The sequence below is a fragment of the Agelaius tricolor genome, unplaced genomic scaffold (genome assembly GCF_023055355.1).
Source record: "Agelaius tricolor isolate 1412-34295 unplaced genomic scaffold, bAgeTri1.0.p SCAF_9, whole genome shotgun sequence".
In the NCBI taxonomy this organism is placed as follows: Eukaryota; Metazoa; Chordata; class Aves; order Passeriformes; family Icteridae; genus Agelaius; species Agelaius tricolor.
In genome coordinates, this window is record NW_027269269.1 from 29,033,808 (window position 1) to 29,104,722 (window position 70,915).

The window sequence follows — 70,915 nt, forward strand, 5'->3', positions numbered from 1 at the left end:
CTGATAGCTCTAGCAAAAGCCACAAATCAGTCGTAACTTAGTTAAATCAAAAAACTAATGCTTGAGAGTCAGACATTCAAATAGTAGAAAGATCTCCTCAGATTGTTGAGCTTGCTGCTGTAGTTCAATCTTTTAAACTCTTTCCCCAACCTCTTAATTTAATCACAGATTCTGCTTATGTTGCTAATGTAGTTAAGAAATTAAAAAAGATCAGTTTTAAAAAACGTTAACTATGACACTTTATACCATTAGCTTTCATGTCTTTAGAGAACTTTACATTATAGAACTAATCCATATTTTGTTTCTCACATCAGAGCTCATTCTTCGCTTCCTAGATTTTTAGTAAAAAGAAATGCAAGAGCAAACAAACTAACAATAGTTATTTCAAATGCTTTGCCAAACATTTTTGAACAAGCAAAACTAATTCATGCCTTTTTTCACCAAAACGCGCAAGCACTTGTGCGAATGTTTCAAATTTCCAAAAGTCAAGCTAAAGCTATCATCAGTACTTGCCCTGACTGTCAGCTTGTGCAGCCTCCTGTTTCTACAAGAGCAATCAACCCACAAAATTTGCAAAGCCTGAAGTTATAGCAAACAAATATCACTAAATACCCTTCCTTTAGTAAATTTAAAAATATTCATGTTTCAGTAGACACGTTCTCTAATGCAATTTTTGCTTCTCTTCACACAGGTGAAACAGGTAATCATGCCTGTTATCATTTTTTGCAAGCTTTTGCTTCATTAAGTGTGCCCCAAGAAGTAAAAACCGACAATAGTCCCATGTATATATCTCAAAAATTAGTCACATTTCTAAAAAAATGGAGTATTCGTCACATTTTTAGTATTCCTCACTCTCCCACAAGTCAAGCTATTATTGAGAGAGCACATCAAACATTAAAACGCATTCTAGATCAGCAGAGAGTAGAGGTCACACCACAGATGAGGTTGAACAAAGCTTTGTATGTTTTTAATTTTTTAAACAGTTCGGTTGCATAACCCAATCCACCGATTTTTAGGCATTTTTCAAATAACACACAGGCAAAGCTGAAAGAAAATCCCCGTTTTAATTAGAAACCCTGAGACTGGACAAATTGAAGGTCCTTTCTGATTAATCACCTGGGGCAAAGGGTATGCTTCTGTCTCTACAGGTGCAGGAATTAAGTGGGTCCCACCCAAGAACGTCAAACACACGTTTGCACCCCAGAACATGTTGACGAGTCCAGAACCGAGGAAGCAAGTACGCAGACGTGAGCCGAGCAGAGGAATCCCAGGACACGCCTGATGTTCTTTGTGCAGCGGTGGAACCTGCAAACTCTGATTTTGTGTCAATGTTATTTATAAGTGTGTCAATTGGATGTCAAATGTTTGTTTCGTAGAGCTGATTTTTGGCAAAAGTGTGGGGTTTTGTTTTTGTTAGGTTATAGATCCCCACTATTGGATCTTCAAAGTCAAATCTTAAGGTCAAGAGCAAAGTTCCTAAATTGATATATATGCGAGGATTTTGCCAAAACTTAGCTCATTAAAAGGATAGAGCAAAATCAAATTGTATGTTGGTGTTGGTGGGTTTTCATTGTTTTTTGTAGTGCAGATTTGCCTGTGGAACAACCAAAAACAAATGTTTGGGTGACCTCAGCCAAGGCAGCAGGCTCCGATACTATATACTTGTCTAATTCGGAACCAGAAAAGCCTTTCTCAACCTGTCTGCTTGGTCTGCCAGTAAAAGATTTGCCTTTGATCAAAAAGCAATTCAGTGGTGAGCCAGGTGAAATTGACAATGGGAACAGTCCTGCATTGAACTGGAATGTTTGGGCCAAAGAACTTCCCAAAGCAGTATCTGAACCCCAAGAATTGGAAATCCTTGGTTCTTTAACAATGGATTTTTGCTTTACCTTCAGAGCTAGTGGTTGGCAAGAAGGTGATCCTCCAAAGTACAATGTTACTCCCCATTATTTTGCATACAGAAACTTAAGTTTTTGGTGTAATTATTCAAACAGTTGGGATGTGCTTTCTGAGGCTGACCAATATGCACATCAATTGCCCAAGGGATATTGGTTAATTTGTGGAGATAGGGCTTGGCAAGGCGTTCCATCACACCTTGAAGGTGGCCCATGTAGCATTGGGATGCTCACTGTAATTGCGCCCACTGCCAAAGTGGTCATGAAAAAAAAACAAAGGCGAACAAGATCTGCTCTTCATTATGATGAGAACTGTAAAAGTAATTTTATGCCTTGGAAGGCTGCAAAAAGGGTGTCAGCAGGTTTGTTTTTACCCCAATTGGCTTCCGCAATGGCATTGAAACAATTAGATTGGGTTGGATGTTGGCTGAGTAAACAAACTAATGCCACATCCACTGCAATTAGTGACACGTTGACCGATGTTGATAGTGTTAGACATGCTACCCTTCAAAATAGAGCAGCAATTGATTTTCTTTTACTGGACATGGTTGTGAGGAATTCGAAGGATCGTGTTGTATGAACCTGTCAGATCATTCTGAATCCATCCACAAAAGCATACAAAAACTGGAAGATTTGACAGCCCAAATTAAAGAAGATGGTGGGTCCTGGTTAGATGATTTGTTCCAAGAATGGAGCTTTGCACTTCGGCTAAGGCAACTTTGCAAGATAGGTCTCTGTGTATTGGGTGTTTTGGTAGTGATATTAATAGTAATACCCTGTATACTTCAGTGTGTGCGACGAATGATGAACAAAACTGTCAAAGAAGTTTTTATCATACAAGAGAGAGAAATAGGAAGTAGATTCACAGAAAGTGCGTAAAATCTCATGGAGATGGTGGATGAAGGTATAGAAATGGAAGAAAGTTTTAAGTTAAGACCCTGAAATTGACAAGAGTTTTTTGAACAATGACTTGTAACTATTGTCAGGTGTGACTTACGCCCTTTTCACTGACTGGACCTTCACAGCATTAAGTTGTTGTGTTGTAAAATAGCAATGCTTAGTGCCAGCAAGAACAGGCTTTAAGCAGATAATAAGCAAAAATATTATAGTAAGGCTATGAAACGCAAGTAATAAATGACACGATTATGAAGGTTTCTTTTTGGGTGAACAGAGAGGGGGAGTTGTGGGAATCCATAAAATCAGAGGGTTTTAGGAAAACTGTAGAAGGCAGGCCTCAGATGCAGCAGAATTGTCAGTAGAGCTAAAAGCAACAGCCATGAGATTAGTCAGCAGAAAAATTATTTAAGCTGTAGAAAAGAAATGGGCAAATAAAACAATAAAACTGTGTATTAGTGCTTGTCTAGCTTTCTAAGTTGCAGAAAGTTTATCTAGCAAGATATTAGGAAGGTTAAGCTTATGAATGGAGCTCTGTGTGTTGTCTCTTATAAACAGGTAATGTATTCGAAATATGCAAGCATTGTTTTAACCAAAGCTACGTGTGCTTATGGTGATTGGATAGAACTACTGTCTATGTGCTTTTGCTTCATGTGATTGGTCTAGAAGGTTATAAAGTATACTGTAACATTAAGTTTTCCGGCCTGCTGCCTGGATTTGTGAGCTGTTAGCATCTTTCCATTATCAGAATCATGTAATGAGACTGATGCTGAAGAAAAAAATAGCTCGAGACAATTTCCATAGCAGCCCTGTCCTGTTCGTGTCTGTAAATAAACTGCCGGTGTCATCTTCCTTTTAGAATGTTTTCTGGGCCATCAGCTGCTCAACATGTAACTCGCACCCACTGAACTGCATCCAGCTCCCTGGAGATATGCACTTTCCCTCAAGATCTAGGTACCATCTTGCACTCGAACGCTTGAAGATCCCAAACCGCTTCAAAATGTCCAGCAGCTGCTCTCATAGAAAAAGTCCTACAACAAAAAGGCAGTGCTAGCCATAACAGTCCCTTTGCAGTCTGTAAACTAAACAAAACCAAATTACGCAACAAAAACCCAAAGCTGTAACTTTGAAAAATCTTTTATTGAAAAGTAGTGGAAACACTGGAAAAAGTGTAAGTTCGCTGCTTGTCAGTGTGCCTAAAATGCATAAAGTGAATTCCTGCTATACAATAGCTCCAACATGTCAACAACATGATTTCCAAGTCAGCCTTCTCAGACCTCCAAACAAGGTGGCTGCACATACAAGAAGGCTCTTCTGATGAGTTACAGCAGCCTCTCATAGAACAGAAGATAGGCTTGGGAGCTCAGCACTTTGGACACAGAGACAGGTTGTACGTGGGTATCGCTGATGTGGAACCACTGACCTTTGACTGGCTCGGTTTCTGAAGCTGTGAAAGGAAAAATTTAGGAGTAAAAGTTATTACAAAGAATTGAAGCAATCAGTTCTATTACTGTTCTTCAGTAAGAATCATAGACTACAATCATAGAATTATTGAGTTGGAAAAGACCTCCAAGATGGAATCCAACCTGTGACTGATCATTGCCTTGTTAACCGGACCAGAGCACTGAATGCTATATCCGGTTGTCCGCTGAACACCTCCAGGGGTGGGGATGTCGCCACATCCTTGGGCAGCCCCTTCCAATGCTTAACACTATTTTGTCCTCTTTTCTTCCTAATGTCCAACCTGAACCTCCCCTGGAAGAGCTTGAGGCCATTTCCTCTCATCCTGTCACTGGCTGCCTGGGAACAGAGCAGGACGTCCACCTTACTACGCCCTCCTTTCAGGCAGTTCTGGAGAGTGATAAGATCTCCCCTGAGCCTCCTTTTCTCCAGGCTGAGCCCTCCCAGCTCCCTCAGCCACTCCTTATATCATTTCACTAGCTTCATTGCCTTTCTCAGAGAACTTAGCAGCCGTGGCAGGAGGCTGGAACTACATGATCTTTAAGACCCCTTCCAACCCAAACCATTTTGTGATTTTGTAAGAAATAATTTGTAAAATATTTCCAATGATTTACCATGAGATTGTCCTCGAAGAACAAGATCAGAGAGGTGGTTGTTCATAGCTCTCATTTTAACATAGGCAGTGTAGTGCCCAGACCTCATTGTTCCGCTGTGTTCGACAACTCCATAGAGAGAGTACAAGACCTTTGTATTCCCTTCAGCCACATTCTAGAAAACCACAAGTTTAGCTATGTCAGCCAAGTGCTGGGTTTTGAAGAATATAAGCTCTTTGATTTTTTTGCTGATGAAATGGAAACTGATCATTAGAGATTCATGCAAGCACTACAGTTATGAGCAGTGAAATGCAAGTTATCACACAAAGTAACAGGCTTGAGAAGCATTGTACAAAGATTTTGCTATGCAGCTTTGTTGTGAAAGCACATTAGAACATGGGAAAGGAGAATCTGATTGTTTTCCCACTTACTTTACATTTAGCTGTACAGAAAGGAGCCAAGTCTATCACTTCTGGGAACTTGATATGCCTGTTAACCTTCTGCAGATTAAATCCAGCCTTAAACAACCAAAGTAGAGGGAAAACCCCATCATGTTAAAATGGAGCATACTAAAACCACACTTAGTTACTAAATGTTTCAGGTTAAAGTTTCGACAACACAAATTAGTTTTACATTACACAAAACTGAGTAAAAGCAATTTTTTTTTTCTCTGATGTCCAGTATTCCAGCATTATTTCCTTGCCCCCACACGCTGCACTGGAGCACAAGTTAAGATGGCTCTTCAGCTCATTCATACATTAATGTAATAGTAGCAGAAGTGGAAAAAGAATCAGCTCTAATGCACTTCAGTAACTATGAGGCCAACTCTGGCTTCTCAGATACTGTCACATGCCTGAGGATCTGATCTTAGAACACCCGAACTGACGCAAACTGCTCCCACCTTAATCAAACAATTGTCCAGTATCAAACTGGAAAAACAAAAGGGAGATGATGATAAATGTTATTTTCTTCATATTACAGTCTCTTGGATCAGGCTACACATTTCCATTTTCTATATGAAATTGGTTTTCATCTAATTAAAGTTGCCTCCCTTATTTTTCAAGTATATTGACCAAAAACACCAAACAGCTTTAAATTTAGAGGTACTGTTCCCCTTTCCTTTCCTTTCCTCCTTCTCTCTTGAAAAGCTAAAGCCCTGAGTCAAAAATTTTTCTACTTGGAACTTGGGAATAAACAGGTATGTGACTTCAGTGTCTGTAAATAAAACTGAAGTTACTTTCCTTTCATCCTTCTGCTCCACAAGCAGAGGCTCAGAATCCTCTCTTTTCCACTTCTGCCAACTTGATACTTATTTGTTACTAGTAAGGGATCCTATTTACCTATACCTACTGAAATATATGAGCCCATGAGCAGCTGTAATAGTAGGAAACCATTAATGCTAAGATTCTGCTTAACACAGTAAGCAGTAAGAATAATGAGGGAATATGTTGTGAATACACTCACAAAACAGTCTTTTCCAGTTAATTAAGGGAATATTCTTTCAGGGAAACACACGTTAGTGCCTCAAAGACCACAAAACACAATGCTGCATACGAATGCCTTCCAAACTTTGGGAAAAAAACCCCAAACTAGTTTTATAGAAAATAAAAGTAATGTTAGCATATTTTCAAGTTAAGCTAATACTACACGCATATGTACATGTATATACATATTAACTTGAGGCTATATACATGTATCAGCCTGCTACTTACCTGCTGAAACCTCTTTAAGTGAAGGGTTAAAATTGGAGGAGCTAGAGAGATGAGCATCTGCTTTTTGGCATTAGTATAAACACACTTCTTTTCACCTGCAGAAAATAAAAATCACCAAAGATTAAAACAAGTGATTTATATCAAAACAAAGGTTACAGCAGGAATTTATTTTTACTATTTACAATGTCATCTATTACAAGACCTGAGAAGCTGAGCATTCCCCTTTAATACAATGAATGAAAGTAGACAAAGTTGTACAAGGGATAATCCCCCCACCCTTTACCCACTCAAGAAGCAGACAGGGATATGTTTAAAGTTTTCTTTTAAAAAGTCTGTCATACTTAAGTTGTTCTTTGGTCCACAATGCCTTTGTGTACACACATCACACAGTAGTTTATTGGTCTCGGTAAGTGTTTCATTACGGGTAAATTGATACAAACAATGATGGACTGAATCTTCCTCAGGGTTTAGCTCTTCCCTGTTTGCCAGAGTACAAAATGCCACTTCGGGGTCATCTGTAGATACTTCGTAAGTCTTGTTGGGAACAGGCTGAAGGCCATCCACGGTATTTGTGTCACTTGTGTCACTGGCACCCAAGTGGAGTTTTGAAAAGTCTGTAGCAAGCTCTTCCTCATCTTCATTGTCATCATCTTCCTCTTTCAAAGACAGGTTGTCAAGACCATTGACAAACTTCATAGGAGAATCTAAGCCTTCCATAGAGAGATCCACGAGTGACTCGTTTTCTTCCCACTCTTGCTCTGGCTTTCCTCCATTTTCATGCCTGCTCTGAATTTCTGTACTATTTCCCTGTATACTCAAGTCTTTCTGAGTTAAGCAGTGATCTTTGCAATCATGTGATGATTCCTCTTCTTGCTTCTTATCAAGAGTTTCGGAGCTCATTTCAGTATCTGATTCTTGGTTGTACTTGACATCTATCTCTGGCTGTTCAGTTGTGCAGAGATCTGTCAAGTGAAGCACCTTTCCTTGAAGTTTTTCCTGCCGGCGTTGGCTCTGCTCATTTAAATACATAATAAACAAGAGTACAAAAAACAAAGTAAGTATAAATGATATTTAGCATTTCTTACCACTTATTTGTAATCTTTGTTGCATGCCATAGATGCACAAGACAGGAGGGGGAAGAATAATCTATGATTTAATGATCAGAGGTAATCAGTTCCACCAATACTGAATTTATCCTCACTCAGACATAGTTCCTACTGCTCCATGTTATATAGTATCATCAAAAGACAGCTAATGATGCCCTTGCTATCTTCCTGATCTTTCTTGTGTCTGTATTCTAAAGTGTTGTGAATATTCTTGCAATCAATGACTGGAAAACAGTATGATACAAATTAAGGCTTCTTCAGACAGGCAACAAATTCTACTGGATATTATTATATTATTCCTACTCAGCAACGCTCAACAGAACATCTTAACACCAAAGACATGGGTATAATTGGTCTTTTCAGTTGTGTATTTTGAAAAGAGAAGTAGTTCTAAGCTATCTCTTCCTTCATGGTAACTAAGGAAACAAAAAAGAATTTCTTGAACAGAAACAGCAAGCACAAAGTGAAATACCTATCCAAACCAACCTTGGCTTTTTTTTTGGCCTGTTTCTTCATTTTTTTCTGAAGGTGTTTACTTGTACCATGGGGCTCATATTTCTGCTTAAGGTAACGGTCATTGATTTTATCCTCTTCATCTTCAGATTCCTTTTCTTTGTTTTTTTTAACGTTGTCTCTTTTCGTAATTTTCCCTTTCTACAAAACCCAAAAAGCCACAGAACAGCCAGAGAAATAGAGATGTTATCTGAGTTTTCAACTTAAGGTAACATTTGAATGATGTAATGTTCAACTAACTCACACCCTGGTGTTAATGGAAGGAGTGTCTCACTTCAGAGAGTCCATATGAAACAGAATGAAACAGTATGAAAAGTAAGGCTATTGAGGGCCAAAACCTAAACCTATAAAGGGGCAACATCACCTTTGCCTCTAACAGATCTCATTAAATACATTGAAGAGTAATGTTTTACACAAGCAGAGACATTTTCTGTTGAACTCTCTGCCACAGAATTTGTTTGCTTCTGCTAAAAGGAAACTTGTTTGATGCCGAAGTCAAGCCCCTTTGGCTCTGGGGGTTCCATTCCAATGTTTATGAGTAAACAGTGCTACACAAAAAATCTGAATTATTACACACAGAGATTATCAATACAAAACATAAAGCAAATCAAGTACTTTGAGTGTCTGAAGATTATTCAAATAAATATTCACATACTATCCTATCAACATTTCTTATCTTTATTCCATAACCTGAATATTAGGAGAGGTGTTCTTGGACTTGGTGCAGGAAAATGGATGAAAAATGTGAAAACAAACCCCCAAAGAACTCAAACAATCTGTGTGATTTTCCAGAGACAATTTATAAGCCACAACTTACAGGAATGACTCTCATTAAAAATCTTATTCTCTCTCTTTCTGTGCAATTTTGACTTGCAAAAGAGCGACTTCTACAAAGAAGCTTAAATACTCTTCCTAATGACTGTATAATAAGTGTTTTCATATGAATAAAAAAAAAAAAAAAGCTGAAAAGTACCTATGACTGTTTCTTACCTGAACATCTAGTACGGGAAGTGACAAATCAAGGAAAGACTCATGGACCAAGGACACCTTTAAATGAATAATCAAGAGTCCAATTTAATTTTGTTTGGAAACAGCTGGCTTGCTGTCAACAGGTGTATTTGCACGTGTGCATTCAAGGCCCGCTTTTACTTGTGCACTCAACTGTAAAACACGGTTCATTTACCTCCACAAATAGCTTCAAATGACCAAAAATCCAGGAGTCACATTACCACAGAAATAAGCAGGAAATACTTTTATGAATGTCAGTTATCTAGTGAGATTGCACCTTAGGTCCGAAGAGACCCATAGCTGTAATCCATCATGATATTCAACTAGCCCATTTGCTAATACACTCAATTACTTCATTCTCAGGATATATTATCCCAATAACATCTTCTTAACTGTTCTCCTGGCACTCCCATGGATTTTTCATTGTGGTAAAGGGGAAAACATAATCCCCTGAATGAAAAAGGAAAGGGCCCCATAACAATTAATTTGCTCTATGATCTGTACCACTGGAAAGTGTTCACTGGGAATCTAGGAGAGAATTCTGGCAGAGGCAGCTTGCTGTTTCTGACTTCTCTTTCTGGAAGGCTTTTGAAAGGTACTGCAAGATTAACTTTAAAGCACAATGGAAGAAAGATTCCAGCCAAATCATCCTCCTTTTTGAAAAGCATGCAGCTGGTCAAGTCTTATTTCTACAGACAGTCACTTTGGGGTTCTCCTGCAGATTACAGGACATGACACTCCAGGTTATTCAGAGCAGGCAGTTTACTCACAGTTCTGCATTCCTCACACATAATTGTGCTGGTTAATTCTCCACCAAAGATTCGATCTACAAAACTTTGTATTCCCTTTTTCTTTTCATATTCTGAGAATTCAAAAAGTATATTGTAAAGTTAAAAATATTACACACAATATACTGGCAACCAATCTCATTACGACATACCGAATAAAAAAGGAGACTATAACATGCAAGATGTATGACAGAACATGTTGGCCTGTTCTGGTTTCCTCACGATAGCAAATACAGCAAGATTCTTAAATTAAGAATCTTTTGTGGATCAAAAGAATGGCGATGAAAATACATTCCTAGAACACAGTTTGGTTAAACCATACCTCTACCACTTTCTCTGCTCAAATGCTTTTCCCTATTTTCTAAGAAGTACTGCATCTCAGTAAGAATTCCTGTTTTCTCTCTAGACTGAAACAACTATCTGAACTTAAAAAATAAGCACCAACTTTTGTCAGACAAACAAAACCATTCTCCTCAAGTTGTAATTTCAGAGTAACAGAGTCTGAATTTATATTGTCAGATCATCTCCTAAGTCATGTTGAAAAGTTAAAAAATTCTTCTGTTCACTGTTTGGAGTTTTTCTATACTACTGTTAGGTAACAATGGACTATTAGCAGCTGCATAAATTATATTCACATACTAGTATTTTAATTTCTTATGTTTGAATTATTAATCATTGCCTAAACATATTTTAATGTATGATGTCTACAGAATCAACTCTCTCTTATCCTGTTAAGAAGAAAATGCCAACAAAGTTCAGCAAGACATTTAAATATAGACTGAAATTATTGAGGCTTTTATTCTAGATACACACATACTCAAGAGGTCATAAAGCTGTACAAATAAACATGTATCTTTTAGTTAATACAATTAATGTTGCTTTATATACTTCAACAAAGGAGATTTTACAAGTTACTGATGCTGTCATAATTTACCTTTAATTTTCTTTTTAAGTTCTTCTTCATTTTGTTTGTTAGAGTCACTCAGTGCCTTTAGCATTCCAATGCTTATTTGCTGAAATTTTCAAAACAAATATACTCTGTAAAATTTCCTAAAATAATTCAGTTAGCTACTTCATTTTATGATGTGTTTCAGATGGAGGAAAAAGTATAATCTTCACCAACTAAGAGAATCAATACAAATAACACAAATACCTGTAGAACCACACAACAGTTCCTGCAGATATCAAAAAAAAAAGAAAAAAAAGAAATCACCAGAGAAGTTGCAAGTGAAAACTGACATAAAACCCAGGAATTTCTGCAAGTGTGTTTCAGAAATTAAAATATAAGGATATTCTTTAGGGTGCCTACACATACTCCCAACCCACTTTTTCTGTGGGTTCTCGTTGCTAATATGGTTCAAGTGAGTGCTATGGACAGCACAACCACACTTCAGAAGCTGACACATCTCAGGAAGTATGTTCTTTCTCCCTTCAGCAGAAGAAAGAGTCTGGGTCCAGAGTACGAAGAGAAAGGTACGCACAACTATGACTTTAGCACTCACCTGGATTTCTTCTGCTCTCATTCCATCAAGTAAGTAACGAAGCAGTTCATGACTATCTTGCTGCTGATAACCTTTGAATCGTATTGCTCTGTTAAATGAAATTTTAAAGTATAACTGAATTCAGAGATAAAGCAAAAACTATTCACAGCAAATATACATGGACAAAATCTCCAGAATGTAAGTATATAAAAGCAACAAGTGTCTACATACAGTATTTTCTAAAAATATGATGCCAGCTACACAGTATGTCACTGAGCAGCTTTCATTTTACTGCTATTAATTTTTATTTTGCTCTTCTTTCAAAAATTAAGATTTCTTTCAATAATTAAAAATTATTCTACAAATTTTGTATGCTCTGTTCTGAGCTAGAGATAAAAAAAGAGGAAAAACTGAAAGTCTTAAACAACAAACTTTTTCATACCCACTATGACGTGCAATTGTACAGATACTTACCTTTTACAAACCTGAGCAAAAAGTTCCTTAGGAGTCACTACCCCTTTTTTTGTCTCTTGCATTTCTGTCACAAACTGATGCATGGCTAGTGTTAAAGGACCCGGCTGATCTAGTTTTATTAGCTGAGGTTCCTGTTTGAAAGAAAAGCAACAGAGCTGTTTTGCCTTAATTCAGTGGCAGATTGTTTTACAGTAAGTTCTTCCTTTTCAGTTCCTGAAAATGTTATTGTCAAACAGAATACCCAAAATTCCAAAATGGTAATCAGTTAACCTGACAAAAACGACGTGTAGTTTATCATGAAACGATATCACAACTCACTCATTTATTGCTTAGTTCAAAGTCTGGATTTCTCACCTTTACTAGGAAAAAACCCAGTTTCTTAAAAAAAGGTTGTGCATTTTCTGTCATCCAAATCTCTAACTATAATGACAGGTGTGCTATTTAAGTTAGTGCTACAGACATCCTCTAATTTCCTATTTTGCATTTAGACAAGTGGCACTATAGCAAGAGTTACACATTTTCATCCTTTAAATAACATCATCGTAATACAAGCACTCCTTCTCCGACAGAGCATTAAATCACTGCTCTTACACTCTGAACAAAATACCTCCATTGACTTCAGAAGCAGTTTTACAGAAAGCAGTGGTGAAGCTCCTGCTGATTTTACACCCTAATCTTGTTAGTATTTAGCTGGACCATGTAAGAGAAGGGACTGTAAGCAACCCTGCCCCTGATGAATCACGGCTGTGCTAATTATCAAAGAGTGGAAACAGCCTTGCCCATCCAATGAAGATGGGTGTTATAAGAGAGTGGGTTAGCTAGCCAAGAGCAGTCTGCTGGGGATGGAGTTGGAGTTTACGGGCTGTGAGTAGGAAGCTGGCAATAGGAACAGCTTTAAAATTGACAGATAAGTATTGCTGGTTTCCTTAACAGACTGGAAGGTGAGGACAAACACTACGGAGGTCAAAGCATATTACCACGCATAGCTCAGGTGACTCAATTTTAATCGTTGTGCCAGGTATTTTAGCTTCTTTAAGTAGCTCCCTCAGGACTGGAGTTTGTGATAAATTCTGTAGAACACAAAAGACAGAAAGAGATTGGAAAACAGGGACAACGGGAAGGGCAGTTGAACTTCCTTAGTCATGGAATTTGTAGCAACCAGTTTAGCAGCATTTTCCCAAACATAGAACTAAAGTGGTTAATTACCACTCTAGAATCCCCATCTGTGTTTAAGATTTAAAGGTACATTCTGTATCGCTAATAGGACCTCCAATGCCCTCTATAAGCATTACTTCATATTGCAGAAACCCTAAATGTATTTTCCTTATACAGACTGATCTTTTGACAAGTGTATTTACTAGTGTCTATTTCCAAAAATTCAAAGGATAAAATGCAATGTATGTATTTGCTTGGTTTAAAGTATTTAAAAGAAAATCAAAAGCAAAATCAAAGTAAAATCTGCAAGTACAGTGGGAATTTTGTTTTGAGTAAAGCTTCAGTATCAAAAGCCAAAGAGTACAAGATAATGTCAGTTTCAATACACGTGAAAGAACAAGTATATTCTACATTTCTGAGCTGAACAAGTCACACAAGATGGCAATGCCTGCAACTTTCTCATCCTGTTTTCTTCATCCAATATTTACTTTTGATTTCCTTTTGCTGAGAGAGACGTTTTTATTACAATGAACACCCATGGTTTTTGAGTACTAGTTTCTTATAGTCTAAGAGGTCACAAGGGTGAAATATTTCATATTTTTAAAAAATAACTAGAAGTTGTCAAGCTTATTTTATTTCAGTGAAAAACGCTGTCCCTCAAGGACAACGCAGTTTATTGTATTTACCCTCAGAGCAAGTCTGAACCTGTGGCTCCATTTCTTCGTATTTCTCTGGGCCAACACACTATTTTTAGAAAGAAGCCATCATTCCTGGCAGATAAAAAAATCCCATTCTAATTGTGTCACTGTAAAATGCTGGAGGCAAGGTTGTTGTTTTTTGTTTTGTTTGTGGCTTTTTTTCCATTCAAAGTTTTTCTAAAAACAGCAAGTTCTGTACCTGCATCACTGCATTAAAGAAACATGTATTCCCCAAGTTACTAAGTCCTTTCACAGTGACTTCTCCATTTGCAGTTGAATGAGAATTTTCTTCTTTAAGTGAAACTTCTTTTCCTTGTTTATTTTTGCTGTCTTTTTCTATTTTTTTATTTTCAACTTCTTTGTTCTCTTGTTTTTCGACTGAAATAATAAAAACATATCACATGTTAACACAGTTATAGGGTGTAGGCTAGAAAAGATTATTACAGCAGGCAGCAATCTATGATGTTTAGAGCTCATACACATGATATTTAATTCTTTCATTTTTAAATACGAAACTACTGGTTTAGGTTCTTAAATTGTCTAGGTAATAGAAGTTAAAAAACAAACAAGACAACAAATTGCGAACCCCCTGAAATGCCATTTTGAATCAGCAAGCAAATTAAACATCTCTTGGCACACAAGCCATTTATGCCAACATACTCTGAAATTCCTCAGAATGTTCCTTTCAAAATCACCTATGTGAGGGCTTTCTCCCACAACATCCAAATGGCTCCCACTGTTGAGGCATTCTCATATTCATTTCATGTACCTAATCAGATGATACTGAAAGGTTTATAGTCTTCAAGACAAGTTAAAAATATTTTCCCCCAAATTATTTTGGTGTATTGCCGAGAATTTCAACAGCCTGTTTAATAAAGCTGTAAGGGAGTTCCAGGCAGTTTTCAAAATAACATCCACACTGGTTCTACCCGTTTGGCTGTCAGCTGTTATTAGGTTTCTGGTAAATAGGGCTGAGAGCTAATACTATCTGTAAAATCAAGTAAAACAAGTTCAGAAAAAACAAGAAAAACGGACAATACAATCTTAGAACAAGAAACAGATAAATGAACAACAACACACAGAACACGTGAAACAGGCAACAACTGCACGCAAGTATTCATTGGTTTTCCAGCTCAAACCCAAGAAGAAGATTTTGTCAACTCATATGAAGTTCAACTGTCTCTCTGGGAAAGACTGACCACTCAAAAAACTCTGCTCCCTATAGGAAAACCTAGGAAAACCTCACCTGCTTCCTGAAAAAATTGAATTCAGAGACAGCCACATAGCACTGCTGGATGTTTGTGTTCCATTTCCCACAAGGCCTGTGATTTCACCCAAGTGTTGGAATTTCTTACAGTCATTTGTTATAGCACTTATTTTCATATGCAAATTCATCCAATTTTTCTAGTGGAAATGCCTTGTACAAAACTAGTTTTGCCATTATGGAAACCAGGGGGTTTTTGCTGGGTTTGTTTTCTTTTAAACAATCATATTTTACAGATAGACTGCAGGCTGAACACAATATTTTAGAGTTCTAAAAGCACTGCAGCTGCCTAAACTAAACATACAGATCCAGTGATAAAATCTCTGTAAACTACTCCTTCCATTAGGATATGTGCTGCAACAGCTGGAGACTTAGTCATTCCTAATACATTCAAAAATACCCACTAAAAGACTTTAGAAAAATCAAATCAAATTATCCTTAAACAAGGACAATTTTTCTTTAGATCTCAAGACAGACTGAGCAACACTGATGAATAAACACAGCACCCTAAGTACTGAAAGTCAAATGCCTATTTGCAGAAAAACTGAACATTGCATTTTAGAAAAAGTCACAGTAAAACTGTCCTTTTTTCTGCCTATTCTTGTATGTTTTGTCTGTAAATGTTTAGGGGATGCTGAGCAAAATCCTGATCTAATTTGGCCTATGGGCTAGGACATTACTTATGCTATCAGAATTGTGACAAAGAATATTAAAAAAGGGGAGAAATTAGTTTTTCCCTTTACCATAAGGAGTGTAAATTCTGGATTTATAATACTGTCTCCAAAACTTAGGAGACCTGATTTACTGTACCTATACTATAATTACTTACCTGCATGTGATGAGTCAATACCAACTTGTTTTCTAACAAAATCCACAGTCTGGCCCAAAAGGGTTGAAGTTTTATATGGAACTTCATTATCACATGGGTAGCACCTGTCTCCGCCGCCCCCAAAAGAAAACAATTAATCCTATTTTTTTTCTATTATTTAAAAATCCTAAGCTATTTACTTTTTGATGCAATTTATTACACAAAGTTATAAAATCACAAGGTTTAGTGTAAAAGTTATAAGTCTTAGAGAAGAATTCAATCTACTTGTCACAAAAATAAAAGACTTAAAAATTATCTTTAGTAAATTATGTTGGTGACTGGCAGTTGCAATTTACAAATATAAATTAGACTTTTAAAAGATGTGCTTAGAAACCCTGCAGCAAGAAAAAGAAAAGCTTGGGTAACTTTGCCAAAATCAAGAAGCTAAGATATCAAGCCTTAAAGGAAATGACTTATGAATATTATGGTATGGAAAAATATTTTGAATATTCTAGCCAAGTAAATATTTAATTGTATTTAAATCAGATAAGAAATAATTCAAGTGTCCACCCTTAAACCTGCAGACTTGTATTTGCTCTTCTATTGCTGATACAAACCCCATTTGTCTCTTTATAAACAAAGAAGCTCAGGTTATGCCAGTAATGTGCTTTAGAGAAAATTGTAGGAGAAGCTGCAGTCATAAAGGCTCAAGAAGGCTAAAACCATGAGAGGACACAAACACCTGAAGGAGTTTTACACATACCACTTTTGTAGTTCCACCCAATCAACTCCTTAAAGAAGTACTGATACTTCTGCATTTTGGAAAACACCAATTACAGTTCTTAGGGAGATTTCAGATTACCATAAGTCAGACTCAATTTTCTGATATTAAAAGCAGAAGTCTGCAGCAAAGTGTTTCACCAAATCTCCAGCCTCCCTGGCATTAGCTATAGTCATCACATTTTCTCATATTTCATTTAAAAATTTGACTCAGCTTTTGTCTGGATCCCTGATTGCTTGTCTATTGTCTATCTGGTTAATAATAAAAATAGACATTCTCACTCCTGGAATAACAAAGGACAGTTACTTCCATGGTGTGTTTTAACACCATAACCTTCTACCTGTCAAAAAAAATTGTAGACAATCTTGAAAGAATCAAGGTATTGGAAAAGGTCTTGTTAGTGATGGCTGTTTGACCAGCACTGAAAATAAGTACAACAGCAGTTGTAAACCCAAAAGCACAGAACTTAGTGAATACCTAGAACTCTCCCTTTCTTCTCCGCATGTCTTTAAACTCTTTACAGTTATTATTTATATCCAATTTGAACCACATGTGCATGCACACCACAGAGAGGTTTGGTCACACATTCATATAATGAATAAAAGAATTTTTATTAGAATTATGATTTTGGTTAAAATTTTGATCAGAATTTCTGTACTAGGCCCACTCTGAAATACAGTTCTTGACAGTGGGTTTGATCTACAACTAGTTTATAGCCAATATATCAATCTTTGAATCATTTCTTGGGCAAGTTTGTACAACCAAGAAATTCTAGAAGGAAGCCAAAACATCTTACTTCCACAACTTCCTCTTACTTGCAAGTATTTTGATTAAAAAACAGGGAAAATAGGGCACTTCAAACCTACAATTTTAACACTAATTAAAATTCACAAAGACAAGCTCACTAATTCATTAATGTTACTGACAATATCCATTTCCATTCTAGAATTCATTAAAAGTAGTGATCGTTACATGTAAGTACTAAGTATGATCAAGTAAATAGATAATGTTATATAAAATGAACAAAATGACAGATACTAAGTTGCAAAACCACATTACTAAGCAAAACAAAAACTCTTTATGTCAAGTACAGTATTTCTATATAGCACAGTTTAGAAAATTGGGGTTCCCCTCATATACACAAGTGTATAAGTACTTTTGAGAGAAGCAAAAACTACCAGGGACGTGGATTTTGTATTGCTTGATCCAGTAGCATCTTGTAATTCTGGCTATGCTTCCTGTCTATATGTAGTATTAAAAATCATATTTACAGAGGAGATAAAAGTAATGTTGTCACTAAGTGCACATCAGAAAGAACTTTCTTCCCAAGGTCGAAACTTAAGATTTAGATCTACTGATCAACATTTGTGTCCATGTGTCAGTATTCTGACCAAGTAAAAACAGTTAAATATAAGTCAAACACATTTACTAGTTGGTCAAGTTCAACCTTAATTATGAAGATTTCCAAATCATAAATTTTACATTAAAATAACATTTATTCTGCAAATCTCAGCAAAGACTGCTAGAAATTACATGTTTGGAAATACTTTAATATATGCCTAGAGAGAAATCTCAGAATTCACAAAGAAAGGACAAATTATATTCCAGCCTCTGCCGCCCTCCAGCTCTGTCTTGCGCTGCCTGACAAACTCACCACACACTCCAGTTGTCCAAATTGAGAACCAAACAGTGGGGATCTGATCTTGGTGTTTCATAATGTTTTAAAGCATGCTGGCCAGGAGAATTTCTGTCACAGCCCTACAATATTGATAACCACAAGTGTCACAAAATCCATTTGACTGCCAATGAAACATACATAAATTCAGAGTAAAAACAAAGTATTACAATCAAAACTGTTCAATTACGTTCAACTAATTGGGATCAACAGATGGATATCTATTTCAAAATATTTATTTCTGCAGATGGATAAATTACTGGGTGCAGAATAAAGCTGCTATTGGACTGAACATTTAATGAACAAATTCCAGTCTAAACACCTGAAAGAACGAAACAGAACCAAAACCTCTTCAGCACGCAGAGTTCTAATTTTCATGAACTAACATGAGCATTAAGATCTTGCAAAAAAACCCCACAGATTAGGAGTATTTTTATTTTCTCTGCAAAATAATTCACTTTCTAGGAAAACCAGTCCTCAAGATGGTGTTTTAGCCTTAAGCCTACTAAATGTCTTTGAGCCATCTTCCAAGTACTTCATTTGACATTCAGAGCAGACATTTTTAAATCACACTCTACAGTATATAAAGTCATCTAGGTAGCACCATCTTTACAATAAAAAAAGAGAATATATAAGAATATATAAGAATTTATATAGAAACTCTCTTGTTCCGCTGCATTATGAGACACTGAAAGGTATTAAGACAAATTAACAACAAAAGAGATACCCTATGGCCACATTTTAGGCATAACCATATCGAAGTGCCTTCATCAGTCTCCTCCTCCTCAGCCTTCTCTTGTGTCTTACTGGCTGCCTTGCAGTCCTGACAAACATGCCATTCCACATTCTGCAGTGCCCTTCTCACATGGCCTTGGTCCAGTCCTTTACGAATATGCTTGCACACAGGTTCTACAAATTAAAAAGCACAAGAAGGATATAGGTAGCATAAAAAATGCAAGCTTTTAATACACTGGCAGTAATACAGAAGCTAGGATAGTCTTTCTAGAGCCAAGGAAACATGAACAATTTATCAGAGTATCAGAAAGAAACTTTTTGTTACCACCATTGACAATATGGGTATACTGTTGCTGCATCCTAAACTTTGAGCTGTTTTTATTGCTCAGATAGTGTGACAGCTCATAAACTATCATTGTCGAGGCAAGATTACAGCCTCAAGATTGCAAACTTCTATTGGCTTAAACTGAAATTGGTGCAAACTTTTGTACCTCCAGTTTTGTTTCTGTCAAAGATTACAGGATTTTATCAAAGTGCAAATGCTAGCCAACAAGAGACAAACATAGATATTCAGCATTCTTTTAGCCTTTCTGAAAAACATAAGCTTCATCTACAAAATTGTCATTTAAAAAACAAACAAAAAAATTTTTGTATATTGGCAACTACTGTTATAGTGGAATTATTCACCATGATTAGTCTTAGCTTCATTTGTAGCTTTAAAGGTCTTTGTCGTCTTAAGGTAACCTATTCATAGGCAAAAAATTCAGATGCCAGCAGCAGCTAGAACATAACTGGTCTCTTTTGCAGGAGAAAAAAGAGGAACAGTTACAGCAGACATTGACCCTGACTCCAGGAAACAAGCCCCCAACAACCAAACCAGACAAAAGTAGATAAAAAAGGCATCCATTAGAGACAGAAGCTAACACAAGAAGACCAGGACAACCAGGAAATCAAAGCACAGTGGACTTAAACAGGCCATCCCACCAAGTCTCCTCAAACTCTTAAATGCTCTCTCCCCCAACTAAATTAATCTGGTTCAAATCACTTCCCCAAAAAAGATGAGAAAGACACAATCTGTAACCTGGCAGATAAGGTAGTAGAAGAGAATGCTACATAACATAAGTAAAAAAAAAAAGCTACAACAACCAAGGTAAACAAGTCCAAAAAAATTCACAGGTGAGATCGAGTGGAGCTAGGAGAATAAAATTTAGTATCTGTGACTAGGAACTATTTGGAACAGAAGAACAGAAAGAAGTTTTAACCAAAATACACTATGAGAGCTGAAGTGTCCAGAGTCAGTATCAAATTAGCTGCTAGAATAAAGGAAAACTGCTTCATAAAAAGTATTTTAGTCACAGCTTTTACTGTTAAAGCAAGAATCTTCTGCAACAAACTTTTCACTAGGAAAATACAACTTAAGCTTGGCAGCTGACTCCACAAACCCTTTATATTCTGAGTAATTTTACACAATCTGTATCAGTAAAGAACTGTGTGTTTGAGTTTCCTAAAAAAACCAGAAACTAATCTCAGTTTTCAAGACAGGATTATTATTTTCTAGCATGCTTAGAAAAGTCACAACAACAATATTTCTTGCTAGACTTGAGTTTCAATTAAAAATCCAGATTTTGTATATGTGACTTCAAAGCCAGTGACTAGTCTGAAGGCCTTCTAATGTTAATGAGCTTTCAAGCCTTCTCTGAGGTTAAGATAAACATTAGGTCCATAAACTTCTCCAAGGAAACATACTCAGTATATCTGGAGACTCATCAGACTGTGCAGTTCTGCCTTTGATGCGTTTCTTGCCCATATTTGTTGTCTGTAATTGTTCTTAAAAGGAAGAGTGACCTAAAAAGAAAAAACAGTAAGATTAGAAAGTAGTTTTAGTTGTCCTTGTTCATTGCTACACAAGTTATTTCTATGGCCAAGCTCCCTTGAGGTGAATTAACTTGTTTTAATTTGACATTTTCAAAACAAAAAATATTAATTATAGTTTAACATGAAACAATTGTAACTGTTGTATAGGCAAGATCACAGTGTGAATTACAAAACCCAAATGATTTAAAATGTTAAATCAAAAGCATTGCACAAAATAACAAGACTGGAAACTTTGTTATCAAAAATCCTATAAACCTTAAGGACTTGAAATAATACCACAGGAATTTTATGAAAAAGAATTGGTTTTGTCCCAATTCAATCTTGAAGACTTTGCAACCTTTTTATTTTGTTTACTGCAAATTTCCTGTTTCTTTGATGAAATCTGACAGAAGTAAAATACTCTTGACATATTTGAAGATACACAGACCACGGGAATTCCGATTTTTCAATTTCTTTGCAGGGGAAGATTTATCATCACCTTCCCCACATATCAAGCAAATAATTCAGACAGGTCTGTTATCCACTATACCTGTGGACCCTTCTCGACAAATGTGATCTACACAAGAGTGATCTACCACTTCAGAGTCCTAACCCAAGTGCTTGACTTCAGATAGGCGGCTACTGCGCATGTGATAGACCATGTTTAGTTTCTAGTCTGTGCAGCAGCCTACATTGCTGCTAGTAGAGTCCCAGGTAAAGAAGCAAAGAGGGCCTTTGCATAATACCCACAGATATATATTATTCAGCCGCCCAGTAAGATGTTCAGGTCACAGGCACACACACATGGAGGGTCCAAGTGTACCAGTCTCTGAAGGGCCTGGGGGTGAACCTGGTCTCGAGGCAGTACAAACATAAGGGCAAATCAGGGAATAGGGAGGGAGTAGCTCAGGGACATAGGAACAGGGGAAGGAGCCAATGGGGTCTTAATAGCTTTTTCAGGTAAGTTTCTTGTGTCTCCCTAAACCAGGGAATGCCCCCCAGGGTCTCCAAAAGTCTGTAGCCCCTGTACCTTACCTGACAAAAGATCATCCAAAAATCTCAGGAAAACTTAAAACTCACGTTGTACAATGAAAACAAAAAAGCTAAAAGGGTTCAAAATCAAGAATCTGCAATCTTTGCAGGCTAGCTTAACCCTGCTGTCCACCCTTCACGTAAACACAACCAGCACTAAATCTGTATCAGTCCACCTTTCCAAGTTAATTTCTATGCTGGTACATGGCAGCACACCAGCCCCAGAGCACAACTGTCTGCTTGGAGGCAAAATAATTAAGTCAGACCAAGAGAATCAAAGAGAAAAATTAAGCTGGGGAGAGTTTAGGCATGATACTCACAGAGGACGTTTTGTATGAAAAGCCATTTACAAACATGAGCATGTTTGCATGAGCATACTCTTAGGGCAGATGACCCAATTATTGATGGCTGCTCGGCAGCCACTTCATCGAGAGCAGAATTGCCAACTTTTACAACTTAGCATTCACCTTGTTCAGAAAAAGAAGTAACTGTTTACCCAACAACCTTCCTCTACAGCATATTTTTCTGCAAAAAGCTACAACACTTGGTCTTGTATAAACAATTTTAATTAATAAAATCCTTTCCAAGTTGTCCTTGCTCCTGCCGGGAATGCACGACAGCATCAACAGGTGGGGCTGTTAATTTAACCCCAGCTATGCCTGGGAAGACTTGTCCGACAGGCTTTGCACCACGGCAAAGCCCTCTCGATGAATGCACAGCCTAAACGACTGAAGCATTTTATATATATTTTTAATAAGATCGAACGGTCTGTAAACGACCAAACGCGCACCTGCCTTTGACTGACACCCTGGAAAAAAGCCCTGAGAGCTTTTTCGCTTGGGGAACCCTCAAGTTGCGGCGGGCAGCAGGCCGGACCCTGTCGTCAGCCCGCACTTCCCGTCCGGCGAGTAGCAGGTGAGCCGTAATCCCCGAGCCCGCAGCCCCCCGGCCCGGCCCGCGGCCGGGCTTCCCCCATGACCCGGCCCCGCCTGCTTCCGATTGGCCCGCGCAATGAGCGACAGCTGTCGCAGCTAATCAGGAGCCCCGCGCATTCCGGCAGAGGAGACGGCCGCAGCGTGCCGGCAGAGAGAGTCCGGACTTGGGAGGAGAGTAGCTGCGGCGGTAGGAGCGCGGCGGCAGCCTCGGAGGATTCCCGTCCCTCACCTGCCGGTGCGGCAGGGCGAACAACTTGGTGGAGCATGACTCCGCCAAACGAGGCAGACGGCAACCTCTTACCTCAATCACCAGTGGAGGGGCGGCGGTCACCGGCTGCCATGCGTGCTTCTGGCGCGCTGCATTGTGGGGCCGTGACGGCGGGGGGAGGGGGTGGGGGGGTGTCGTGGGGTGGTGCGGGACGCGTACGCGCATGCGCGGGTGCGACGCCAGCTCACTTTCCCCTCCTCTGTTCTCTGGGGGCCGCGGTGTGGGGCGGGCGGTGTGGAGTGGGGCGGTGGTGGTTTGTTCGAGGGGCAGGGGAGGCTCCCCAGTGCTCAGGACACCCGAGTAGCAGCCCTGTGTGGAAGGCGTTGATTTGGTGAGACACCAGCGCGTCCTGTCCCACCTCAGGGCAGTGGAAACTGCGTGGGCTGTCTGTGTGTGTTACCCAGACTGCCCGGGAGACACGAGCCGGTTATGATGGGCTTGTTCATAACTATTAATATCCATTAAGTCTACGGCTTCATCGGGAGGGGAAGTGGAGAGGGAGGCACTCTCTGGCGACCAGTGGCAGGACATGAAGCTGTGTCAGGGGAGGTTTAGGGTTGGATACTTAAAAAGTTTTTTTCCCTCAGAGAGTGGTTGGGAACCGGAACAGTCTCCCTGGGAAAGTGGTCACTGCACCGGCCTGACCGAGCTCAAGAAGTGTTTGACAATGCTTTTCAGGCACAGGGTGTGACTTATGATTGTCGTGTGGAGGGCCAGAAGTCAGACTCGATGATCCTTGTGAGTTCCTTCTAACTCAGCGTATTCTGTGATTCTTTAACATGATTTTCATATGAGTAGTTAATGAACTTTGTCCCATATTCAAGCTGTGTCTTTCTTCCCTATATTTTTCTTTGCTCAAGGAACAACAAAAATGGCCAACCAAGAAGCAGCAGAGATACAAATTTCAGAGTTAGATTTACTGTCTAGCATGTTTCCTTATGAGGAAGAGTTTGCTGTCACAGACCAACTGGCTCTAGCTGAACTGAAACACTGTGTTGAAAATGAGTCTGCAGAGGTGCCATCTTCAAAAGTTCAGTTTATACTGAATGTAAAGACAGAGGTGCCTAATGCCTCTACGGTATTGTAAACCCTTTTTAAAAAAAAATTATCGTATTACTTTGTGGGATTTTATGGCTTATGTGAAATAAACATTTCCTCATTTATTTTTAGGTGGAATTCTCTATGTCCTGTGCTTTACCATTTAAATATCCATCTGTTCTCCCAGAAATTACTGTGAGGTACAACTGCTAATAAAAACATTTATAAGTTACAGTGTACTGCACAAATACGGTTATGATCAGAGAAAGCAGTCCTTTTTTTTTGATGGTTTACTGCTGAATTAAGCCAGATTGACAACAGTGCTGAAGAAAAAACAAATATACAAGCTTATGATTTCTCTGTTGTGCTCAGCAAATAAGTGAGGGAAAGGGAAAAAGTGAGAAGGAGCTATTACCTGTACAGAAGGGTTACATGTAGATACTGTTCATAGGTCTGATGCTCAGGAAGAAAGATGTGTCTATTTTGATAAAGCTTAAGACTTACTAAAGGGGTGAAAAGATAATCAAAGGTATTACTCTTCCCTTGTCACAATGCTGTTTCTTCCAGCCTTCTGATCTTTTTATTTCTGTTTAAAGACGTAGACTTGTGTATTACAGGAAATTAGTTCAGCCACCATACTTACTTTTCAAGTACCTTTTTCTTGATTTTATTTTACAGATTGGTAGTGCTGTTTGTGAATTCAAGAGCTAGCACACCAATTAAATAATAATTAAGATGTTTTCATAGCTAATATGAGTTAAATATCAATAGCAAGTGCATATTACCTAGCTATGCCTGATTTTCTTGGCAACTTGAAGCAAAACCTTTGAAAAGTTATGAAGGGTCTGGAACACAAGTCCTAATCAGAAGCAGCTGAGGGAGCTAGGGTGGTTTAGCTTGGAGAAAAGGAGACTTGGGGGAACCTTATCACTTTCTAGAGTTACTTGAAAGGAGACTGTAGGCAGGTGGAGATTGGCCTCTTCTCCCAGGGAACCAGTGACAGGTCAAGAGGAAATGGCCTCAAGCTGTACCAAGGGAGGTTCAGGTTTGGACATTAGGAAGAATTTCTTCATGGAAAAGTTGGTCAGTCATTGAAAGGAGCTGCCCAGGGAGGTGCTGGTGTCACTTCCCTGGAGGTGGTCAGTACATGATTGGATTTGGCACTCAGTGCGCTGGTTTGGTTGACAAGGTGATCATCAGTCAAAGTTTGGGCTTGATCTGGGATGTCTTTTCCAAACGTAAGGATTCTATTATTCTGTGTTTTTAAAAAACATGCTAAATTGTAAACACATATATATATTTATATGCATTTTTTTTTAGGTCATCATTATTAAGCCGCTCTCAGCAGATTCTCCTGAACTCTGATCTAAAAACATACTTGATGCAAAACTTCAATGGCGAGCCCTGCATACTGAGTGCAAGGGAATGGGTTAAAGACCATGCAGCTGCTTACATTGACAAAGATCTTTCATCCTTCTCAATGACAGCCGCAGATGCCACAAAGTCAGAAGTCACCATGTTCACTCGATTGTGGATCTACAGTCATCACATTTACAACAAGCAAAAAAGAAAGAATATTATTGAATGGGCCAAGGAGCTCTCTCTGTCAGGGTTTTGCATGCCAGGGAAGCCAGGTGTTGTTTGTGTAGAAGGTTTACAAAGTAGTTGTGAAGAGTTCTGGTCAAGGTTAGTTCTTCTTTATGCTTAAATGCCATTAGTAGTTAGAATATTGCATTTTGTCATGCTCTACATGTGGCCAGAAGGTGGAAATTCAACCACCTGCCAAGCTGTGAAGATCTGTAAAGTATTTGTGTTTATAATAATGTATGTACAACTCTGAATATCCACTGTACTGTTGGTTGCAACACTCAAAGAAACTGGTACTGCAGGATGCACATTTATTTCTGTTTTATATTCCTCTGTGTTTCACTTTTATAGAGATGGATTGCAGTACCCCAGTTGTGTTAGATTTGTGTGCTTTTATATCACTTCACATTTGTGTTTAATTTTGCTCCCATCATTTATCTTTCTGGGTGGTGCAGACTAAATAAGCATTGTAATTTGATTGTATCAGCTAAGAGTCTCTGAGAATTCTTAGCACAGGGAAGACAGAAGTGAGTCCTGAAATGGAAACCACATCCTCATTAATTATTTTGTGAGCGATAGCATTAAAGGTTTCCAGTCCTGAGGAGTTAAAAAAGCCCCAAGCTTCTGCTTATGAGAGTGTTTGCATGTGAGTAGTATTTCTGTGACCAGCTCGTGAACCATTATCTCTGTCAATATATATACACAATAGAATTTATTGACTTTTGTGATAGTAGTTATTCCATAGTATTTCCCAAAACAGTCTTTATTTTATAAGTAGATTAATATTTCCTCAATTGCTTTCAGGATAAGAAGATTAACATGGAAAAGAATCCTTATTCGGCACAGAGAAGATGTTTCTTTGGAAGGTGGAGGACATGCTGAGATCCAGAAGCAACGAAAGTTCTCCACTTTGGAAGAAAAATGTTTTGATGCACATGGTGCCCGGGGAAATCATATGGACTTGGGGCAACTATATAATTTTTTAGAAGAAAAAGGATGTGCTGACATATTTCAAATGTACTTTGGGGTTGAAGGGCATTCAAGGGGTTGAAGATCAGCAGAGGCCCCAGCAGCTACATTTTTAATTTAATCCTCTTAACAGATTCCTTAGCTTTTCTGCAACAGTTGATCAGAGAGGGAATTAATAATTCATGATTCATGTGATTAATTCAGTTTTCAATATAAAAAAATATCCAGTGAAATCCTGAATAATGGAAATGACTCTATGACTGCTTTGTGCACTTTCTGGTGTTGAAGAGATTTAGGGTACATACCTATTTAAAATGAAAGAAAATGTGTTTGATAACCTACTGGACAGTTACAGAATTGTAGATGGATGAATGTGGTGAATGAATCTACAACTAAGAAAAGACAAAATTGCAGTGTGGGTATCTCAGGAGTGAGAACATGATGTTTACATTAATCGTTACTGATTACATACACTTCATGAAAACTTTTCTAAACAATCTTCTACTTTCAACCTGAAAGTTTAGTAAGCCCTGAGATCATTATTTTATTTTAAAAAAGAACAAAGGGAGGGAGCAAGTTTACAAGAGTCTTACTCATGCTACCAAGATGAGCTAGGATTCCTACTCTAAGGCATAAGAATTTTCGGTAGGTCAAAGTGTGTGTGCAAGTAAGATAGATACCATGGTGTCTCCACTACATCTGTTATTTTGGTTTGTGTAAAAGCATAAGGGTACCAAGGATCGGGTTCCCTTATAGCATGCTCAAAAACTCTGAAACAATCCTCAGCCTTCTGAGTTCCCAAGTTTTCAATCCTGTAATATGAAGTGCATTATGTTGCATATATTTTTGAGTGGGATTTCAACAAAGTTGTATCAATGAATGCTAATTTTGCAGATACTGCACCTAAATCCCTGTAGAAAAAAAGCAGACATTGGTTTCTTTTGATTAAATATTTTTATTAAATATTGATTAAATGTTTCTGTACACATCCAGTAAAATCGCTAACATTCAGCTCTCTCGTATGGACTTGGAACACCTTTTGAAGGGATACTTTACAGCGATGTCAGTCCACAAGGGTGGGTGAAACTTTCCCAAATCCAAAGTCTTTGTGTACAAGAACGCTGCGGCTCCGTAAAGGCCTCACGGGACGCTCGAAGTTTAAGATCGATTGATTTCATTTTTATTTCTTTAAAGGATATTGCTGAGTTTAAGGCCACAAGACGCAGGTACCCTCCCGCGCCGCGTGGCCCCGCCCCGGAAGTGTCGGGGTACCCGCGGTGGCTCCGGTCGGGCCCCGGTTCCGGTGCCGTCGCCGCCATGGGGGGCAAGAACAAGCAGCGAACCAAGGGCAACCTGCGGGTGAGCGCGGCCCGCGGGGCCGGGCCCAGGGCTCGGGGTCTCGCGGTTCCGGCACTCCGGGTGCCCTGGGCGGAGGGTCGCGGACCGCCGGAGCCCGGCTCCCTCGGCGGGGCAGCGCGATCTTCGGGGCCGGTTGTGGTAGCTGGGGCTGGGCCTGAAGCCGCCTCTTGGCCTGAGTCGTGCTTTAGGGGAGCGTGACTGCTGCTGCTGTGGTATTTGTACGGAGACGGAGAGCAAAATCACCGCGGGTGTAGATTCAGCAAGGTGTCGGTGGTACATTCGGTGTGGTTTTCTGTGCAGAGTTTTAGAATACACTCTTGCCAAAAGGCCAGAGATGACGTGACATCTGCCCTATCACTCAGAATTGTGGGAGAAGTCTGGTGTTCAGGTTCCCTAATTCCTCCGTGGATTTAGGGAAGACTAGGGAATGCAAAGCAGCATATCTTTAACAGCTCACATGCAGAAAAGATTATTTAAACCCCACAAGCTCACAAAACTGCTGCTTCCATAAGGAAGTAAAAGGTATTTGCATGATAAGGTGTCCCAGAGGACATTTAAGCCTCAGTTAGTTTTGGGGCAGTCTTTCGAAAAGAGCGTTGAAACAGACCTGAGCCAATAATACAATGGGCAAATGGGGTAAACTAGAAGTGGTGCTGAGCTCCAAAACACACACTGTCAGATGGTATTTATTATATTTGTTACATATGCATGCTTTTGCTACAATTCTCTAAATCATTTTTGGCCACTTGGTTGCTGGGAGAATCCTTTATTTTGGCTGAGTGTTTTTGTTTTTTGAGAGAATTAAGGAGAATTCCCTGAGAGCTGTATTGGCCTGTATAAGAACTAGGAAGCTGTATAAGAACTAGGAAAGCCAGAAATAGTGAAGGAGGATAAATAGTTTCTTAATAAATTGTTTATAGATTCTTAGTAAATTGTTTCCTTGCAGAAGGAATTTTCTGCTAGCAAAAATGCAATAAAAGCAATAATTTTCCATAAGTATTCATGCATTATGTGAAAAGAGAATTTTGATTCACAGAATCATCAAATAGACCCACAGAGTGATTTAGGTTGGAAGGGACCTTAAAGCTCATCCAGTCCCACCTCCTGCCAGGGGAAGGGACACCTTCTACTGGACCAGGTTATTCCAAGCCCTGTCCAACCTGGCCTTGAACACTTCCAGGGATGGGGCAGCCCCTGCTTTTCTGGGCAACCTGTGCTAGGGTTTCACCACCCTTATAGGCAAGAATTTCATGTGTAATCTAAACCTATTTTGTTTCAGTTTGAAGTCATTCCTCGTTGTATCACTACAGTTCCTGATGAAGACTTCTCTCCAGCTTCCTTGTAGGCTCTCTGCTGATACTGGAAGGATGTTCTGAGGGCTCCCTTGAGCCTTTTCTTTTCCAGGTTGAACAGCCCCAAGTCTCTCAGCCTGATCCTAAAGCGAAGAATAATTTTCTAGGTTTCTATGTTTAAAGCACAGGTGGACTCTTCTTTGAGAGACTTTATGTTAATTAGAAGGTCCATTATAAAATAAAATTAGGATCATATTTTTAAATGCATAATGTGTGCAAAATAAAATTAAATGGATAATTGACTCCCGTCCCTTTTCTTTAGCCTTCTAGCAGTGGCCGAGCTGCAGAGCTCCTTGCCAAAGAACGTGGAACAGTGCCTGGGTTTATTGGCTTTGGGACATCTCAGAGCGATCTAGGATATGTTCCTGCAATTCAAGGAGCAGAAGAAGTAGACAGCCTTGTGGATGCTGATTTCCGAATGGTATTGCGAAAACTTTCTAAAAGGGATGTCACAACCAAGTTAAAAGTAGGTGTATCCTTTGCCCCCTGTAATTTGAGAATGATACCATTTTCTTAAGGGAGGAAGAGGAAATAACTAATTTCACTTTGGTGGATTTGCTAGAACTGCAATACAGATTACGTCCTGGATAACACATAGCAAGGTCCATCATGCAATTATCTCTATAGATGCTCATTTGCAAGAAATTATTTGATTTTTGGAAAAGGAAGTTGCAGTTTCAGATACAAACTGGTAAATTACAGAATATATCTACCTGACTTCTTAAGTCATGCCCTTGATATTTTAATTTTAGGCTATGCAAGAGTTTGGGACGATGTGCAAGGAAAGAGAAGCGGAAGTTGTTAAAGGTGTTCTTCCTTATTGGCCAAGAATTTATTGTAAAATTTCACTGGTAAGTATTGAAGTATTTAAATTAGAAACTTACCTATCTACTTCCTGTGACTACTTCTAAGGTGGTCTTTGTTTGTTTGTTTGTTTGACCTATCTACCTTTGTTGAAATTACTGATTTGTTTTAGGAGAAACATCAAGTTGAAGGAAAATACTGTTCGTTTTGTGGACAAATTTCAGTATTGGCAGTGGGTGGAATCTTGAACTGTTGATGTCTGGGATGTACTTCCTTGATAGGTCTATTAGACCTTTATGTTTAAAAGATGGTACTATATTTCTTAGGAAAAGTTCTTTTATGTGGATTCCAAAAAGGCTAGAGAGTCTGTTCAGTTAACATAATTATAAAGTTTCTTGATCTAGGGCTGACCAGACTTAACATTAAAAAAATACCCCAAACCCAAATATGAAAAGACCGTGTGTAGCTAGATTAGCAATAAGTTTCTTCATCTATTTATTGTATTTCCAAGCTGTCTAGAATGGCTACTGTTGAAAACATGGTATGGAACAAAATGAATCACTATTCTTAACTATTAGAGGAATTCCTACTGTTTCTTTCTTGAGTCAAGAGTGTAAAAAATCATGATGTTGTAAATTCATTTGCAAATAAAGTATTGCAATGCACAGCTTATGGCAGTTCTAACTCAGAAGATGTCTTCAAGGCTTCCTGTTTCTCTTGCCTCCTGTCTGTAAAATGTTTGTATAAATTGGAAACAAAAACTGCTGTTTGGGATATCAGGAGAAAGTTACAATCTGAGTGTACAACAGTTTGGGAATATGATGCTACTAAATTAGGACGCTCCCCATACCTTGGGTTACCAAAACTTTTTTGTCATTGGTGTGTATTTTCAAATCTATGTTTCAAATCCAATTAATTGCAAACATGGCTTTTTAATCACCACTTTTGCTTTGAAGTACCTGAAATCAAAGGTACATTTCTTAAACCAATAAACCTTTCTCTTTTTTTCCTTCTTTTCTTTAAAAGGATCATGATCGCCGTGTTCGAGAAGCAACTCAGCAATCTTTTGAGCAACTGATTCTTAAAGTCAAAAAACACTTAGCTCCTTACTTAAAAAGTATCATGGGTTACTGGCTGATTGCTCAGTGTGACACTTACTCCCCTGCTGCTTCTGCTGCAAAAGTAGCTTTTGAAAAAGCTTTTCCTTTGAGCAAACAACCTGAAGCCTTAGTATTCTGTAAGGATGAAATTCTTAATGTGAGTTTACTTTTGTATTTCTTTAAGGCTTTGTATATGTCAACTTCTGTTACAAGTTTAAAAGTCATCCTTCCCCCATCTGTGCTTCATGGTTAAATTTCTTTCTTGCCTGAAACTTTGCCCCTGTGAAGAGAATTGTTTGGGTTGGAAGGGACTTTTAAAAGGTCTTCGTGTTCCACCCCCTGCCATAGGCTGGGACACGTTCCACTAAGACCTGGTTTCTCCAAGCCCTGTCCAACCTGGCCTTGAGCACTTCCAGGGATGGGACAGTCCCAGCTTCTGTGGGCAGCTTATGCCAGTGCCTCATCACCCTCACAGGGAAGAATTTCTTCTGTAAGGAAATATAAAAAAGAAAAACAATAAGGAATGCAGAGAAAAAAATACATATTTTTTTTGGACTTGAGATGAGAATGACTGGAACCATTGGAAGGAATGAATTGTGAATTTCCTTGTGTGCATTCCTATGTAATGATGTTCAGTCAACACATAATGTTGCTGACAGATGGAATAATGATGCTGGAGTAGTTTAGCTATAGTGAAAAAGAATGCAGAATGCTGAGCAGTGTTTCAGCATCTACAAGTTTAATTCTGGCCATTATGCTTTTCTGTCAGTTAGATATGATACTCAATGGACCGAATTAAAAAAAGTTCAAAGATTGCATTGCCAGTCCATCATGTGCAAACTTAACTGATTTGATTTGCCTCATTTTGGCTTCTTTTTAGCAGGAGCACATTGGCATGGGGCTGCAATTTACTAAGTGTTAGGGAGACTCAATTCAGACAGTACCACAGCTACTGTGTTCACCCATGAGTCAAATTCTCTTCCAGCATGTTTACTAGCATGTCTAAAAATGTTAGAAAGACAGCTCAGAGGTTGTGAAATTTTATTGTAGGACTTCTCTGAATAATGTGTGGACTATATTGTTCACATATAAGTATTAGATTTCTTTGTGTTTATATGCATGACTTTTTCCCCCATAGGTACTTCAAGATCACCTTCTGAAGGAAACAGCTGATACACTTAGTGACCCTCAGTATGTTTGCCTGCTTAAATGGATATTTAATTCTTTAAATCTTGGTCTTTATTGGGTTCTCTGTACCTGGAAGTAGTGAATTTAGTTTTGTTTCAGGAGACAGAATAATTATTTGTATCCAGATCCCAGCAACTTTGATTGGGACTTAAGTGTCGCATACAAGTAGAGATATTATAAAAGAAGGGCCAAATTTATATATATATAATTATTATATAAAATATTAATATTATATTATTTATTATATAATTTATTATATAAAATCAGACCTTGTTCTGCTAAATTACCATCTAGCCTGTTACTTATTCTAAGTGCAGCTAGCTAAATTCCCATGTGAAAAATCATAAAAAATGAAGGCAGTTAATGCAACAGACTATTATGTTAAGAGAACTGTTTGCACCTACAATAAACAAAAAATCTGTCTGTAGGGATCAGTGAACAAAATATGTAAACTAACCAAAATGAAGAGATTTGACAGATGGACACCCTAGCCATTTACTGACAGTTAAACTGAGTGTCAGTGTATTGTTAGCCAATTTGGTCTAACACAGTACCTTCTAATATTTCCTATTAATATGAGCTTTGTGAATAAAGAATTGGCTTTTTCTGCATGATAAAATTGAGCCCCAGCTGCTTATTACTACAACACTTAAATAAATGTTTTTGAAAGTGTTATCAGTTATCTAATTTTGTTTCAGCTCTTTTAAGAATATCATTTGTGAGTAGCTGGAAGATGAGATGACTTTTAACTTTTTTTCTAACACTTCATAGTGAATTTAGAACCTCTGGAAAGTTTATGTATTTACATTGCTGGCACCTGAAATTAAAAAATGAACACAAAAAAAATGAAGGCAGTTTAGTTTAGACAAACTTGGGATGACTGCTGGTTTATTTGTGGTCCACTTTTAACTTTTTTGTTTGTTTTGCTTTCTGAGAACTGTACCAGAAGAAGAAAGGGAAGCCAAATTTTTCCGGATTCTGACCTGTTCCTTGTTAGCTTTAAAAAAGTTGCTCAGCATGTTGCCAAAGAAAGAGATGCATTCATTGGAGGAAAAGTTAATGTCACTTCTGTCCCAAAACAAATTTTGGAAATATAGCAAAAACAATGTATCACAGGTGACTTTTTAATTTCTTCTTTATTTTGCTTGGTTTTCGTTACAGGTAATACCCTTAACCTAAGGAAGTATTGATTACTTGTATTCTACAAGGAGGCACTTGGTACTTTGCTTAGGTTTGAAACAGCCTTCGGGTTTCTAGGTAGATTCCAGAAAGGCTAAAGAAACTGTTCAGTTAACATAATTATAAATCTTTTTGATCTGGGACTAATATCTGACCGGACTTAATGTTAAAAAACCCGCCAAACTCAATATAGACAATATTACTTGAAAATTTATTAAGTAGGCTAAATTTTTATTTCCATATCATCATGATCTACTTTTTGGCAATCTGCCATCATTAAAATTCATGTAGAAGATAAACTCTGTCAACTTAGAGCATGTATTCTTGGTGCTTTGGGGTTTTCATTTTTTAAGCAGTTTTACTGGTCTTTAATCTGTACATAGAGTAATGAATTAATGCAATAGTATTTTGTTTAAAAGCTTTAAGTTGCTTTTGGGAAAAAATGCCTTTTGAGAAGTATATAAAAATACAACTTTTGACAGGCATTTCATTAGTAAACAAATTGCATTAAAATATTTGATAAGACTGTTTAATAACTACTTTGTTTTTCTTGGTTTTTAATAATATTTTAACTTTTGTTAATGTGATAAAATACAGGCATGGTGTCTTGTAAACTTTTGTTTACTTTAAAAGGAATCTTATTAACTACATGTAGTGACAAATTCTGCTTTTCCTTCTGTGGCCTCTGTCAGGTTCGCTCAGCTTTCTTTGAGCTGATTTCTGCTTTTTGCCAGCACTTGCCTGAGGTGGTGAAAGCTGAAGCACCAAGAGTTTGTCCTGCTGTTCTTCTCAGCATTGATGACAGTGATGCAGTGGTGTGTCCTGCTCTTTGGGAAGCAGTGCTTTATACTATCACCACTATTGAGGTAATGTGAGATATTTTCATCAAATTTAACTTTTCACCAAGTGTTGTTCTCTGTGTAGAATTAGGAGGATAGGCTTGACTGGGTTTTCTTTATGGTTAGTAACAGGAACTCCATAAGGGTACATCCTCCTTCTTTCAGTGTAATTTTCAAATCTGAAAATTAGAGTTGTTTTATAGATTTAATTTAATTAATCTGAAACCCTTTCATCCAATGTAGTTACTAGTTAGTCAAATAATGCTTAAAACCTTTTTCTTTGTTAAAGACAGTTACAAAAAAGACCTGCAGTGCATTTTTGGTTAGTTTGTTTCCTCTTCAAATGTAAGGGTTCTGTAGCTTTTTTTTTTTTTTTTTTTTTTTCCCCTTAATTTTAAGTGAAACACTGGCTTTGAATTTATTAGCAGGATGAGTTGTTGCCATAGACTGGGATGCTTTGAGGGTTTAACGCTGCAGCTCCCTTTTGCAACTGCTGGAATGAACTGGAACAAGTTTTCTTGAAGAAAAACCCCTAAACGGTCTTTGTTCAGCTTGTTATAAATATAGGTACCTTGAACTATAATAGATATGATAATAAATAAAATAGATCAGATGACAAAAAAATTTAGGGAAGGGGAAGTGCCAAAGCAGTTTCTAACCATCAGAAAATTTTTGAAGAGAGTTTTGAAGTTAGTGATACTTCCAAACTCATTGGCTTGCCTTGATAATGAGAATTAAAATTAAATACAGTATTAATTACAGTAGTGATTCCTATGAAGCATCATGAAAGTATGATTAAAGAGAAACCTTTAATTGCAGTTGCTATTAAGAAAGGTCAATTGATTTTAAACAGTGCAGAAATAGTTTTATCATGTTAACTTCACAAGCCAAAATAGGGAGAAAGTGATTTTAAAGATACTGGCAAGTGAGTAACTTAACAGAATTTAAATTTCACCATGACATGTTTCAGCTATAATATGGGGATGTGGGTTAAATGGCTACCTTGGGGATTCTTCTGAGGCAACATATTGTTGTTTAATTTATAGTAAGTGAATTTCTTTCTGTAGGACTGTTGGAGTCATGTAAATGCCAGAAAAGGAGTTCTGCCAAAGCTCTGGACAGTGCTTCGAGAAGGTGGGCGAGGATTAGCTACTGTTATCTATCCAAACCTCCTGCCCTTCATTAGCAAGGTGCCTCCTGACGTTGTGGAACCGAAGCTGGAATACTTCAGAGTTTTTTTCAGCTCTATAATTCAAGGGTACGGACCACAAATTTATTTATTTGGAATCAGTCTCTTTCACGTTTGGAAACAAAGAAACTAGTCTTTAAGCATTTGAAGATAAATGAGATTATATTTTTAAAATTATTTTCAAAATCCAAAACTGGAATCAGTCCTTTGTGGCTGTTCTGTCATTTTAAACCTTCAGGTTTCCTTTTTATTTTACTATATCTTCCTTACATGAAGCATTCTTATCTTTCCTTGTCAAAGCTTTGTGTTTATTCCATGACAAATTTGAATATGGAAAATTATTATAATTAAGAGTGACTCTTAGGAATCACGCTCTTCTCACCAGTGTGTAATTCTTACATAGGGGGATTAGCCTTGTGATAGAGATATTTCCTTTATGCACGAACTGTAATTCTTGTTATACTCATTTTTAAAGAAACTGCTTGTACTTTGTGCCTTTAAAATACCTCAAAACTACCTTTCTATGAAATGTAATTTAAATGTGCACCTGTGCATTGCATACTCAAAAGCATATAGAAATTATTTTATGAAATGCTGAAATTTAATTTGTTTAAAAAATAAATTAAAAAAATCAGTTCTCTGCTGATGCTGGTGTGAAAATTAGCAGAGCTCTTGGAGAAGAGAGTTATGTAGGGGTTTGTTTGAAAAGTGTATAGAATTTTATTACACGTAGGAATGATTGTAATATTTCTGTGATCATTTGTGTGATATAATATTCATTAAAAAGCAAAGAAATTGCAGGTTTTCTGACTCAAAACTGGGGAGACTGTCTTTAAGTGTCTTTCCTTCTTTTCCTATTCTTTTTTTCTTCCTCTTATTTTTTTTTTCCTGTAATGACAAAAAGTCACACTCTCTGAACTTCTGTGGTATGTGTGGAAAATTGCAAAAGAGTTTTGACAGCCAACTGAAACAGGACACAGTGTGCCAGGCTGTATATGGTTTCTCTGTTTATATAGATGTTTTTTTCTGAAGCTAAGACTGAATGAAGAATTTCATTGATATAGATTCTGTTAAATTCTTGGGTTTATCAACTTTCTAAATTGACTTTATTTTGATCTGATTCCTGTAAATGAATCTGTGATCCTGTATTCTCATACTGGTGTCTGGATCAGAACAAGCTAATTCAGGGTACATTGATAACATTCATACTGGGTTTCTTGAAAACTGGGTTACTTGGTTTCTTCTGTGTCTTCTCACAGGTTGTCAAATGAGAGGACAATAGCCAGTCCTTCAGAAAGTTCAGCAATTATAACTGCATTTATGGAGTGTCTGTGCTTTGCTGTACTACAGAAAGGAGAAGACCAAAGCCAAATTCATCAAATGCTTATATGTGACCAGGTATTAATCAGAAATACTGAATATTGTTGTGTGTACATTTAATAAGTCAAAATTAAAGAGGAATGGGAATTTTAGGTGAGGATTTACTTCTCTGTTGAGAGTTTCCCTAGATTTTATGGAAAAAAAACACACAGAATTGTCAAGGCTGGAAAAGACAAGATCATCCAGTCTTGCTGTAGTGCAGCCACCACCAAATTCACCTCCAGACCATGTCCCCAAGACCCTCATTGAGGTGTCTCTTAAGCACTTCCGGAGCTGGTGACTCCACCAACTCCCTGGGCAACTTATTCCAATACCTGACCACATTTCCATTGATTTTTTTTTTCAATACCTGGTCTGAATTTTCCCTGCTGCAATTTAAGGCCATTCCTTTCACTTGAGACATGGCAGAAGAGACCCACCTCCACCTCCTTTCAGGGAGTTGTAGAGAGCAAGGTGTAACAAAAGTAAAGGTACTGAATTTAGGTTTTTTTTTCTTCCTATGAAATCATCCTTCTTACTGTGCAATTAAAGTTATATTTAAGGGGGAAAAAAGTGCCTCCCATCCTGTATGTTATTATAAAATGTTCAAACATAAATAATTCTGATATTTGCAGAGTTGCTTCCAGAATGTTTTTCAGGATTATATAATTTCTTGGCATTATAAAGAATAAAATGATTTTGTAAATTGGATCACTGTTCTTTAATACATCTTTTTTGTCTTTATAGTTGATTCCTTTTGTCAGTGCTGTACTTAAAGACCCCAAGTTACAAAGTGGACCATTGTTTTATCAAACAGCTGAAGTGCTGAGTTCCTGGGAAGCTAAAGCAGAACTCTCCAATGATGATGGCACAGATGAAGTTTTCCAGAAACTGTTGTCAGATTTTTGGGGCCATCTTTTAAAAATGTGTATACTTCATGTTGATAGGTTGGATGCTGACAGGAAATTACTGTTTGCCATATCTGGTATGCTAGAAATTCTTCATAATCCGAAGAGTGCTATGAAACCAAGCAATAGAAAATCTCTAAAAATCAGATTTACAGATGAGGATGAATTTGAAAGGAACACTGAGAGTCGAAAGTTCATGGAAGTTAGAAATGGTGACTCTGAAATTCAGGCTGACTTGCAGCAAACGTCACGTCTAAGGAAAGAACCTCTAGAGAACTTAGTCTGCAACCTGGCTGAGCTGAGCATTGTGTATGTCAATGAACAGAAGTCAGAACAGCATTTGAACTTTCTCTCTGCCCTTCTCAACACTTTTTCCTCAAACAGAGTTTTCCAAGTACTTTTAGAGCAGGGAAATAATGTAAGTCCTGCTCAAGCTGAATCCCAAAATGAAGTAAAAGCTCATAACCGAAGTCCATCTGTACAGTTTCTGTATCTGAATTTAATAACCTGGCTGAAAGAAGACTGGAGAAAAGACACCCATTTCCTGGTTGATATTTTATACAGTGTACTTCATTGTTGCAACAATAATGATGAAAGGAAAGTCATTCTTGATGATTTAGTAAAGGTATGACTTGTACATGATGTTGTTAATTTTTATCAGAGTCTTTATTGTGGGCTGTGGTTCACTAATAATCTTATTTTGGCACTGTTGCATGGATGATAATTCTACATGAATTTGGGTTAAGTTCAGCATAAGGAAGATAGTTTTTGGAAAGCTAGACATGATAGTGTTGGGGTGAAAAGTTCTGTCTTTTTCTATATGGTCTAAATCATTTTAAAAAAGTATCATCAGAATTTCTCTCCTCTTGGTTCTTTATACAGTGTACTTTAATAGTAGTCATTGGTAGCCTTTTGTATAAATACAGTCCCTTACTGAATTTCGTGGGAAAGAAAGATTTGCAAGACAAAAATTATACAATCAATAACTTTGTTACTGAATTTTATCAGCTTCTACTTATGCCTACAGAACAGATAAAATGGCATTAATTCTTCCTATTCAGCAAAGATTTTTATTAAATATTGGGGAATTTGTTTTTCTTTTCAGATGGATCTTAAGTGGGTTATTTTTCTCCAGATAATTCAAAAGGTAAAGATTAAGATTTTTTTTTGTTCTTGTTATGCGTAATTTTTAATAATTCTCTGATGTTAGCTTTGAGACTCATATGTGTTTGTAGTGGTAATTTCCATAGTTTGAAAATCTTACAGTTTTAGAGTAGTGTTTGATTTAAATGCACTTAAATCTGGGGACAGTCTTAAAAATGAAATGATGATGCCAAAACAAAAAAATCTTTGTCCTGTCTGTTTTCAGTCAGTTTGCTTTGTGAGCCAGAGGGATTCCTGATTTGTGGATCATCTATTCTAAGCTAGACAGAATGGAGCTGGGGATTAGACCAATAATTAAAATTATTATTTATATCATCATCCTTACAAGGTGCTTATAAGGGAAAGGTAGTATTCAATTTTTTCCACTGAATATCGACAAACTGACATTTAAGTAATTGCATGGGATGAAATAGGAAGTGTATGATGAATTTTTGGACAAGAACTCATAACACTTGACTTACGGTCTGGTACATAGACCACAGGATCTTCCCTCACATATGCTGTGTATATTAGGAATACTGAATTTTTATGATTTTTTAACTTACAGTGGCTCATCAGCAAAATAAAGTTTTTGTGACCTTCTCTTTCTTCTTAAAGAAATTCAGGTGCTGTAAACAGTTTTTATGTTGTAAATAGATTTTATTTCAGCCAACTTGGTCATCCAGAAGTTATTTTTCTAACTCCAGTGTAGGAATTTCCAGGGCTCTATAGTTGGAGGAGAAACATAAGGAAGCATTTTCAGAAGGTGACTTGTTTCACTCTGCAATAGAGATCTGACCCAGCTATAAGTTGCGGTCTCTGACAAAAAGAAAGTTGGGGGGTGTTGTTGCAGATGTAAAATCTGAAGGCTTTTTATGGCAGATGATGTAATTCTCACTGTGTGTGCAAGTTTGACATACTAATCTTATGCTTAGTAATAAAAGTTAATAGTTAATAACGGGTTACACAGAGAAGCTGTGGCTGCCCCAGTCCTGGAAGTATTCAAGGCCAGGTTGGATGGGTTTTGGAGCAGCCTGGTTTGCTGGGAGGTATTCCTGCCCATGGCAGGGGGTTGGTACTTAAATTGGAACTTGGAAGATGATCTTTATGGTCCCTTCCAACCCAAACCATTCTATTATTCTATACCCTCAAAAGATTCTTGGAATGTTGTTCTTGTGATCCAGGCATGCTCAGGCACAACGAAACTTTCCTTAGTCTCTGACTGGCTGAAAGGAGACACACTTGGAGAAAGACTGGTAATGCTGGCGGATGATCTATGTCACCTGGGCTTAAAACCTAGAGCAGCCTCATCAGGATCAGCCTCTTCAGAAAGGTGGACCCTTCTGAGCTTGGTGTTGTCACAGCACGTTAAAAGTGGTGAGCATATATAATCCTTGGAGTTCATGAAGTGTAAATGCTGCACTTACCCTTTGCATAAGATTGAAAGAATTTTGGATCTTCCAGAATACTTCATGTAGAACATGTAGGCTTTCTCCTGGTAGTTTATTGTTGATTGGTTGGTTTTCATTGGGGTTTTTGTTTCTTAGTTTTGGGCTTTTTTTATACTTAAGCCAGTTTACTACATACTATTTAATTTTGTAAACACTAACTTGCAGCAGTAGCTGCCATTTTTTTGGTCCACATTGCTAAACAAGGGCAATGTTCAAAGAGAAGATTCAGATTTGCAAGTTTTGAAAACTTGAGGAAAATTTAAGTAAGCTTGATCTATCAGCTGATGTGCTGTAAAATAATATGATCTTTTAAACCATACCATGTGAAATTTACCTTCAAAACTGGAATACCAAATCAATTGTTATGGACCTATGTGTGTTTTAGTAATGCTTTGTTACAGGATCTTTGAATTTTTTTCAGCCATTTCCATTTATTTTTATGTCTTAAAAACTCTGTATGTGCTCTTATGCTGTATATGTATTCTGCTTTTTTTATTAATAGCTATTATTCATAGCATCCTATTTAATTTGTTAATATCATCCTGTTTAATTTGTTTGCAATTTTAGTATCTTATATAGACTTCCAGGGGAGTTCATTTTTCTTCATGTTTTCCATGTAAACTCAGCATTTGCTTTGATCCCTGTGGTGACATATTTCAGTGTCAGTGGATGCTGTGCACATTCATAGTGCTTCCAAGTTTCAAAGATACACACAGGCAGCTCACTGTGGTGCATGTTCTTAGACAAGGCATCCTGAAGGTGTCCTAAGATTGTTTTTTCTGTTACTGGAACTTCTGATGTAAAGGACCATCCGGAAAACCTCTTTCTCCAGAGAGAGTTCAACAAATGTGCTTGTGAGTGTGTGATGTTCTAGGGCTGATTGTCCAGTGACTTTGCTTTTTGACTCTAGAGCCAGAGGCACTCCTGAGCTCATTTTCTGCTGGGTGGTGGGTGACCTGTTTTTAAATCATATTGATTGAAGCCTGAGAGATTTTGAGGAGCTATGATGGTTCTTGACTTGGTCATTAAAACCAAAGTAGAGTATGTCGACTTTCAAAAGGATTTTTTTAATGAGATCTCTTACCTAAGTTTCTTAAGCAAATTGTCTTGGAGAGAATAGGAGAGCCTTTCATGGATCAGTAGCCTAGGATGAAAGGAATTAAAGGGGAAAAAGAATAAATAGTGAAAGGAAGATAATTGTTGCTGAAACTTCACAGATCCATAGCAGTGTGTTGTGATACTGAATGCTTAACTGATACAGAAGATTACAAAAGAAATCCAAAGTAGTAAATACTACAAGTATACATGGGAAGAACACAATTGTAACTGTATCAATTCAATGACAGACTGACCTGTTAAAACTCAAAAAGAGATCTTCAGTCATTGTGGTGTTTCCCGGTAAGGGACAGGTTGTAAAAAAGTAGTAAAAGAGGAACACAGTTTATTAGGAGCTGCTCTGAAAAGAACAGAGGACAAATGAAAATTATTATAGCATGTAGTCAATATACTGAATATGTAGTTAGTATCTGGAATACTGCATGTAGTTTTGGTCACTGCAATATTCTTGTTCAAGTTTGGTCACTTGCAATATTCTATATGCTTTTGAAAAACATGTAATAGAATATGCCCAAAGAAATCTGGCAGGGATGGTTAGACAAGCAGTGGCTTCTGCTTGTAGAGGCAAGAAAACAGACTAGAATTTGTCAGCTTCTAGTGGAAGTGATTAAGGATGGGGTTGTGCTTAAAAGTTGTAAAATCACAATTTGTATAGAAAATGCAAATAGCGAGAAATGTATCGTTGTTTCTTTCAGTGGAAGAACTTGAATTTCTAACACATGCTTAGATAGCAGTCTTGAGGGCCAAGAAAAGTATACTTCTTCATACAGTTTACAATTAAATAATGGAACTCATTGCCACAGGATACTGTGGAGTTTGAGGATAAATGGGATTGGCTTGCTTGTATCCCATGAAAAAGGATCTAAGCATGTTTGTGGCTATATGCAATAGTACAGTGAAATCTTTGGCTCACAGTTGGTTGCCAGAAGCTAGGAGGGCATAAAAGGGGGAAGGATCACTTTGCACTTGCTCTATCTTTATTACCTTTTTCAAAGCTGCTTCAGCTGGTTTAGAGAACAGATACTTAGTAGTGTGAAATGTTGGCTGGTGTCTGTGAAATAGAAAAGTTTAGGTATCCATTAGACTGAAACTGTTTTGCACTTTATTTTGCATTCAAAATTAGTTAATAAAAATCAAATTAGTCTATATTAATAAGACATCTTTGCATGGTCATGTTTATCAAGCAATCAAAGCATATTGTCTTTTTCCTCTGCCCAACAGAATCATTGATTGGTGAAACCTTTGTTGAAAGGATTATTGATAAACTTCAAGCAGCTCTGTCTAAAGCGAAGGATCTTTCTGAAGCTGGAGATACTGAACCATCAGTATCTTTCATCTGCGATGTGGCCTCAAGCTTTTTCAGCTCTGTGAAAGGCTGTTTGCTGATGCCATCCTCAGAAGACTTGCTCCTTACCATCTTCCAGCTGTGTGCTCAGAGGCAGGATGCAACACACTTGTCAGGTAATCTGGAAAAAGAACTTCAGCTGAGCTTTTTCATATGTGATGATTACATATAAATTCTTCCTTTTCGTGAAACAGAATCATGAAAGTATGTGATAGAATACTGGGTTCACATACATTGAGTAATTGCAGCTGTAACTGACATGAAAATCTGTGTTTTAATTTACAGTGCCCATAGTTACTACTAAGCATCAAGTCCTGAACATGTTTACAAGGATTTTTAAGATTTTTTTAATGTTAGTATCAGCTAACTTGGAAGCTATGATACTGCACGCTTTTTGGACTGTTACAGAAGTTGTTTAAAGTCTACGAAATATAACAAATGAACTTTTTTTGTTCATTTTGCAATCTGGGCAGTCTATGAAAAAATGTGTACAATCGCTTCTTTACAGACAACATTCTGAAACCATTTATATTGGCCAAGTTGCCCAGACAAATTGTGATCCATGCCTCTCTCTACCAGTCTCATGTTCATGTTTATCTGAGATGCTGATTTATATTCTCTGAATGCAGAATTTGAGGGTGTAAATTGATACATGCATTTACTGAAGTTAATACAAGTAAATACAATGTTTCAGTGTTGTCACAGAAGTGAAGTAGGACAGTACTAGCTTGGAAAACACTGCTGCTTTATAAATGCCTGTTGATGTTGTGAATGTTCAATATTTTGGTAGAACGATCTGTAGTTTTGAAGACTGTATGGACATATGGTAGCAGACAACAAGAACATCACTCTAATTCTCAAGTGAATTAAATCTTACCTGTGAGTCACAGTTAATTTAAAATTGCTCTTCAACAAGGAAGCTATGTATGTGCCTTTGATAGTTTTTGCATGTAACCACAGAAAAGGGAATTATTTTCCTACTGTAGGACCTTTAGACATGTGATTGTTGCTATATGCTGTAGTTTGTAATTAGAGTTTACTTGTTTGTGATAGTTTTGCTTGTCTACTTGTTGTTTTGTTTTCTTTTTTCCTTTTCCCTATAATAGATGTGCTTGTATGCAAGTTAAAACACACTTGGATGTCTGGTGTAAATTCACTTGTGCATCAGCTTCAGGGCACTCAGAGCAACTTTTTGTTTAAAGCTGCACTGTGGGTCAAGAACCAAGTTCAGTCTTCCTCTTTGGATGTTAAAAGGTAATTGGGATTCACATCTGTTCCATAATGTGTTGTTCTCCAAAACAAACCAGGATCAGTGCTATAATAGCCATTATTTAATTGACATCTGTATTACTGAGACTTTTCAGCCTATTGGAGGCAGTGGGTAGAGCAAAACTTATACCACTCCTGGTACAGCCTGTATGGAGCATTGTATCAATGGAAAATATGCAGGTGGCTCTTAATGAATAGTGCCAAACTTGTTTGCAGTGTCTTCTCCTTTTCTCAGGCTTCAGGTTTTGATCTCTGCAGTCAGTGATTTGCTGTTGAAGCTCATGGAAGCTGATGGACAGTCTGGATGTCTTGTGAGAGCTTATGTTGAGCATGTGACACCAAACAAAATTGAGTGGGGGAAATTGCACGAATCTCTGTGCTCTGAGGTATGGAAATGTTAATGGATTGTACAGGGTGGTCAGTCTTTCCTCAAGCCTCTGTCCCCTAGGGTGGTAAGCTTTATTTCCTATGACATGGCACTGCACTTGTGAGTACCGTATGTTTGTGCAGAGGTTCTTGTCAGCCATTTCTGTTTATGGACCCATCCAGTACTACTGGAGAAAAATCAAAATCCATGAAATTACACTTTTCTGCGCAGAACACCAGCAACTTGCTTTACAGTTCAGGAATTTTATCTGACAGAGTATACATTGTGAAGATGTTTTTATCTCTAAGTTAATTCTTCATAAAGATTAATTTTGTGAAAGACACCAATATCTGCAGAAGAATGTGGTTTGCTATCTTTTAACAAAATGCTGACATACATAGAGTAGAGAGTGGGGAAGAACATAAATTTCCCGTGCAGCCACCAGTAACCCTATAATTTCTTGTAAAATACAAAGAGTTCTAAAGAAATGTATTTGTTTCTGAGCAGCAGTACAGTTCCAAATTACTGCAATTAGGTTTTTAATACACTGGAGTGGGTCATCCTCACCATTGTGCTTTTGATATGAATGTGTATGTTTCATGTTTGTTTCTTAATAATTCTGAATTTTCAAGGTTAAACAGATCAAAATATTTTTTCATACTCTTTTTATGCACATATTACAGTGGATGCACAAGCCTCTTTTGGAAGGAAGGCTTAGTATGAATTGTGAACCTCTGGGATCAAGTGTCAAGCTGTGTGGCACAACTAAACTTCCAGGCCATCTGTGTACTTCAGCCTTATTAAGTAAAATAGTACTACTTCAGCTGAAAAATCATGTAGTCCATGGAGATCATGATTCTGAAAGAAAGAAAATTGATAATATAAGTAAGTTACAATGGTAAAACTTAAAGGAATTTTATTTTGTAGTAGTTGTAACCTGTATTGAAAATTAGAAATGCATAGTTAAAGTTTGGCATACAGGTATGAGAAATTATCCTTTCATCTTTTGTTTCCTTTTTTCCTTTCTTTTTTTTTTTAATGTTCAGGTCTTCTTTAAAAGTAGTTTTTATATTCTTGGGACCTCTTTTGGTTATATACATCCTGTCTCAATAGAACTTTGAACTGGGAGAAGTACGAATTTTTAAAACTTCAGATATGTTCATTGCCAAAACAACTGTGCATTGGCATGAGTGGGCAACAAGGACTGTATCCCTCCCTTGAGAGTTTAACCATAATGTAAAGATAGTTTGAGACAACAACGTATCTTAATTCCATGAGGTGGAATCTAGTTTCCTTTTATTTTCAAGAATGCTCAAATTAAATGCAGCATTATCAAATTAACAATTCTATCTCCAGAATTCTCGCCATGATGAGAAGTGTAATTGTGTAGTGTGGGTCTTGTAAGCTGATGAAGGAACCATGTGCTAGCTCTTAGGACATTTACTTGGTTTTCTTCTGGACTTAGGTATTGACTGCCTTGTCTGCAAGAAATATATGTTAAAGAAAAGGGGGAGAACAGAGAGGAGTCATGTTATGCTTAATTTGCTTTAAAATTTCTTGACTATCTAGAACAGATTACTGTAGCTTTTTTTCTCTTGTATGTTTTGATAAAATGGCAAATATCCAGTGCATGCTCTGAACCACCTAAGATTGCATGTAAAAATATCTTTATTGCATTAAAAACATATTTTAAAAAACCAGCAAAATCTTGACCTGAAACTTCTTGCTTATGCAAGTCAGTAGTCATTTATAAACAACACCTGTTATTTAATTAGTTGCAGAACTGTTATATTCACTACAATGGATTGAAGAATTGGAGAATCCTCCTTATCTGCTTCTGGAATATCTTCATATGTTAGAAGAGATGCACATCACATATGAGGAGTTTAGTACTCTGAGTAGTACAGCTAACCTGCAGCAAACTATATTTGACAGGTATGTGAGAACAAGTGAAACAACTCTTAGCTCTGTTTTCACAGTTTGTATTGTATAGAGTGCCTTTATATTTCCACATGTGTGTTGATTCAGAATGCATCCAAATGCTTTTGTGGTGAGCCCTGAGCATCTGTATATATTAACCAGGGTATTTCTTCTTCTTTGAAGATCAGAGGAACATGGAAGACTCTGGTCCTTAACCATGGCCAAAGTGATCCGTGCTGAGAATGCTGTATCCTGGGAGAGGAAAGAACTTTTCAAGACAGCAGAAGGGTATCTTAATACTGCTGCCTATAAACTTGCAGTTTGTTGCGAATGTTGATAGTGTGAAATGATCCTGATTCTGACCATTGACAGCTGAAGGCTGAAATGAAGATAGTTCTGTATGGCATGTGAAAGTCAGACTTGGTTTAGTATGTGGGATTAGTTATGTCAGAGGATATTGCCTCATTATGAACTAACTGATACTTTGTTTCCTAGTTCAGCTTTTGCATTCCTTTCATTCTTGGTGTTTTGCTTGTATGAATAGGTTCCTTCCATTAACAGAGGGCAGATTGCATACACTTCAGTGTTTATCATCTTTCTTAACTGATGAAGAAAAGAGGGAACTTGTCTTCCATTGTGTGGCCAAACTTATGACATGTACACAGACAGAGCTTTCCAGCACTGACGGTGAGTATGTTCTTACCTCAGTGTAGTTCATCAGAATTTAAGAACGTTATTTTGTAATAAAGTTTGCTTTTAGATAAAACATATTTACTATAATATCGTTTTTCCTATAAAGAAATGCTTTCTCAGTTTGCCTATTTCTTCTAGACTGTTTGGCATAATAATTTTCTGCCTCATTCAGGAAGTACAAGCCTTACTGCCAGATACAAAATTAGAATGAAAAGACTTAGGCTGTTATTATTAAAAGCATCCTGATGTTGCTGTACTTCAGTGAACCATTTAGGCTTTACACAGCATGCAAAAATACTACTATTGTCAGCTGGTCATGATAGTCTTTAGATAGTTTGCCAAGAACTCTTTCACAGTTTACACACATATAATTTTTTAGTAGCTCCTCCAACTGAAACTGCACTACATTAAATGTCTGCAGCTGTGGAAAATTACCTAAGATATGGTTGAGATGTATTATGATATTGCTTTGAATATAGCCACTTATTTTGGGTCTACAGCCACTCTATTTGGGTGTAAGCTTTCACAAACTTGCTGCTTTTCAAGAAAACTGGAAATGTTCACATACAGTCCTTCTATCTGTATGGATTACATGTAATTTAAGAGGAAAGTCCTTTGTGTTTTGGCCCTTACTGCTTTTGTGTGTACTTGTGTGTACTCTTATTGATCAGTCTATATGAAAACTGAAATGTATGGTTTTTATTTTGTAACAGAACTGTGCTTACTTAAATTGGAAAAACTTATCTTTGGTTACTTTAAACTGTGGACATCTGTCCCTTGGCAGTGTTCTTAGGATTTCAGATGAGTTCTTCAAATGGATGTTCTTCAGGTGTGAAAATGATCAGTGTTAGTGACATACAGAAATTGAGAGAAATATTAAATATCTTTACCATGGTAGTTTTCTACTCTTTCAACTTAGTTGAGGCTTTCTGGCTTTCTAAGTGAACCAGTGAGGCAAACGAATGTGTCTGTGAAACTTTGAACAGAAGAAAATGGAAGAATCCTCACTTGTCCTCTGTTGTGGAGGCCTTTTATTTGTAATTGGTGCTTCCCTTCTACTACTTCTCAGTTTTCTAGGGATTCCTGAGCAGAACGTATATGTCCAAATTCACATTAAGTGGGATGTAGGTTGTAGGCTTACCATTCCAGTGGTGTCTTTTCTTTTCAGCAGCTGAAAAAAATTGCTGCTGAACTTGTTTAAGTGAAGCAGGGGTTTGTTTGGTTGGTTTTGCTATGTATATGTGATACTTTACCTTATTTTTTTGTCATTGTGCTTGTTGGAAATGTTCATTTTCTCCAGGAAATCTAGATAAATACAGTTCTTCTTAAAAATGGAAAACGGTACTAATGCAACAGTTGTACTTCACTCTAAAAGTAAAAATTAACATTCTGACTAGAACTCCAATTAACATTCCAATAATACTAAAATTCCAAACTTTCAGTTGCATTGTCTTCATTATCTGCCCAAAGTATTGCTTAGCTTACTGTATTTTTAGTAGCACAAAGAAATTTCAATCTTAGCAGGTATTTTCCTTTTTTAGATTTTATAATCTATCACCTTATCTTATAGGAGCTGTTTATTTTTAAAAGTTTGGATAAGATATTGTATTTTGATTTAACAATGACATTTGTGGATTAAGTGTTCAAAGAAGAAAGCTTAGGTATTATCCAAACTGTCTTACAATATTAAAATGAAGTTCTATTGACACACATTCTAATGTTTGTCTTGATAGTTAAGACTATTGAGTTTACATTTTATTATGTCATAGGAGCATTTGGGTGTCTTTCCATTTTGAACTCCTGCTTGAAGGATAGAAGTATTGATTGTGATCATCTATTACCTGCAGTACTGAAAATCATAATATCTTGGAAAAATGATAATGAGGACAGCTTTCTCTTTAGCTGGTAGGTGCAACATTGAGATAATTTGACTTTTTTTCTTATTTCTAAGGCAAGAGTTTAAAAGTACAGACTAATTCAAATAAATTAATTAATTCAAATAAAATCAATCTGTACAACTGCCATCTACTGCTCTAATATTACATATTTAAGCTTTTGTAGAAACTTTGGCTTAGTATATCACTAACTCATAGTGCACAAAAGTACCTGGAAGGCTGGGAGACTGAGGAGCTTTGTAAAATGCTTTTGAAAATGTCAACTGTTTTCAAATGCATTCAGAACTGACCAGCTTTTGCAGGTGTTGCTGGATGTTCAGTTCCAAGTTCTGTTTGCTTATTTTGGTAGCAGGAAAAATCTTGCATACCAGACTTAGCTATCTTTTAAAGTTCTGGACACAAAAATGTAACTTGAAAAGCTTCCAGCGAGGAGTGAAAATATACTGAGATTATCTTTTTTGACTATAGTGAGAAAAATCCAGGCAACAAAGTTCCAAAATAATTATAAAACCATTGAGTTTTCTGGGTTGGAAGGGACCTTAAAGCTCATCCAGTTCCAACCCCTGCCATGGGCAGGGACACCTTCCATAAGACCAAGTTGCTCCAAGATCTGTCCAACTTGGGCTTGAACTTCCAGGAATGGGGCAGCCACAGCTCCTCTGGCAACCTCTGCCAAGGTCTCCCTCACAGGGAAGAATTTCTTCCTACTAATCTAAATCTATAATATATAATATATAGTATTTGGACACTTAAAGGGTTAATAACTTTTCCTAAATCGGTAACTTAAAATTATTATTTTTCTTGCATTGATTTAATTAAAATTGCTGACATTCGTAGTTTATGTAAGTATATTGATTGAGCAAATGTTTAAATTGTAGAAATGTATGAATCTGTAATTTAGGAATCTTCTTTAGACTTGGCAGCTAATGTAGCACTCTACCTTTGAAATACAGAATATCAAAAGCACACAGGACACAGCATGGTAGTGCCAGACAAATTTGTCCTGTGAGGAGGAGTGAAGGCAAGAATATAAATACTCAGGTCTACAACATGAATCTGTATAAGCTTTGGTTGTATTTTTATTACAGCAGTCTGAAAGAAGCAAGTGCTCAATTGCTTGGTTTCAACATTGAGTTGATGCGTTACCTTCCCTTGTTGCTGAAATATTCTGCAGCTCCTTTGGCTGATAATGAGTGGGACTTCTTGATGTGCTCCATGCTGGCTTGGTTAGAGGTAATATGGAAGCATCTTCACTTTTAATGTACTTACCTTTTTGATTATTCCCTGAATATGGCAATGACACTGTAATCTCAGCCGAATTCTTGACACAATGACAAGAAGAATTGCACAAAATCCAGTTTATGTTGGACTTTGGACAAAGATTTAAAAGCACAAGCAGTTATACTGTCCTGTTTCTTTTTGTGTATTGAGATAAAATCAGCTCACTCTTCAAGTAATACGATCTTTAATAATGGCATTGGTAATTGGAGATTAATTTTGAAATATATCTGCTGTAGGTCTCTATTGAAAAATTATTGATTAATTGAAAAATTAATTATTGATTAATTGAAAAATTATATTTCTTTAAAACATAGTTTAACATGATACATCAAAATCAGCTGAATGAAAAGCAATGTCTGCATTTCAATATCTAACTGATCACATGAAGTATCAAAGTTATATTCTAATGCTGTTAGGAAAGAGGACAGTAATGTTAGTAGTCAGATGACTACTTACTGATAAATCAAATAAATATACAGAACCTGTCACTCTCTGTCACCTGTGCATTCAGAAGGGCAGGCTGGAAATTTCATGTGACCTTTCTTGGTCTCAGGATTAATCTTACCTAATGGTATGTGCCTCAAAACTATGTATTTTGTTTAAAAACAAACAACAAACTTAAAAGAAAATCTTGTTGTGTAGACTAAGTAGGAAATATTTTTAATTGATAATGATACTGCTTTCTGACAGAACGGGTAAGAACAAAGATAAAAAGAAAGCATCTGTGTTGGGGGAGAGGAAATATTCACCTGATAGCCACTTCAATAATTTCCAGTTTTTAGTAGTATGTTGTCCATTGAAATTTCTTTTTGTCATTATAAGGAAGGTTATATAATGGAAACAATCCATGTTTCTAATGTTGGTGAGACTTGGGAATTCATTTCAGGTAGTCCTATTGAAGTACAATTTCTATTTTTAAACCAACCTCCCCGACCCACAGAATTTTCCAATGGTTCTTGCAATTTAATTGTCTTTGAAATTACACTTTTTGTTGTAGACAGGAAATGTGAAACAAATTTTAAAGCAAATTTATGGTTAAGGAATCTTCCTCTGTGTTTATTTCCTCCTAGACAACAAGTGAAAGCCGTTTGCTTTACCATATCCCGCTTGTGCAGATTTTTGCTTGTGTCAGTTGTGACTTGGCATCTGCCCTTAGCACTTACTTTGAGGCTGCAGCTCCTTACAGTACTGCAAATCTTCCTAAGAACTTGGTCAGTGAATGGAAGGAATTCTTTTCTGAGGGAATTCACAATTTGCTGTTACCCTTGTTGGTGAAAATCACAGGCAAGTATATGACAAGGGGATAACAGCCAGGCTGTTTTGAAATAGAACTGAACAGGCCACATTTTTGAATTTACAGGAATATAATGTAAATAGAGTTTATAACAACTCAGTTTTTTTAACACTGACATGTTAATTAGTAAAGTGATTGCATATAACATAGAGATTGTTAAGATTAGATGGAACCTGTCAAGTGCAATCTTGAGTTGTTTCCAGCAGAACTTATTTATGGTATCATCCATACATTCTGCATCATAGCTTGTCTTCTTTTAAACAGGAGAAACCAAAAATGCATCAGAAGGCTCTTTTCAGAACTCTGTATTATCATCTTTGGGTGAAGCTCTAACTTACATCTCAAAGGACCAGTTCTTAAACCATAAGCTGCCACCGAAGTTTGTTGCAGGCCAGAAGACAAATCTTCCAGATAAACTCCAGACTCTACTGAACACACTCTGTCCGTTATTGCTTTTCCGGGCTCGACCTGTACAGGTTTCTGTCTACCATATGCTGCATAAGTAAGAAGCAACAAATTTTTCACTCTCATTGCCTCTCAACCCTCCTGCCCCTTTTTTAAAAATAATGTGCTATAGGATATGCACTTGTAGCAAAATCATATTCCATTATGGGAGAAAATCCTCAACTGGGCAATTCATGTTCTTTTTTGGAGGACACTATATAAAACTGTGAATGCTAAAGTTAATTGTATTAGCAGACTTAAGAAAGGTATTTATTTTTAGCCCTTATTTTAGCACTCATGGAATCCTAAAATGCAAACTGAAATATTCCAGGTTTTATCTGGGCCTGACACTACCATTAAATAGTATGACATTTTTATTTTCATTAATTTAGATAAGAAAGTAAATACAGATAGGTAGTACTGCTGTGAACTCCTTGGATATTTCTAATTCTCAGAGAGACAATACAGAATTTGTAAAATATGTGCATTTGGCTCCCCAAAATGCAGATTGCAAGGCAGATGGCTTAAGCCAGCCACCATTATCTTTCACTTATACTGAGGCATAAAGTTGCAATAGCTTTATTCTGATAGAGAATTTTATTTTAGCATGGCTCAGGAAAAGTAAGAGGTCTGGAAAGAGGAGTGAGCGAGGATACATGCTTGTTGGCTGTTGCTCTTGACCAAAGATGGTGGCATGTTTCTGAAAGATTCTGTGTTGTTTTTAAGGAATAACTGCCATTATTTTATTGTCTGTCAGAATGTTGATGTTGATAAGCAAAGAACTATGCATCACATATATTAAAATAGTTTATTAAAATTATTTTAAAATTAAACCTCATTTCCTTTCCATATTTATATAGATTAATGCCTGAATTGCCTAAATTTGATGATGAAGATCTCAAGTCCTATGGTGATGAAGAGGAGGAATTGGCATTGTGTGTATTATTTCCCTCACTTTCTATAGGACTGTCTTCCATATTTTTAAAATGTGTTAAAAGATTGAAATTTGCAGCAGAGTAGCTTTCAGCTAGGAGATGTTAAAAAATTGCATAGCTATGACAATAAGGTTATAAATATTTAGAATATTAAATATTTTGGTCCTTTGCACTAAAACTGGAGACAGTATTTGCAGTTGTTTTTAGGTGCAGTTACTGGACTAAATGCTGTATATATGCTTTATAGTAAGAAATCTTGGCAAATTTTTATTTGTATTCAGGATGTATCTGCACAGGTAATTTCAGTTACCTGAAACAGAACAAAATTAACTCTGTGTTTTATACAGCTTGAATCCCATGAATTCTCTGGTTTGAAGAGGGAATGTGGTAACTGGTTAAAACTCCTTTTTAACCTCAGCCCAATGATTAATACCTTTCCTAACTGCAGAGATGCAAAAGGCTTTTCAACCCAGAGCCAGCAGTGATTAGGAGATCATTGTTCAGTTGCTCATTTGTTGGTGTGACTCCAGAGAAGGCAAGCAAAGTGGCTATCCATGATGTAGGTTAAATCAGATCAGCCATAGACGACTCCCAGATGAAGTGATCAGCATTCAGTTTAAATTTGTCTTCCAAGAAGGTAAAAGCACCAACTCTCCCATTCAGGGAAAAAGAAGAAATTTTTAAAAGAGTAAATTTTCCTGTAATAAAAGGCTTATTTTATGTTGTGCGTGCATGGCTTTACTTTCATGACTTTCTAGGAAGGCTATGAGCTTAAATTCACTTCATGCTGTGCTCAAGATTTGAGTTTACTATTCCAGATAATATTTTTCCACAGATCACCTCCAGCAGCTCTTATGTCCATCCTGGCCACTCAAGAACTCTTGCTAGAAAACATCCTGGAATGCATTCCGGTTGGAGAATTTGCAGTTATTCAACCCCTGAGTGATGAGTTCTGCCTTGTTCTAGGATATCTTCTCACTTGGAAGTTGACATTAGCTTTCTTTAAAGCAGCTTCTTCTCAGGTATATTTTCAGAGTCTTTTTAACTGAATTTCTTAACGTACTTTTTTAGTTTCAGTCTCAATTTCATCCAGCCATTTTCTTTTAATTATGTAACTTCTTATCCCTTGTTTCTGTGAAATTAGTGAAAATTCTGAAAGCAGCAACAGACTTAGATTTCTGCACCGCTGTATTTGAGGATGGCAAAATTAGAGCAAAGAAGAACTAAGATTCATGAAAAGATGACTCTTTCTTGCATTTTCAAACAAGCTTGGTACATATTACATATATAATCTTCTAATCATTCGCAATGGTGCAGAGAACTAAACTTGTCTTCTAAACACTACTTCTGAATCACAATGTTGCTGTTCCTCCCTGCAAGGACGTATTTGTATTATTTACAGTGTAAGCTGTATTTACCATGTTTTGGTTTTTTTGTGAATTTTTTTAATGCTACCAGCTACGTGTTCTCTACTCACAATACCTTAGAAGAACTAAAAGCTTGAATAAACTGCTTTATCACTTGTTCAGGCTTATGCCTGAAAACCCTGTCTTTTCTGGGCCAACTTCAGAAGTTCCAAATAAGGACACAAAAACCTTCTTTACTGAAGAGCTTCGTTTAGATGTCAAAGGTTAGTAAAAACTGTATTTGTGCATTCGAGAGAGTTGTTATATTTGAATAAGCTTTTTTTCTTAAAAATACTTATTTAGAAAGTCTTACCTATAAAACAAATACACAGAGAGACAAATACATACATATGTTTAATAATCTTTTGTTAACTCTCCCCATTTGAAACTTAAACAAAGTTGACATGTTTATCAGAGAAACCAAGAAAAACATAAGTCAGGAATAATACATTGCTACTTTTGAATCATGAACGTAACAATTCCAAAACACTAGAAATGTGTGATCTATTCTGGAACCATTGCTTCTAGAGAAAATTTTAAATATTAAATAAAATTTCCATATTTTCTTGTATTTTAATATATAAATTCGAAATATTAAAAACCATTTTAATATATATTTTTAAATATTTGAGATGTTAAATTGTGTGTTGTTTTAATCATGTTGTTCAAAAGACCCAGTTAATCAGTGATGATGAGAGAAGATATGCTGCCTTTTTAGCTGAGAAACATGAAAAAGGGAATTAGATTTTTAAGTCCCTTAATTTAATTTTTTTAATGTACCTACATAGATATAAGCAAGGAAATGGAGTTTCCATTTCTAATTTTTCTCTTGGACATCACTGTATGCTGCAGAACAATTTATCTGGATGACAGTAAGAAAGAATTACTAACATGACATCCCAAGGGAAAGTCTTCCCTTAACTCATCATAGAATCATTAAGACCTCTGGGATCATCCAAGTTCACCCTTTGAACACCACCATGTCCCCTAAACCATATCACAAAGTGCTCTGTCTGTGTGTTTTTTGAACACCTCCAGGGATGGTGACTCCACCACTTCCTTGGGCAGCCTGTTCCAATGTTTATCCACTCCTTCAGCAAAGAATTATTTCCTAATATCCAACCTGAACCTCTGTTGGTGGAACTTGACATGCTTGCAAAGCTCAGCTATCCTCCAAACACCTTATTGTTTGTTCGCTCCAAAGTGAGTGTTTTGTGATTTCTACAATATAAAATTATTTTTGATTCCTGGTGTCCACTTGGAGTTCAGTTTCTAAATGGAAAGGTGAATTCTGAGGTGTGGAGTATCAGGCTAAGGAACAAAAAACCAGCCTGGTGAAGAAGGGCTGAGTCAAACAGGCCCTTAGAATAGCAATAATAGGAACATGTACATGAAATTCCAAGTACCACAATTATATTTGAATCAGAAATTTGTATGTGGTGTGGAGGCACCAACTTCCATGACTAATGTATTAAGAGTATTTCAACACCTTTTCTTTCCCTCCCAGGGACAGGGATGCTGTCATCCCAGATCCCACACTTGGCCTGCTCTGTGTACCATATAACTCTGAAAGATCTGCCAGCCATGGTGAGGCTGTGGTGGAATAGCTGTGAGAAGCGTGTCTTCAATGTTGTGGATAAATTCACAAGCAAATATGTCAGCAGTGTGCTCTCCTCCCAGGAAATAGCTTCTGTTCAGACTAGCACACAGTTATTTAATGGCATGACAGTAAGACTTTTTGTCCTTTCTTTTTATTTACTTGAGTTTTTTGCAAACATTTCAGGAAATTTTACTTCTCAGACCAGACTGTGGTTCTGTTTTATATGACTGCAATTTTGTTGTTCTAAATGACTGATTAAACATAATTTTGCTTGGTATCAATAAATTAAATTTATGTTTATTAATATTCTGCTTGGAAAAAACATGAAAGACTGGATTTTAGGATGTTGAAGAATTTGAGGAAGTGGAAGGTACTGCTATCAATATACTACTTTTTATTTATTAAAAGATGTAATCAATCAGTAGAATGAAAACTGGCTGGTAATTCCTTTTTAGTTTACTGAGATATGAGTAGATTTTTGTTTTCTTTGAAAAAAGTGTTTACCTGATCTAAGAAAATCATTTAATATGCATAGGAATGTGTTTATATTTTTATATATATATATACAAAGACTAGAGATGCTGAATGGCATTTTTTAATACGTGTATTTTTTTCAAAGGTAAAAGCTCGGTCTGCAACACGAGAAGTCATTGCAACCTATTCTGTTGATGATATCTTTATTGAACTAATAATACAGCTTCCATCAAATTATCCACTGGGATCCATAACAGTTGAGAGTGGAAAGAGGGTTGGTGTAGCTGTACAGCAGTGGCGCAATTGGATGCTACAGTTAAGCACTTATCTTACACATCAGGTGAATTTCAATATAGTTCTTAGTTTTGAAAATTTAATAAGTCCTTACAGCAGAAAAACATTCCTAGTAATGCAGTATTGTATAGATCTGTGTAATAGATCTCATTAGATTGCAAACCTTTGTAGAATTGGGTCATTCTTACCACCTGCTTTTCTCCAGATACATAAACAGAGGTAAAATGATCAGCCTATTGTTAAATCCAGAGCCCAAGCTGAAAATTTAGATCTCTTAAGATATGGCCCAGTGTTTGTCCTGTGTGTCAGTACCATCTCAACTATAATTTGAAAAAAACCACAAACAAACAAATGACTACAACAAAAATCAAAACCAAAAACCCCATCCATGGAATTCTCTAAAAGACTGATGGTTGCTGAAATGGCATAATCTGTGGTTAGACCAAAACAAAGCAGTGATTGAAAATTTCAAAATCTGTTTTTAAGTGCTCCTGAATACGCTCTTCCTGCACTGTTGAATACTCACTTTTCTGTAGATCAGAGTATTATAAATTATGCACTGTATGTATTGCATGTAGTTTCAGATTATAAATCCTTCAGGCCTTGTTTCCTTTATGTTTTTATGACTACAACAGGAATAGTTCAAAGGAGTTCTACAGTATTAATAGCTCTTTTCCCTCTTTTAGAATGGAAGTATTATGGAAGGCTTATCTTTGTGGAAAAATAATGTGGATAAACGTTTTGAAGGCGTTGAAGATTGCATGATCTGTTTTTCAGTCATTCATGGTTCAAACTATTCTCTTCCCAAAAAAGCTTGCAGAACGTGCAAGAAGAAGTTTCATTCAGCTTGCTTGGTAAGTACCTGGAGTAAATCTTTTTAAATAGGCAAAATACCCTAGAATCATAGAGCAGGGTCAGAAGGAGCTTAAAGCTCATCTGTTCCATCCTCCTGCCATGGGCAGGGACACATTCTGCTAGACCAGGTTGTCCAAGCCCCATCCAGCCTGGCTATCCATATAGTTTAAACCAGAAACTTCTACTGTATTACCAACAATTTTCCACTTTGTCATTGGAGTATCTGGGATTAACAGCACTCATAAGTTATTTCTGTGAATTTTGTACTAAGATGTAAGGGCAGGTAATGAAAGAAGAGCTGCTACACAGTGTATGTCTAATAGGTGTATATAAAAATACATATGTACATATACACATGCATATATGTGTGAGTGAAAAGGGTTTTTTTACTGTTTCTTGTCTTTTTTTTTAAAGTATAGGTAATGTTTTGATAGTTACTTTCACAGAATCACAAAATTAACTATGTTAGAGAAGACATTTGAGATCAAGTCCAGCCTATGATCTAACACCACCTTGTCAGCTGGACTATGACACTAAGTGCCACATCCAGTGTTTTCTTAAACATCTCTGGAGATGTTTAAGAAAAGACTGGATGTGGCACTTAGTGTCATAGTTTAGTCATAGGGACAGTGACTCCACCACCTCCCTGGACAGCCCAATCCAATGCCCAGTCACTACTTCTGTGAAGAACTTCTTCCTATTGTCCAGTCTAAACCTGCCCTGGTGCAGCTTAACACAGATCCTTGGCAATAATGGTTATTGATAATGTACTAGTGTTTCTGTACTCAGCTTGCCTTCATATATTAAACAGACGTATTTCTCTTTTTCAGTACAAATGGTTCTCATCCAGCAACAAATCCACATGTCCACTCTGTCGAGAGACATTCTTGTGAAACAAAATGTTCTTCTTTCTGTGAGCCAAATAAGAAATAAAGAGCAGGCAATAAACTGTAGAAGTTAACTATTTGGAAATAATGTCAGTTACTTTAAATTCTTCACTAGTGGAATATGACACACTTACCTCTGGACTGGCTTTTTGTAAATTTGAAGATTCTTCTTTGATATAAAGAAATATATAACAATAATTTATTTTAATTGGTATATTTTTAAGATATATTAAAAATTTCAGAAATAATGTGGAGTTATGTCTGAAAAGTGGTGTTTAAGCCACAGCATAGTTAATTAAAAACTCTTATTTTAGGCATATTCTAACATGGTGTTATGTAATTAACCCAGGTGATACCTCTTAATATAACAGCTGAATATAACATAGGTTACCACCTAAAGATTTGATTTTTGATTATAATGCATTCATAATAGTCCCTTTTTTTGGGGAAAAAAGAATGCTGTTGCTGTTAGACATTAAGGCATGAAACTGGTGATAATCTGTTAAAGCGTAAAATTTAAACATAGCCTCTTCTAATAAAGTGAACTTTCACCTTTCAAAGTTTCTTTTTGCCAAAACTCCCCAACCGTCCAGTAGCCTAAAATCATGAAAACCCAGAAACCCAACTAAGGAGAGAGACCATAATCGTTCCTGCATCACAGTGGCACCATCTATTTATTGCTGATTGGCTTTTAAAGAGAAGGCAGATGCACTGATCAGTTCTTGTGCATCTTCTTCTTCATGAGCTGGCAAATTAGCTATCACCGAATGTCTACTGTACTTCCACTGTCCTAGAATAATAAGGACTCTTAAGTGAGCATCCAGATGTATCAGAATTTAATAGCCTTCAACTATACATTTTTTCATGCCTTTTTTTTTTAACAGTGGTAGCATACTAGTATATTCCAACTTGAATGGTATTTGTGGTGGGTTTCTTTGAAAAGTCAATAAAGTGGGGAATAAATAAATAAATAAATTTTGTCAATATCTGTAGTCTCTGGTTTGCTATCTCTTCCTGTATGTGATAAACTTTTAGAAATTAATCGTATAGATTTTCAGATGCTGAGTTTGTAGCATGGTCAATTGGCTGTACCTCAACAACTATTATTTTAGATTTTTAGCTGTTGATAACTGAAGTCTGTATTTTTAACTGGGCTGCTAGAGGAGAAATTCCTTGACCTTTTGTTTTGAGTAGGTGAGAATGGAAAGGATTTAAAGCTGGTATTGAGAAGGTCTAACTGAAAAGACAGAGCAGGGAACAAGCTGTATTGTTTCTTAGTTACTGATGCTAAAACTCCATCATTGCCTCTGTTTCATCACTTCGGTTATTCTAAATTACTTCTTTGCAAGGTCATTTACTGATCTGAAGGCAGATGCCTTAATACCTTTTCATGGATGAGTACTCTTCATCTAGATTACTCCATGGTAGTATTCTCCTTGTAAAATGGGATAAAAGGGAGTACAATCATAACCGCAGTGCTGCCCAGAGATTTCAGGGCAGTAATAGCCTGCCTTGAATCATGGAATTGTTAAGGTTGGAAAAGACATTTAAGATCCTCAAGTCCAATCATGAACCTAGCACCGCCTCCATGTTCACTATTAAACAGTGTCCTCAGGTGCTGTATCCACATGGGTTTTGAACACTTCCAGGTATAGTGACTCGGCCACTTCCCTGAGAAGCCTGTTCCAAAGCTTGACAACCCTTTTTTCCTAATATCTAATCTAAACCTCCCCCAGTGCCATTGAAAACCTGAGGCTGTTCTATTTTGTCCTGTCCCTTGTCCCCTGTGAGCAGAGCCTGATCCCCACCTGGCTCCCCTCTCCTGTCAAGGAGTTGTGGGGAGTGAGGAAGTCCCCCCTGAGCCTTCTTTCTCCCACCTCCCTCAGCTACTCCTAGTGCTCCAGACCCTTCTCCAGCCTCTGTTCCCTTCTCTGGATACGCTCCAGCACTTCAATGTCCTTATAGTGAGAGACCCCAGGATTGGACGTGCTTCATGTGAGAGACACCTGCTCACTTTGAAAATTTAAAAAGGTTTATTAAACCTTAACAAAAATACAACAAAGGACTACATAAGGAAAAAGCTGCAGTGCTGGGAACTGCCCCTCGTACATACCATAGGGCCAGTTCATCTTCAAGATGGATGCTCAGTCTTTTATACCCCTGGGGGTTGCATCAGCCAGCCCTGGCCCCTCCCAAAGTCTTTCAGTCAGCTCTTCTTTGCCCTGCAGTGGAGACTGCTTTCTTGTAACCTGATTAGAGGTCAGGTGTCGCCATGCCACACCCCCTAAGCAACAAGCTTATCCATTCCTAACTGCCCCATACGAGGGGCACATGTGCATGCCTTCTTTGTACCTGCCCTAGACAACCCTGGCTGTCTGATGGTCACAATACAGGGGGGAAAGGGAACTGTGGGGACAGCAGAGGACATCTAAACTACAATAACATAACTATACATCACTAAAGCTTTTATTAATATTCACAACACAATAGTTATCTTTTAATTGTGAGAGCAAATCATCTCATTATCCATCTATAACACTTCAGCAGTGCCCAGCACAGAGGGACAGTCACTGTGCTGGTCCTGCTGGACACACCATTGCTGATACAGGCCAGGTGCCTTTGACCTTCTTGCTTGCCTTGCACACTTGGCTCATGTGCAGCTGCTCTTGACCAGCACCCCCAGGGCCTTTCCTGACTGGCAGCTCTCCAGCCCCTCTGCCCCAGCCTCAAGCTCTGCTCGGGGTTGTGAGGACCCAAGCGCATCACTCAGCACAGAAAGACCCTTGCTTCACCTTTCTATTCAGAAGGACACCATTTCCTTCTGACAGAAACAAACTTTCTAATTGTGCCTTGGACCTGTAAAAGTGCCTGATAACTACATCAAAAGGAGCACTACTGATTCAGAGCATTTAAACCCAGCATAGCTACAGAGAGGAGAAATTACAGACTGGAAGTTTTAATGGTTGTCTGAAAGCTGAAGTACAGGATTTCTACTTCAGTGCCAGTTCTACATAGTACATCTTTGTGAGAGTCTGTCTGAAATATCCCTCATCTGCCTCATGATCGTCATTTGGGGACCACTGAAGAAGAGACCCCCCCCCCCCCTGCCCCGTCTTAAATCTCTGGTTCTGTAGGAGAAAGTTACACATGCCAAGGGCCCCAAGACCTGAGCATAGTGCTAAGCTATTGTTCACAGGTGGTGTTTGCTGTACACTACGCTGAGCCAAATGAAAGAAGAAGGGGGCACCGCACCCTTTTTGCAACAATAGCTTCGGAAGCTGTCCCACCTGCTTGGCTGGACTTCTCCTGCGTTCTGGGTGGTCCCCCCACAGAAGACTCCTCACTTGTCTACAACTGCCGTGACAGACAAACTGAGACGTAAGAAGCCTCTTCACCAGAGTAAAACCAAGACATGAAATCCCTATGTGAGAAGACACCCTCTCATACTTTCCAAGGACTGGGACTGAAACCCCCAACCCGGGGGAGGTGTGTGGGGGGAGGCAAGATGACCAAAGCAAGATGGATGTTGCAGATGTGACCACTGGACCAAGAAGACAATGGCTCTTGTTTACTGCTGAGAACATGGACTACCTGTTACATCTATTCCTTATTGCATCTGTTTCCCCCTCCCCCCTCACAACTTCCAATAGAGTTACCATAATAAAAACCTCTGAGTTAGCTAGAGATTTTGAGATCTCCCCAATGTAACAGGCAGATCCTTGGCTGGACTGGACCAAAGGACTTCGTCTCTACGTTTGGTAGCTATATCCCCTTCTTTTTCTCTCTCTCTCTCTCCCTCTTTTCTCTCTCTTTCTCTATCGTTTTCTCTCCCTTAATCCCTCTATCACATTTTGCTGTAGTCATTCAATAAAAGTGCATTTGTTTTGATTATTACTGCAAATCCCCTGTGCCATGTCAGTTTTTTTGCACCCTGAGATCAATCCACAAACCATCACGAAACCCATTCGTAAGGACGGATTGTGACAATCTTGTATATATATTTATACAAGTCTCTAATAAAATTCAGTTCCTGCCACTACTCAGGTCACTAATCTTACCAGACCACTAGTCAGTGGCTAAAATTTAGAATTCAACCCAGCAAACCCAAGTGTAGGCTTGGCAATTTCTCTGAGAAATGGGAAAATGGATTTCTAGTCGCAGCACTACTTAATTGTTACAGAAAGTGAAGTATATAGTTCAGGCTCTGTGATGGTGCATCCCTGTTCTGCCTTAGGCTGCACTATAATTATCTCAGAAATGCTCAACAGGCTCTCTTTGCTTTCATTTCTGTATCTATAGAATTGAGCTAATATTCCTTTGTGAAAAGAATAGTTTTTAAAACATGAAAATGAGAAATATATATCTGAGGGCTAAGCATTATTTATTATTGCATGCAACAGTTCTACTTGCTTATAGATATCCAAGTGCTGTTATACTTACAAGAGCATCAAAACAGACACAGAATTAGTCAAGACAGCATTATAAAACAATTATATTTCCTTTCTTTCTTTTAACTTTATTTCCTTCCTTGATTTCTCATTTCATTTCCTTTCATGAAATATAACTTCTTCATTTTATGAAAGGAAATTAAATCTTTCATTTTCAATTAATATAATTTCATTAAGTTTCAATTAATTTCACAGCACTTCATTCCATTTAATTTCATTGTGTTCCACTTAATTTCCCTTCATTTCACTTCATTATATTTCTTTTTCTTTCTTTTCACTTCACTTTGTTTCTCTGGTCCAGACTGTACATCATAAACTGAACAACAAGAACAGCCATTTAATGAAGAGCCTAAATGTACTAGGACAAAAAGCATGAACTTTCTCTAATGGCTTTGCATGACCTGGGTACAGGCCTTGCAGGAAAGAGGGAAAGGCCATCCTTACAGAGGATACATACACGTGAAAAAATATTGTTCTTGAAGATACTTTGCAGTACTCCACCCATGCCGTGATACATGTAGGGAAGAGTCCAAAGACATTCAGGAGGCTGAGAATGGTTTCTGGTTACTTGTTTGAGTTTCCAACAGTGGGTGTGTTTGTCTGGGCCTGTAGAGCCTTTACTCTGTCAGGCAGCTGAAAAGCACTGCCAGGTCTGTTCAGAGCAGCCCCAGAACCACAATTGACACCTGGGGCCTAGGAAGAAATGTCTTACCATCAAGAGGTGTGAAGGTTAGTGAAATCTAAACATAGTTTGTTTCAGCTGTACAGCAAGGCTGAGCCTTGACTTAATCAGATCCCCAGAGAGCCAAATTTGTTTTGCAAGATGAGATTTTTGTAGATAAACAGGAAGTACCTCAGCACGTTACCAACATGTGAACCTAGAGAAGCAAAGCACAGGAGCCTATGGTAGTTTCGTTTTGGTAAGAAAACAAAGACTGCCTTTTGAAGCAGGGAAACAAAAGGTGGTGACTGAAAGCATGTGCCTTTTAATGTGCAGATAATCTCTTCCCACAAAGATCAGCATTGCTCAGTTTTCACAGCTTTTTGGAAGAAATTAAAACGTTATTTTCACCACTGTCAGGCCCGAAGCAGTTCACTTGAGAATTTTAAAAGGACTCACAATTGCCCATGTACTCTGAGTTGTATACACAGGAGAACTACTGACAAGATATTCTCAAGAGGTCAAAGCAACACAAAGGATTTTACTGGCAACTTTAGAAAAATCAAGGAACTTTGTCAAAAGATTTAGTGCAACATTCTATCAACATGAAACACTTCTCAAAACATTAGCTTGTCCCACTCAACTTAGCAAACTTTAAATGCATTTGATTTCAAGTTACTCAAAATTCCAAGTAGAGGGAATTAGAAGAAGGAGAGAGAAAGACAGAAAAGATATAGAAAAGCACACATATAGCTACCAGTTCCTGGGTTCCAACGATGGTAGAAACTCCAAGAGGTAGGGTCCAGACATTGTGATTACCTCATGTTCAGCCTTCAATACCCCTTGGCCTTCCTGGGCCCCTCCCCCAGGTAGGACTTATGGTTATCTGGCCACTCAGCATCTGGGTTAGAGGCTCCAGAGGCTGGTGGGGACCATCACCTGTGCTGTGCCCGTGATTGGCACCACTGTGGGATGGGACACAGGCTCTAGGGGTGGGAGGTGTGGGACAGGTCACTGCCTCAGCAGGGCAGGGCCTGAGCTGCCCTTTCCCCCGCATAGGCATCTCAAAATGTCTCAAGACATTAATCTTTGCAGTCTTTCACAACCATCCACTAGCTTTAGAACTGGCCAGTGAATGGAAGGACTGTACTGTGTCACTTTAGGTGCTACATATTCATCCCCACCATCTCATGTGCCTCTTGATAACACTGTCACATCTGACATCACAGCCAACAACAGTTGTGTTAAGGCTCAGTGGATGGTCTCCAGATTTTTTATATTCACATTGCAGCATCCTACTAAGGAGCAGAACACCAGTGGGAGGAGAGAAGCCTCCTGATTCACCTTGTCCACTCGATATATGACTGAAAAGAGCCACTACTAGGTTAAATCACACAGTGAAACCACACAATCACAACAGTGCACAAAAGAAAACAAATAGGCTCAGGACCTCTTCTGTGGGAGATGTACAGCACTTGCACAGCCTCCCTAAGAGATGGTCCAAGGGCCTCCAATTCATAATACAGTATTTCCTATGACTTGTCTTTCTTCTACTATTTTTGCATCAGATATTCTGTACAGGTATAGTCACAGAGGAAGCCTAAAGAACAGAAACAAAGCTGTACAGCTCTCAAACCACTAACCAACATAAAAGGAAAATAGTGAAATCTGTGGAACTAAAGGTCTGTTAATGCCAGCAAAGCGCATTACTGCTCTTCATTGCAAACTCTTGCAAGGGAGAGACTGGTCACTACCACCAAAGCAACCCACACAGTATACAAGCCTCTTAAAAGATTAGATGAAATGAATGTGCCCCTAGACAGTAAAACATATAATAGATTTCTGGTTGAAGTCTGAGAGGCTACAATAATTTTCTCTTATGCAATCTTCTCCAAAACAACAACACCTCTCTCAGTACAAGAGATAGGATTTTTGAAATTTGATGTGTAATAAGAAACTTGCCTACATTCTAGTGTTTCTGGGTTACAGGAAGCATTGTAAAGCTATTTAAGTTGTTAATACACAGAAGTCTACTTGTTAATTTTACATCAGGAATTTAGAAATTTTACAAATTCTACAAAAGCTGAGAACTTTTAGAAAATGCCATTTCAAATGCATTTAATAATGTAAAAGAAATTTGAGTAGCTTGCAGCTTCCTTTGTCCATACCTTATTCATCAGCAATCCCAGTTTTCTGTAGAAGTGATAGCCTTATAGACCCTCCATTTTCTCAAGAAAGTCACATTTAAAAAGCTGACTTCACAATGGGAAAGCGAGGTACAAAAACTCAAATTAATATAATTTTTGGTTAACATATGACTACCAGCTCCCCAGCTGAGGACATAACATATGCACATGATGGCCAACTGCCTTGGTCAGAGGCTGAAGACCCCTGTGACCTACCAGCTTCCTCTTCTCTGCAGTCTGAGAAGAAACTTTACTAAAACAGTGGTCCTGCATTATATGCAAGAGATGGGAAGTTATAAGCATGCTTTGATTTTGGACACTGACTTGTCATGATGAAACAAATGGTTGAGCAGAAATGGTTTCCAACATCCATGCAAGGCTCTGCTCCTCCAGTGTGGTTTTTTTTCTTTTTTAGAGGGGCTACAGAGCTCTAAGCCTAAAAAAGAGAAATGAAACGCAAACCAGAGATAAATCAGAAGAGTTAAAGTATTCTGTCTGACCTCAAATTACAGAAATGTTGCCAGGAAGCAAGCACAGAACAGAATTGAAAAAACAAGAGAAAAACTCTCCCTAAGATCCTGAAAAACTTAATGCTTTTTTGCAACTGTCTTCCAAGGGCATTGCCCTTGCTGAAGTTCAGATTTCCACTGATGAGTGCAAGCTGACCAGTACTCAGAGAGAGATGTTAATTGGACCAGATGGATATTCAAGGCTTCCTTTCCTCATCTTCTGAAGGTTTGCAGCACCTGCCTGTTGCCAAAAGGATATCTGGGATCAGAATTAGCACTGCAGCGTCTGTTACCAGCAGAGCAAGCTCTGGAAATTTTTTTCCCTATAGCAAAAATGTAAAAAAACCTAAGACATTTCAGAAGTAGCCTTTGCAACACATTTCTCAGCATGTTTTGCAGAAAAAGTCTGCATTTCACAACTAGGAAATGTGAATGCTAACTGCTTGGAAATCAGACAATTCCTGGCTAACAGCTTCCACAATGAAAGGACACTGCCTTCCCAAAAGCCTTATGCATGTATTTTTGACTAAATATGCATTTGCTCTTGGTAAAGACCAGCTCAACTAGGGTTATGTTTAACATCACAGGAGTTATTACTGGGATGGAACACTCTGGTGACCCCTTTGTCTAGCTGGCACTTTAACTAGGGTCAGCTTTGAAGATACACTGGGTTGATTAGGGCTGGATACTTTTTATCATTCCAGCCTTCCTGTTTGCACAATGAATGGAGTGACATTATGACTGCAGAGTAAAAGGCAAGAGAATGAATACTGTGAAGGTCAAAATGGTCCAGGAAAATGATCCAGGACAAGATCATTTGGGACAAGACTGAAGTCACCTTCGGCTTTCACTAAATTATTTCTAAAGATCTTTAGTGATGGTTTTGGTCATTCAAAACCATACATGCCAGAATCTTATAATCACTACCAACAGGGACTTCTCCTATATGTTTATCCTGAGAATCTTCTTACAAACTTGAAGCCATTACTTCTTACTGTTTGAAGCAGAGGCGGAGAATTTTTACTCTCCTCCTCCTCTTCAAATATAAATGCAAACCTCTCAAATGAGGTTTGCATTTATATTTGAAGACCTCACATCTCATAGTAGCCTCATGACCTCAAGTCTTTCAGTCCTTCCTCTGACTAGCAGTCTTATTTGCTGTTCCCTCTACTCTTCCAAATTGGTTGACATCTTTTCTTGAAGCACAATGCCTGAAAAATTGGATCCACTACCTTCTAAGATCCTATTTCTCTGAATCAGCAAATACAATTCTCAAATAATTCCTTTGTTTCTTTATAGGGAAGAAGAAAATCTAGTGGTGCTCTGTGCTAGGCAAAAGATTGTGCAGTCATAATTCTGGAAACAACACGATTGTTTCAGAAAATGTACAGGTGCAATGAAGTGGTAGATGTTCACCCTAATAATATAAAAGCCATAAGGCTTTTTTAAGGCCATAATGTCAAGGGGAACATGGACTGGGAAAATACTTTCTACAACTAAAAATTATTTTTCAAATTGTATCCATTTATTTTACCAGGAGTTGTGACAATCCTGGGCCTGCCAACACCTACTTCAAAGACTGTGGAAAAAGGAGCCAGAAAGATAACTCCCCTTCCCTTCCCTTCCCTTCCCTTCCCTTCCCTTCCCTTCCCTTCCCTTCCCTTCCCTTCCCTTCCCTTCCCTTCCCTTCCCTTCCCTTCCCTTCCCTTCCCTTCCCTTCCCTTCCCTTCCCTTCCCTTCCCTTCCCTTCCCTTCCCTTCCCTTCCCTTCCCTTCCCTTCCCTTCCCTTCCCTTCCCTTCCCTTCCCTTCCCTTCCCTTCCCTTCCCTTCCCTTCCCTTCCCTTCCCTTCCCTTCCCTTCCCTTCCCTTCCCTTCCCTTCCCTTCCCTTCCCTTCCCTTCCCTTCCCTTCCCTTCCCTTCCCTTCCCTTCCCTTCCCTTCCCTTCCCTTCCCTTCCCTTCCCTTCCCTTCCCTTCCCTTCCCTTCCCTTCCCTTCCCTTCCCTTCCCTTCCCTTCCCTTCCCTTCCCTTCCCTTCCTGACAAAATATACTTTTACCTTAAATCCAGAGAAATGCATACAGATTAAGACAAATATATAACTGAGCTCCTTCAGTGGTGACTTGGCTCACAAATACATCTGCTACAAGCTCTGCGGTTTGGGATCATAAGAATTCTTTGCAAACCCCATCCCAACAAAGGTGATTGAGTCACATGCTTTGACATGGATCCTGAAGACAGACCTCAGAGAAATTTAGCTTAGAATTTTGAAAACTTATCTAAAATCTGTAAAAGCCACCTGCAAACGTGTTCCTAGATATACAGGGTACAGAAGTATAGGAGAGGCTCATGAATGCTGAGGAGTCTACACTGCCTGACTGGGTACTACAGCACCCACAGCCACCTCAGCCACTTGGCGGTGAGAGGGAGATGGCTCTTATCCCCTTGATCCAAAAGCACCACTGTCAGTAGACAGAGCATTTCTTTGCAAAAAATGGGTGAGGAGCATAGCAGCTAACCCATCAAGACTGCCTGCTGCTGGGATCATAGCCAGTAAGCCTTCATTCTGTCTATAATAATGAACATCCTCTCGACATCCCCAAGAGCATGTTAATAATTTGTGGCTTGAACAGGTTGATAGCAGACCCCACTTGAGGGCTGATCCTTTGTCCCCATCCCCAGAGACGTGCTCCCAGTGTCTGCTGTCTGCCGTCTGCCGTGCTCCTGGCTGGGAGGTAGGACAAATCTTGGCTGCTGGACTCACTCTGCTGCTCTGAACCAACCGTTGCCCTACTGCACTCTGACACAGGCAGAGAAATCATCTGTAATCCCACTCCATTCCTGTTAGATACACTCAATTTTCACTGTGTGGGGGATGGGAAAGGATCTAAATAAAAAAGACAAAGTAATCTCCTGTTTTTACTTTATCTGATTACTGTGGAAGTTAAGGTGGAAAGTACCAGACTTCCAAAGCATACTTTCATTTTCTACTTGCAGGATTTTTTTTGACGAATGTGTCAAAGCGCCCTACTTCCTCTGGGAAATGTTTTAACTAAAAAAATACCCTGATAACCTGAATCTGCTTGCAGAAAAAAAAATACTCCGTAATTTACACTTGAAATATTTTCAATGTACCAAAAGTGTACAGATAAAACAACATGTACAGTTCCCACAGATGGGGAATTTAGTGAATTGTCAGACCAATGCACTCATCTGCATTTGCTCTTGTAACAGATGTCAACATCTGAGTTCACCTTCCTAATCTAACAGTTATTCCCAAATAGTTAAGCAATGGCAAAAATCTCACTAAAAGAGTGGATGCTACAGAAGAGAGAGATGTCAAATACCAAAGAAGGCCACATGGAGAGGTTGCCTACACCAGGAAATTTTTGCCCAGCGTATGCCAGAATTTTATCTGTCTGTTTCTGCGGGTGAATGGCGGGTAGCACACCCATAAGTCAGGCTGACCGCATTAAGAAGGTGTAGAGGTGTTATTCCACCCAGCCCACGAGCACCAAGGACCAAAAAAAACCATCCTCCACTTCAGTGCTGGCCAAAGCCCAACTTAGTTATTCAGGAAACAACAAAGGTAAACTTTAAAGCCCTCTCCATCCCAGAAAAGGTCACAATGAGTGACCAAAGCCTCTGCAACCTGGCCATCCTCTGAAGGGAAGAACGAAGAATGGGCAGAGGAGAGCAGGTGGGGAGGATGAAGGTGACTTGGCTATGCAGAGGCAGAACCTTCTTCTCCGTGTTCTTTTCCCTGGGCATGCATCCCTCCCTTCTGATGAGGGTTTTAAAGATGTGACCTGTGTGGCCTAGGACTGGTTCTTTAGCAAGCCACTAGATGGCAAGAAACGGCAAGGATTGAGCACCAGTTGTGCCTTTCTTCCCTGCAAAAGGAGTCCCTCAGCCCCTGGCTGGAGTCAAGCTTGTAGAACGTTCCTCCTAACTTCATCTGAGTGCATCAGAGCACAGGCACAACCCCTCTACACTCAACGGCCCTCGAATTACTTTCCTCTTTTTATTTTTAGGTGATATTTTGTGTGTTTTTTGGTATTGCTTAATTGTCTTGCTGTGCTAGAAGAAGTCATGGCACCTGTTTTGAGATGCCACTGAACTGTGGTGATTCGTGAACAAAGCCTGTTCACTTTAGGGAAGAGCAGGTGCTTCTCTGTAGGACAGGTTGACGTGCCATCAGCTGAAAGTGATTTTCATTGATTAAAAACAAGCCAAAGTCCTCACAGAAACGTATATTATATCCTTAATTGCTCAACCTTTTGCTCTTTTTGCTGCAGTGTTATGTGTCCAGAGAGAAAATCCCACAGAACTGTTGAAATTTCAGGGGTAAATGTCTTTACTCTGAGCAGTTTACAGCACTACCAGCTGAGGTATGATTTTTAGTTGCATTTTTATCCAGAACAATTCTCCTTTGTTAAACTAAA

General features: G+C 37.9%; 3 protein-coding genes across 17 annotated transcripts; 2 read left to right on the plus strand and 1 right to left on the minus strand.

Moving 5' to 3' along the window:
- Window positions 1-3,910: 3,910 nt before the first annotated feature.
- On the minus strand, window positions 3,911-23,248 carry LOC139592952 (ubiquitin carboxyl-terminal hydrolase 16-like). 9 transcript variants are annotated; one of them, XM_071433385.1, is made up of 18 exons: window positions 23,164-23,248; window positions 20,788-20,886; window positions 19,034-19,215; window positions 18,286-18,389; window positions 15,872-15,975; window positions 13,978-14,156; window positions 12,903-12,995; window positions 11,926-12,056; window positions 11,473-11,560; window positions 10,905-10,983; window positions 9,953-10,044; window positions 9,165-9,221; window positions 8,148-8,315; window positions 6,897-7,566; window positions 6,556-6,650; window positions 5,275-5,361; window positions 4,865-5,018; window positions 3,911-4,236 (listed from the first exon to the last, which is right to left on the minus strand). In XM_071433385.1, exons 2-18 carry the CDS (start codon window positions 20,846-20,848, stop codon window positions 4,112-4,114), a joined length of 2,469 nt encoding a protein of 822 aa, XP_071289486.1. In that variant the 5' UTR covers window positions 20,849-20,886; window positions 23,164-23,248; the 3' UTR covers window positions 3,911-4,111. The 9 variants fall into 9 exon arrangements, with proteins under 9 accessions (XP_071289486.1, XP_071289489.1, XP_071289488.1 ...); XM_071433388.1 differs by lacking the exon at window positions 23,164-23,248 and adding an exon at window positions 22,722-22,874; XM_071433387.1 differs by lacking the exon at window positions 23,164-23,248 and adding an exon at window positions 22,718-22,869.
- Window positions 22,961-27,687, plus strand: RWDD2B (RWD domain containing 2B). 3 transcript variants are annotated; one of them, XM_071433417.1, is made up of 6 exons: window positions 22,961-23,049; window positions 23,718-23,868; window positions 23,991-24,208; window positions 24,301-24,368; window positions 25,489-25,854; window positions 26,560-27,687. In XM_071433417.1, the coding sequence occupies exons 3-6, from the start codon at window positions 24,002-24,004 to the stop codon at window positions 26,804-26,806; spliced, it is 888 nt and encodes a 295-aa protein (XP_071289518.1). In that variant the 5' UTR covers window positions 22,961-23,049; window positions 23,718-23,868; window positions 23,991-24,001; the 3' UTR covers window positions 26,807-27,687. The 3 variants fall into 3 exon arrangements, with proteins under 3 accessions (XP_071289518.1, XP_071289520.1, XP_071289519.1); XM_071433419.1 differs by having other exon boundaries at window positions 22,976-23,097; XM_071433418.1 differs by lacking the exon at window positions 22,961-23,049 and adding an exon at window positions 23,360-23,461.
- A 266-nt stretch (window positions 27,688-27,953) lies between these two features.
- LTN1 (listerin E3 ubiquitin protein ligase 1) lies at window positions 27,954-59,656 on the plus strand. 5 transcript variants are annotated; one of them, XM_071433380.1, is made up of 30 exons: window positions 27,954-28,083; window positions 29,698-29,901; window positions 30,188-30,286; window positions 31,266-31,496; window positions 32,478-32,530; window positions 33,463-33,643; window positions 34,399-34,572; window positions 35,613-35,803; window positions 36,994-37,132; window positions 37,841-38,626; window positions 39,107-39,148; window positions 40,329-40,521; window positions 42,933-43,172; window positions 44,163-44,310; window positions 44,561-44,711; window positions 45,376-45,577; window positions 46,468-46,627; window positions 46,796-46,900; window positions 47,157-47,299; window positions 49,075-49,210; window positions 50,289-50,433; window positions 51,552-51,765; window positions 52,040-52,277; window positions 53,080-53,154; window positions 53,990-54,176; window positions 54,613-54,784; window positions 56,068-56,288; window positions 56,780-56,974; window positions 57,615-57,782; window positions 58,614-59,656. In XM_071433380.1, the coding sequence occupies exons 1-30, from the start codon at window positions 28,042-28,044 to the stop codon at window positions 58,674-58,676; spliced, it is 5,298 nt and encodes a 1,765-aa protein (XP_071289481.1). In that variant the 5' UTR covers window positions 27,954-28,041; the 3' UTR covers window positions 58,677-59,656. The 5 variants fall into 5 exon arrangements, 4 of the variants coding, with proteins under 4 accessions (XP_071289481.1, XP_071289482.1, XP_071289483.1 ...); XM_071433381.1 differs by having other exon boundaries at window positions 29,698-29,856; XM_071433383.1 differs by lacking the exon at window positions 27,954-28,083 and adding an exon at window positions 28,099-28,347.
- The last annotated feature ends 11,259 nt before the right edge of the window (window positions 59,657-70,915 follow it).

Coding starts and splice junctions, on each gene's coding strand:
- RWDD2B (XM_071433417.1), top strand. CDS start 24,002: ATGGCCAACCAAGAAGCAGCAGAGATACAAATTTCAGAGTTAGATTTA. Junction 24,209..24,300: donor AGGTGCCTAATGCCTCTACG/GTATTGTAAACC, acceptor ATTTATTTTTAG/GTGGAATTCTCTATGTCCTG. Junction 24,369..25,488: donor CTCCCAGAAATTACTGTGAG/GTACAACTGCTA, acceptor ATTTTTTTTTAG/GTCATCATTATTAAGCCGCT.
- LOC139592952 (XM_071433385.1), bottom strand. CDS start 20,848: ATGGGCAAGAAACGCATCAAAGGCAGAACTGCACAGTCTGATGAGTCT. Junction 15,976..18,285: donor TTGGACAACTGGAGTGTGTG/GTGAGTTTGTCA, acceptor CGGCGGAGACAG/GTGCTACCCATGTGATAATG. Junction 7,567..8,147: donor AGGCCAAAAAAAAAGCCAAG/GTTGGTTTGGAT, acceptor TTAAATGAGCAG/AGCCAACGCCGGCAGGAAAA.
- LTN1 (XM_071433380.1), top strand. CDS start 28,042: ATGGGGGGCAAGAACAAGCAGCGAACCAAGGGCAACCTGCGG. Junction 45,578..46,467: donor AAAGAAAATTGATAATATAA/GTAAGTTACAAT, acceptor TTATTTAATTAG/TTGCAGAACTGTTATATTCA. Junction 50,434..51,551: donor CCATGCTGGCTTGGTTAGAG/GTAATATGGAAG, acceptor ATTTCCTCCTAG/ACAACAAGTGAAAGCCGTTT.